Genomic DNA, 70091 nt, shown 5'->3' with positions numbered 1-70091 from the left:
TATTTTGTATTAGCATTTTAAGAAATTAGGTACATCTAGATATTAATGAAGTTATTATCTCTTAGCCGATTAGCAGTTCTTTAATGTGACCGTTGTATATTATACCGTTAGGAGTTAGTTTAGTAGCTCTAAAACAAACATGGCACAAACTATTATACAGCACTATTTCAAGATTAGATAACCATGTAAATAGTAACATCTTAAGTAATATTGTTTAAACTAAACTGTATTTTTAAGACAGCCCACATAGTTAGATGAAAGTGTCTTATGAAATGACACACTGAAAGTGCAGCAGTGTCCACTCAGCAATCGATGTATACACCATTATCGAATACTAGTGTGTCCACTCGATATGTTTACAGACCAAAATCATTAAATTAGTTGCCTGTATGGGCTTTATCTCAACAAACCACTAGATGTCAGTGTCTAGCAATAAATGAGACCCTACATTACAACCCAGTGGTAGTTGCAAATGGATCAACATTGTAGGCGTTTATAAACTATGTTATCATAATGTGTTACTATGGACCCTGCCTTAATAATCAAAGGGGTACAAATTGTTTATAAAGTAATATAACACATGTGTTTTAGGACGTGTTGCTCTGTAAGTGTGTGTGTGTGGCTCTTAAAAGAGCCTTTGTGTTTCAGTGTTCTGGTCTCAGGTCAGTTTAAGCCCTCTCTCCGCGGATGCGGCGGGCCAGCTGGATGTCCTTGGGCATGATGGTGACCCTCTTGGCGTGGATGGCGCACAGGTTGGTGTCCTCGAACAGGCCGACCAGGTAGGCCTCGCTGGACTCCTGCAGAGCCATGACGGCGGAGCTCTGGAAGCGCAGGTCGGTCTTGAAGTCCTGAGCGATCTCCCTCACCAGGCGCTGGAAGGGCAGCTTGCGGATCAGCAGCTCGGTGGACTTCTGGTAGCGGCGGATCTCCCTCAGAGCCACGGTACCGGGCCTGTAACGGTGAGGCTTCTTCACGCCGCCGGTGGCCGGGGCGCTCTTACGGGCAGCCTTGGTGGCCAGCTGCTTCCTGGGAGCCTTTCCTCCGGTGGATTTACGGGCGGTCTGCTTGGTTCTTGCCATGGCTAGCGAGAGTCTGCTTCTCTGTTGGAAAAGTTACAATGATATCAACTGGTCTCTGTCGCCTTTATATAGTGTGAGCTGGGGCCGCAACGACACTGATTGGTCCAATGTTATCACGTGATGCAGAAGAAAAAAAAAATATTTTTTTCAAAGTACAAGAGTCAAATAATTTAAGTCATAAAAATAAACAATGTTTTTTCTTTACATTCAATACAAACTATATAATTAGGATTAAACACTCGATTACTAAATTATGAATAACATCTGTCATAATTTATAAATTATATTCTTTAAATACTGTTTATGGCTTTACTATTTTCTGCTTGACTAAATGATAGTTATAAATATACACATCGATTATCTATTATCTATTGACTTTATTTTAATAAAAATACATTTGTATTAAAAAGATAATATTTAATTTATTATGTATTAATTGTATGAAATGAATCCCTACAATAACACATTGATATTGGTTCTGCTTTTCTACTGGCCATACTCACATTTATAAGATTTAAAAATGACCATATTTTGTAGCTAGTGATTGGCCAGTATAAAAACACCATGGTCAATTCAAAGTGCTTGTGTATTATAACTATGTAAATGTCTAATGTATAATAATTATAATATATTTTCTATAAAACACTTTAGTATTGTATGCTATTGCACAATATAGAAAGTGTTTATAAAGTAAAGCAAACTTTTATCAAGGTAGGGTACTTTAGATATGCTTCAGTTATGTGATTATTATTTTAGATGCAAGTGATATTTGGGTACGAATATTTGCTGTTGTGGTAAATACCATGCGGTATGAGATCATGGAACATGTTCAATAACACATGGGAGCAGTATGTCGTTTCCTTCAATCATGTGAAGTTCAATACACCAAATATGTGAAGAATGTTTTCTTCATAGAGTTGTATTTATGCAAAATTATAATATTATAAAGGAGAGTGCTCTTTTGGTGTATGTGGGTGGCTCTTAAAAGAGCCTTTTGGAGATGAAGTAGATTATCCGTTTACTTCCTCGATGCTTTCCTGGCTGGTGCCTTCTTCGCTGGTTTGGCAGCTGGTTTAACCACCTTCTTCACAGCTTTCTTGGGGGTTGCTGCCTTCTTGGGGGTCGCTGCCTTCTTGGGGGTCGCTGCCTTCTTGGGGGTCGCTGCCTTCTTGGGTGCTGCCTTCTTGGCCACCACCTTCTTCGGGCTCTTTGTGATCTTCTTCACGGAGGTTTTCTTAGCAGCAGTAGCAGGCTTCTTCGCCTTCTTGGGTGTCACTGCCTTCTTGGCGGCTGGCTTCTTAGCGGCGGGTTTCTTCGCTGGTGCTGCTGCCGGCTTCTTGGCTATGGCCGCGGGCTTCTTCGCTACCTTCTTGGGCTTCTCGGCGGCCTTGGCTGCCTTGAAGGAGCCGCTGGCTCCGGTTCCCTTGACCTGCACCAGGGCTCCATTCTCCACCAACTTCTTCACGGCGCGTTTCACCTGGTTGGCGTTGTCGATGCCTTTAACGGCCAGCTCCTTCTTCAGGGCGACATAGGAAATCCCTTTACGCTCCTTGGAGGCGGTGACGGCTTTCAGCACGAGATCAGCGGCGCTGGGGCCCGCCTTCTTCGGCTTGGTGGCTGTCTTCTTCGGGGCCTTGGCCGGAGCGGCGGCGGCGGGAGCGGATTCTGCCATGTTGCTTTCAAAGTGGATTCACTGGACTCGGTGAGACTGAGAGAGAAATCCCAGCAAAGAGCGGAACTTAAACACACCATGAGAACCGTAGAGACTCAATCGCAGCCTGTCTCACAGGAGCAGCAGGCATACTGTGCCACTTTGTGTTTTCTCTTCACGAACACATGTAATAAAATCACATCTGGAGGAAACAATATAGTGTAAAATTCACCCTAAACGATAGCGAACGAGTTTATCTTCATGCAAAAGTGAAATAAACCTCAATATATTTGTATATTATTACTGGGAAGACTCTGAACCTTCCCAAACTACTGCCGTGTGAGTTGCTAATCTGTGACTTTCCTCTCTAAATGTCTTCCTAAATACTTTAAAATACTTTGTAATCTTATTACAACTAGATATATGTTGAGAGTATATGTTTGTTAATAGATTTAAGGTAAAACACAGTAATAGTTTTTATTGAATCTGTATGAAACAGAGGTTCATTTGTACTCTGCAAACACACTCAAAAGAGGCTTAGGTCTGTGCTCCTGCTCTGATGGAGAGTCAGTGTGTTTTGTTTGTTTCTGCTTTAGAAATCTCGAAATGTAAGATTATTTACAAGTATTTCTTACACATTCAAGTGAATGCACATACAATTCATGTTTATTTATACAACTTATTCTTTACTTTGAAAAGACCTTTAACTTTTCTCATGCAGTAAACCATGTAAGCCTGTTGCATTGTTTTTGAAATATATATTTTGTGTTACACATCATTGATTGTTTATCGCTTTAATAATCCTCACACTTGTATAATCACAATATTATATTTACTATTTAATATGGTGGCATTTATTACTGTTTGCTTTCATGTTTATCTTGTATTATAATTGGAGCTGGTTCTGAAAAAGTGGTTAATCAAAGCTTTAATCTTTAGATTTTACAATATTACTATTTAATCACCTAATTTGCTCACAGATAAAAACTCTGACAAATGTTTAAACACTCTTGCCAATCACATGTATTTATGGGATTCAAATAATACTGTAAATGTGCTTTTAGTATTAAGAGCGTTAAGAAATAGTGCAGCGGAAACATATTATAAAATGGCATTTTAGGTACATGAATAAAAGTTACAGTGCAGTGTGAGATATGAATAGTTCAATTGAAAGCAGCGGCAAAAATAAAAGTCTTCAGTCTGGATTTAAAAGAAGTAAGAGGACCTGCATGTTCCAGATATTTGGAGCATAATTAAAGATCTTTTTCAATCAGACTTTTTCTATGAACACAAAAGGCATATTTATCTCAAATATTGTTTACAAATGTGTCTAAATCTGTGTCAGTGAGCACTCCTTGCCAAGATATTCCATCAACATGCTGTCAGTGTCAGCCATTGAAGAGGAGCGGACCAACATTCCACAATCCACAAGCTGATCAACTCTATGCAAAGGAGATGTGTTGCACTGCGTGAGGCAAATGGTGGTCACACCAGAAACTGACTGGTTTTCTGACACCCTACAGTAATAGACGCAGTGTTTCCCACAGATCTGAAATATACTTGGGGTGGGTGGGGGTTGAGGTGACGTGCCTTTGTAACGTGCAACAACATCAACATTAACATTAACCTTTCTGTTGGTCGCTTGTTAGCAGACCCTTCACGCGATGGCAGAGCGGACAGGTACAGGCAGGGCCCATAGTGATAGCCCTATAGTTTAAATCTACTACCCACAATTAAACATATGGACATGGGTTACTATTTAAAAAAAATGGTAAATGTATTTAGGAACCTGTCCATGTGATTTTAAGTGGGGGTGGACCTCAAATCATCTAGGGGGGTCCGGGGGCATGCTCCCCCGGTAAGATTTTTTTTAAATGTTTGGAGTTAAATGCATCAATCTGGTGCACTTTCAGGGGAAAATAAAGAGACTAGATCTATGGGAACACCTATATGAAACAGAACTGTATACATTTCAATAATCATAAAATCATAAGAACATGGCCATAACCAATAACATACCATATCCAATATGAAAAAACATTGAAACTTGTTTACTTTATTTTTTTTGGTTAATTTATAGTTGTGAGTGTGTCTGGGCTCCTGAATCAGCCTCTCCTGTCTCCCTCCTCTCCCTCCTCTCCCCCCCTGCTCCTCTTTGAGGCAGCAGCAAAGACTAGTTTTAGCTCTCAACAAGTTTTAAAAGTGTATCTTACCTTTTTTCACCTAGTTAACTTTTTTATTTTTTATTCATGCATATTTTACTAATCACTACCCCCTCAAATGGAAATACGTGTTTATATAAATGGTGACCAAACCGTTTGAGACCCACTGAGAACTTAGACTAAGTTAACTTTCTAAACACTCAGAGAGTCCTTTACCTCACCTGAGCTGTAGTTATCCCGAGCTTGAATGACACACAGAGACCAATCAAAGGCTTTGATTTATGATCTGTGTGACAGTGGCCATGTCGGCAGGCCATATCATGTAGACAGCCAGTCACCCTGTGTGAGGCAGACCCACATCATGTAGACAGCCAGTCACTCTGTGTGAGGCAGACCCACATTTGTGCAGCATTGCGTTCACAATACTGTTAGAAATTAAAATCAATGTTTTATAGCATAATTTAGTGTAAAACATACCGTCAGTTTAAAAGCTGTCTTATGAAGAACTCATTGATTTCAGTATTGTGTTCACACCTTAAAAGGTGTGAAAGGAGGGATTGTTAGAAATTAAAATCAATGTTTTATAGCATAATTTAGTCTAAAACATACCGTCAGTTTAAAAGCTGTCTTATTCTGAAAAAAACTAAAGTTCTCGTAAAATCTCAATGCCAAGCTTTTATTCTGAAAATCTTTCATCTCCGGTTAGCATTTAGCATGTGGCTAATATTACGTTTTTTAGAAATGTGAATGTAAAGTGAAAATGACACGGAGTGTTGCACACCAAAACCTACTGATCTTAACACTACACCAGTCGAGATATTATAATTGCTGAATATTAAATGAAGGTACATTTTATTTTAATAAAGTTTTGATGACAGAAGTAGGTAGATATGACGACTTCCGGGACTACAGTAAATGAGAACTGCCGTAAATGAGAACTGCTGAAAAGCACTTCTGGTATTACTAAAGTGTCTATTTACAGCCGTTATAATGCATTAAATAAAAAGTCATGAAAGAGAGTATGAGGAGAAGAGGTGTCTGGAGTTATGCAATGAATGTACAACGTCTGAATCCTCTGTTATGCACGATAACGGACATTGAAGACGACCCCCAGCAACGCGAACCGGCCCTCGAGGAGGAGCCTACGGAGGGGATATAACCAGCTGACGAGGATTGTCTCTGGACCCTTCTTCACCCCTTCACCCCGGCGAGGCAACAGCTGCTCTGTCTCTCCTCTTACCCTCTGCTTGTTGTATCAACGCGCCATTTAATTAAAGTAACCAAATTGAACCCTTTCAGAGACTCCATTAGTCTCTTGATTCTAAGCTTCTCTCCTGGACGCGAGAACAACGAATACTTCTAACAATACATACAAAAAAAACCTCAGGCCAGCAGGCCACTTAACAGGCCAGGCCATCGGGAAACCCCCCGGTCCTCCCGATGGCCAGTCCGGGACTGGGTACAGGAGGCGTAGAGCGAGGGATCATTGTCCACAAGTTGATCGATCGCAGCGTCGTGGTCGCGGACGAAAAAAAAACAATTAAAAAAAAAAAACCTAAATGTGTCGCGAAATATACTTGGGCGGCCGTTAATATACCTGGGCGGCCCGCCCAAGTAAAGTCTATAGGCTTGTTTGAGACGAGCTGCGGCTCGCCTCGAAAGTAGACGAGAATAGCCGATCGCAGCCGGGGGAGGTCTCAAAAAGCTCGCCTGAAGTCGGACAGCTCGGAGTCGGCTTCTTCTTCTTCTTCTTCTCTCGGTTTTTTGGCGGATTGCAAACAACTTTAAGGTGCATACCGCCACCTCCGGAGTCGGCTTGACTCGGTTTGCATTTATAAAGAATGCACAAATGTGTTTAATCGTTAATGTCAGATATGTAGGCTACTAAGTAAATACATTTGTTCCTGCTCAAGATTAGATTCAACTTTATTGTTATTGCACAGATTACAGGTACTGAGACAACGAAATGCAGTTTAGCTTCTAACCAGGAGAGCAACAAGCAGTAAAGTGAAAAGTAATGTACACAATCTACAGAATAAAATATAGAATGAATTGAATGATGAATACACAGTGAGGGATATGAATACACTAGATATACACAGTAGCCTGTGAGCAGTATGAACAGTATGAACAGTGTGTATGAAAATGATAAGATATATAAAGTATGAAAACGGTAAGCAGTGCAAGTATAGTATAAAATATATAGATATTAATTTCATGATGATAAACATTGTGGAACAATGATGAAAAATGTGAATGGAAGTGGCGACGTAAAACTGACACAAAACAACAACACACTTTTGCCGAGCCAATGGAGAGTTTCATCTCCAGCACGGGGTAAAAACCACCAATGAGCGCTCAGCTCGAGATACCAGCGAGTCGTTTCCCATCAAGCATTTCGCTTCCGCAGCCCGTGGAGAGAAACTGCGCCGCCTCGCCGCGCCTCGCTCTCAAGTCTGCGGGCATCTTTGTCCCGCAAGATTTCAACGTCTCATGTAGGCGAGCCTCCAGAGCAGGGGTCACCAACCTTTTTTAGGGTGAGGGCTACTTTTAAAATATAAAACAAGTCGGGGGCTACTTTTACTCCTCTTTTTTTTTTTTTTTGCAGTGTATATATTTAGCACATTTTAACATTATGATATGCTGACCTTTAACCTTTGTTTGCTGTTTGGGTCTGTGGGACCCGTTTTCAGTGTTTACTAAAAGAACATGTATGCAATCTAATTATTTGAACCTGCTTTATTTGGGGGTGGATGGGCCTCACCTCCTCCAGGGGGGTCCTCACCTCCTCTAGGGGGGTCCTCACCTCCTCTAGGGGGGTCGGGGGGCATGCACCCCCAGGAAGATTATTTTTTAATGTTGAAGTGAAATGCATCAATCTGGAGCACTTTGAGCACAAGATGAATTGATGGAAACAGCTCTCAACACTCAGATGAAAGAGAGCTGTATACTTTTCAATAATCCAAACATCTTTAGAATATGATCACAACCAATAACAAATCATTTAAACTGGTTTATTCTTATCTTATGTTACCTAGTTAGCATTTTTTCTTTTTATGTATGCTTATTTTACTAATCACTCCCCTTTCAAACTGTTTTTTGATTTTTTTTGACTGTCCTATAGTACACATTGGAATGATTTCTTACTTTATCTATATTAAATAGATAAAGGTATGCTCTCCCTAGCTCTCTCTCTCTCCCTCCCTCCCTCCCTCCCTAGCTCTCTCGCTCGCTCAGAGGCTGTGAGCTCCTCCGTGGCGATCGACGGCTTGCGTTAAAAAATAATAATAAACATATTTTTAAAGTGGGGGGGCACAAACGGGATTTTGAAAAGAGTGGGGGACATTTCCCCCCTGTCCCAGGTGGAAATTACGCCATGCGTGTGTGTGCGTCAAGTGCAATAAAGATATGCAAGTTGCAACACACTAGTGATGTGTCGGTCGCGAACGAGCCGGCTCAAAGAGCCGGCTCTTTTAAGTGAACGACGGGAGCCGGCTCGCGCCCGCGAACGAGCCGTTTTTTTTTGTTATTTTGTTGTTAAGTAATACAAGACAGAATGATATGATGATCTCCGCGCTACAGCTGCTCCGTGCATGCATGCAGTGACATGTAATATCCAAGGATTAGAGACTGTTGGATGCTGCTGTACTGAGCATTGCAATATATTTATTTTCACTATGTCATTTATTTATGATTATCCTTGGGCTCAGCAAAGATTTGATGTCAGCTGTTGCTGTCTTTTTTTCTATAGTTAATACTGAAATAGAGCCCTGCTGTTTAGTCAGGGCCTTTTCTTTAAATATAATTTTAAAATGTCGATACAGTAGCCCCTTTATTTAAATGTCTATGCTTAAGTTTTTATCTCAATCTCAATCTTTATTTATTTATATAGCACATTTAAAACAACCTTCAGTTGACCAAAGTGCTGTACAGGCAATACATATTAAATAACACAATGGGAGTACAATAATAAAACAATAATTAAAAACATGATAAAAAGCACAATAACTAGAAAAATATTTAAAAAAAACACATACAAATGTAAAAATGTAATGTTCAACTAGTATTAAAAGCCAGTGCAAAGAGGTGAGTTTTTAGCTGAGATTTAAAAAGTTCAATAGACTCAGCAGTCCGGATATGTACTGGGAGGCTGTTCCACAGTCTAGGAGCTGCAACACTGAAAGCCCTGTCACCTCGGGTTTTTTATAGGTGTTGCTATCTGCTTTGTGTAGCGTGGTTCAAGCAAGTCAGTGCATTCATTGGGTGGTATCAGAGAGATACAAGGGTCTGTAAATGCAATGAAAACTGGCCACAGCAAATAATTGATATTAAACATGTAATTTTTACTTTTGAATACTTCAGTACAAAGGATGTATTGAATAATTTAAGTGATATGTGTACACATATAAATCATGAGTCAAAACAGGGCTACATTTGATTGAATTATAAAAGGTATAATATGTAGTAAACTGAAGAGCCGTTTGGGAGCCGAAAGAGCCGGCTCTTCTTGGTGAGCCGAGCCAAATGATCCGGCTCACCAAGAAGAGCCGGAATTCCCATCACTACAACACACAGAGTAAAACTCTGCCCCCCATGTGTTGTATAGGCTGGCATGATAGGCTGTTTAATGGGGCTGATGTGTTGTGTAGATTCTGCCAGAAGGAAAATCAGCGGGGAGGTGCCACATTGCTTTTCTTCCAGACTGCAACGCTGGTCCCGCAAATCAAGCAAGAACGTGATTGGTAGATATTAATTGTGGGGGTGGGGGGAGGAGGGGTGTTAGATAGATATAGAGTTGTAGTAAGTAGATAGAGTTCGCTATGATTTAGGTTTTGTTTATGCATAGGGTAGATTCTTTTAATTACATTTCCTTTTTACATTTTGGATTTGCTTGGCGAGCTATTTTTAGAACATGCCCCGCGGGCGACTCACGTTGCCTCTGCGGGCGACCAAGTGCCCGCGGGCACCGTGTTGGCTACCCCTGCTCCAGAGCAAGTCGGACAAAATGACTAACCATCATGCAACGCACTAGCAAGACGTTGATCGCAATTGCGCAGGTCTGCGCAGGTCTCGCTTGTCTCAAACAAGCCTTATATGTGGGAAACCCTGACATGTCTCTTTTCAAGATAAAACTGCACATTTTAAAATGGCCTTTTATTGTGAGTATGAGGCACACCTGTGCAATAATCATTCTGTCTTATCAGAATCTTGAAATATCACACTTGTGAAGTGGATGAGTTTTTTTTGGCAAGGGAGAAGCACTTACTATCACAAATAAGTAAGAGTAAGAAGCCTTTGTGAACAATATTTGAGAGTAATGTTGTGTACATAGTAAAGTAAACAGATATGGTTCTAAACTGTATTGAAGTAAACATGTATTATTTTGAACTGTATTTTAGTGAACATGTATTGTTTGAACTGTTTTAAGTAATACTATATATATATTCTCTTCTCACTTACACCCACTGACCCAGATATCCTGCTACACACACATACACCTCCTCCCACCAGCACACACACATATTCTTTTCAAGGTCCTTTCTGGGCATCAATATATCTGTGTACAATGTTTGGTTGTCTGGGAAAGAATAGTTTGTGTGAAATATTCCTTGGGAAAGTAAAGGAGTGAATACAGGTGCAGAGATAAAGATTGACTCTGTCCTTGTGTACTTCCGAAGATCTCAGAAGAAACATACTTTTTTCCCAGAACTCTGATTCGCTGTATTGGACCCGACCAGAAGTGAATCCAACCAGTAAAAACACCTGGGGGAGTGAGCAGCTCACACAGCTCCTCCCCACGGACTCTCTGATTCGCTTCGGAGTAAAATGGGAAGGAAGAGTCAGCCCATCTCCGCCCCAAAAATGTCTATGAATACTGTTGTTTATTCATGCAAAATGCTTCCTGTTTCTGACTGGCTGGTCCCGATACCTGTATCACACGGCAGTAGAACTGGAAGTCCAGAGTACTCTGTAAACTTGTATAAGTGTTTTTTACCAGTAAAATCAGATTATTGTTATAACCTTTATTCCGGTGTTTTGAACTCCTTCTTTTATTAAATCTAACCAGGCTCATCTAACGGACGGCGCGTAGCGGAGGTGGGCTTTAAGCCACCACCACGGTGTTTTGCTACAACAATAGAAACGTTTTAGATCTTTGATTTCAGCTCATGAGAAATGGTAGCAAAAACAAAAGTGTTGCGTTTATATTTTTGTTCAGTGTTTAAAAAAAAAATATGTTTGGCTTTTGGCTTATTTTAGAAGAGAAGCATTTTCTCCTTGTGATTGTCTATCACGTTATGGCCTTAATGTCACCATGAAGAAGGCTATAAGCAGTTTGAACAAAAGAGAATGTAATTTAACATTTAAGTTAGCAAACACATTTTTATATGCAGATGATCAAGATTAAACTCAAATCAAAACTGATTCATATTTTTTAAGTATATTCTCTATTTGTAGATGTTGTATCATTCAAAATTGAGTTATTTAGCCTCAAATGTGTTAAAACACGAATGATTATTATTTAACTCTTGCGAACATCTTTTCTGAACCTATAAACCAGTGACATGTGTTTGTGTATTAGGAATCCACCTGAATAATATGTATAGGCTTTTTGGGAGGGTTTAGCTATCTAGTGAAGCATTTTGTGATTAATAGTTGTTTTTCTAACAGTAATTGTAGGTGCCATAATGCTACTTAGCCCAAGTTCATTATTTGTATTATTATTTGTTTACATCACTTTTATTTGTTTGTTGAGCACTTCCGGTAATTGTCACATGGGTGTGGTTTGTGTATTTAAGGCCTAGGCTCCACGGGGACGAAAACGGGTTGAATCCGCATATTTCTCATGCGTATAGCCCTCTAAGCTCGACGACGCCGTAACGGAAACGTAGAAACAGACCCCGCAAACGACAACGGGTCCAAAGGTGGATAGATCTGGGAACGGAGCGCTCTGGGGGGTCCAACGGGGCCGTGGGGTCGCCTATACGGTCATCCGTTTCATAGCCCCGCCTCTCCCCGCCTCTCCCCACCTCTCCGCGTACCCCGCATCATTGCTGATGTGTTTCGTTAACAACAACAATAGCTATTTTAATTACCTCTCAAACTACCTAAACTAGTTATAAATATGTTTATTTTTACTGTCGAGTCATCATTACTGGATCAGCTGCTGCATGAGACAGACACTGACGCTGTCAGAAGAGAGGAAAAAGAGACAGCCTCTGTGTATTTTATTATCATATATCATTATATCGTCGTTATTCATTTGTTTTAAAGCTCAATAAATAACAAAGAAGACCTTTGACCGGCACTTTTATAATTTTGTCCGGAAGATTTAAACTTTAACACACGTTGACCGGCGAAAAACTCTGCCCGGATCCCTTGGCCCCCACCGCGGAGAATAAACAGAAGTGCAGCCATGACAACCATTCTTCTTCGCTGCTTTTGTGGAGGAAGTTGCTGCTTTTGTGGAGGAAGTTACAGCGCCACGTACAGGCTCGGCATATGTACTGCAGTTTTTCCAGCGGTTGGATGTAAACGGAGCCGTCTCGTGGAGCTTGACACAATCCGGTGTATATTGCGTGTGGGCGGAAGGTTTTTTGCGGTTGCATTTGCGTTACTCCGATGCGTTTTGCCATATGCGTTCCCATGGAGCTGGGGCCTTAGTCACCTGTTTCATGTCGAGTGCGGATGACAGAGGGTGAGCTTGTGCTGTCATTTTTTCTGTTGACCGTTTTGTCCATGTTATGATTTTGTTTATTAAATATCCCAAAAACTATCTTGCTTCACTATGGACTTTCTCTTCGAAAACGCGTTTATAGCCAAGTTTAGCCTCTTGGCGACTCAAACGCAACTGGGGATTGAGCCGCCACATTAAGTCAACAGAAAAAACGGTGATTCGCATCAGAGACTGAACTGGACGGACCGGCCGGCTTCCTAAGCTTACGGATCGCTTGGACGCTTCGGATAACGGACTTAACATTCTGTACCTTTGGAACCTTCGGACCGTTTTTCCCTAATCGATATGGATTGGAGTAGCCACGAGGACTCACTGATGGACACTCATTGACTGCAGCGCACAACAAGCTGAAAGCGGTAGGCACGATTATATCCTTTCTTGTGTATTTTTGCTGGACACAGTTTGGGAAGCGTGACCGTTTGTCCATTGGGGACTTTGGCTTTTGTTGTGCGCTTGTTGTGCCGTTAGCGGCGGTTGTGTGTGCTTGTTATGCCGTGAGCGGCGGAAGTTTTCGAATTGTTTGTTTTGCTGTGGCGGGCGGGCCCCGCTGGTTTAAGTTTCATACCAGTGAACACTGTCGTGTTACTTTAAATGCTAAGGCACCACACATATTGCATCAAATATGAGTGACACAAACGATGGAATGGAAAAAAGGACTGTCAAGCTTACTAATAAAGCCTTGGCTTGCAAAATCGAACAACTGCAAAAAGAATGTCAGTCAAACGTGCAGAAGATTAAAGGACGCACACAGGAAATCAAACATCTAATGAAAAATGATGAAAATGCAAAGGATGTTAAACTCAAACTGGACAAATTAATTCATCAATATGAAAATGCAAAAACAGCACATGAATCAGTTATTATGTTGCTTTCCGAAGACGACCTGGAAATACAAAATAACTGGTTTCAACAAATAACAAAACATAACAATGATGTTATGGAGGATGTACAACAATGGCTCTTGGAAACTGGGAGGAGGCCCTTTCTGCAAACAGGTCATGTGACTGCCAATGAACCAATCGCTGCAAACACAGATATTCCTCTCATTCTACCAGACGAGGCACCTGCCAATGTAAAGGAGCAATTTGAACACACTGAGGCTCAGCAGGACGTTCTCTTTCCCCCGTCAAACATGAAGGCTACATCATGCACACAAGATGATATACAACCTGGTGACAGCATATCAAACATTGGTAGCACAAAAAGCAGGCAAAGCTCAAGATCAAGAGTTTCCAGCACCGCATCTGCACACATAAAAGCTGAGGCCGAAGTGGCAGCCATGAAAGTACTCCAAAAACTCCTAAAGGACAAACATGTCCTGGAAGCACAGGAGCAGGAATTGAGGAGGAAAAAGCAGGAATTGAGGAGGAAAAAGGAGCAAATGGAATTAGAAGGAAACATTGCTGCCACCATTGCAAAAATTAAAGTGTTAGCAGCCCCCAGGGGATCAGCTAATTGTTCTATATCATCCAATGGCATGCAGTCATATTTTGAAACGGGACAAAGGGAAATACAGTTTGTAACATTAAAACAACCAATCATAACCACCACAGACAGAGCTGTCACTAACATTGATACAGCTCCCCTAACACCCAATGCAGGCATCAGGAATCTAGATGAACATCTACGTGTAACATCTCCAGATCCAGTAACTGCCACAAGCAACAGTGACAAGTGCAATATATTTTCAGTCATGGAAAAACAAAATGAAATAACCGCTTTATTAATCCAGCAACAGTGTCTATCATCCATGCCCAAGAAAGACATTCCAGTGTTTAATGGTGACCCACTTCAGTACCAAACATTTGTGAGATCTTTCGAATTCAATATTGAAAGCAAAAACAATAACCCCAGAGACTGCCTCTACTACCTGGAGCAATATACAACAGGACTGCCCAGAGACCGTGTACGGAGTTGCCAACATATGGCCTCAGACAGTGGATTCAGCAAGGCCAAATGGTTACTACAACAAAACTTTGGCAATGAACATAAAATGGCTACAGCATACATGGAAAGAGCTCTTTCATGGCCATTAATAAGGGCTGAGGACACAAGGGCTCTACAGGCATACACGGTCTACCTTAGAGGATGTTGCAATGCGATGGAAGATGTCAACTACATGTTTGAGCTCAACATTCCAGCAAACATGCTAGCCATTTTAAAGAAACTTCCATATAGGCTGAGGGATTTATGGAGAACTGTAGCATGTGACATCCAGGAAAAACACCACCAAAGAGCTGCCTTCAAGGATATTGTGGAATTCCTTGAAAGGCAAGTAAAAATTGCTACAGATCCCATATTTGGGGACATTAAAGACCCCCCTCCCGTAAGCAAAGACATGAGAAGGCCACAGCCTCATCCAAGTGGAAGCATCTTTGCAACCAACGTGAAGGTTACAGAAAATAAATATGACAGAAGCACTGTAGAAAACTGTTTGTATTGTAGATGTGAACATGCTCTGGAGATGTGTCCACAGTTAGGAAGGAGGACACATCATGAAAAAATCACATTTCTTAAAGAAAATGGTCTTTGTTTTGGCTGCCTGTGTAAAGGACACATAAGTAGAGACTGCAGGAAACGAATGAGGTGCAACATATGCAATCTAAATCATCCCAGAATGTTGCACATCTACCAACAAAGGAAGGAAATGGAAAACGAGCAGGAGGAAATGGAAGAAGCATCTGCAAACACTGCTGAAGCCTCAATTCAGACAGGTGGCCTTACTGGGGCCGGTGAAGATGGTTGCAAACTCTCCATAGTACCAGTCCAAGTTAAAGCCCAAAAGGGGAACACAACAGTGCATACCTATGCATTTCTTGACCCAGGCAGCACTGCTTCGTTTTGCACATTAGGCCTTATGAACAAACTTAACCTCCAAGGAAGAAGGTCAAACATTCTGCTGAGAACTATGGGTCAAAGGAAGGTCGTTGAAACCAGCATTGTGTCAGGCCTAGAGGTTGCTGGACTGCATAACAGCAACTTTTGTGATCTCCCCGGCATATACACTCAGAAGACTATGCCCGTGCACAAAGGAAACATTCCACGTCAAACCGACATCAATCAATGGTTGCATTTGAGGGATGTTTGTCTACCTGAAATTGACGCTGAAATTGAGTTGCTGATTGGTTCAGATGTTCCAAAGGCCCTTGAACCAATTGATGTAATCAGGAGTGTGGGGGATGGACCTTATGCCGTAAAAACCATGCTCGGATGGACAGTTAGTGGACCATTAGGAGGATGTCCTGATGATACTCGGGACAAAACTTCATTAAGTGTAAACATGGCCGAAGCGCTGGTCTTATCTGCTTTCAGCGGAGAGGAGATGGACACTGAACAGGCAGAAAAGAAGGGTGATAGGAAAGAGAAAGGGGCCCAGAAGAGCAAGAGAATTATCCGTGCTCCCATTGACAGTGAAGACAGTGAGCCTGAGCAAGAGAAAGGTGGAGAATTAGAGGAGGAACAAAAGAATGAGGTGAGGAAGGAAGCTAAATATATGAAGGAACATAAGAAGAGAAGGAAGAGGGAAGCTAAAGAGAGAGGGCAGCTTGAAAAACAAATTGCCAGTCAACAGCTGAAGGTACACGGATTAATGAGCCAAATGTCAAACCTGAAATGTAAACTTTCACAAGAAGAAGAAGCGTATAAGGCTCTTGAAATCCAGATGAACAATCAAAAAGCACCAGGAATGGAAGCAGAAAAACATGTTATCAAAGAGGAACTACAAGATATTAAATTGCAAGCGAAACCAACGAGGAAGAAGAATAAGACAGGTTTACACTTCCGGCTGCCATCTTAGTTTGGAACAAGTCAAATTGAGAGACGTTTGAAACTCCTCCTTTTCTCTCTTTTCCAGCTTAATGAAATGTTGGTGTGAATATGGAAATAGTGTCAATATATAGAAGCCAACGATTAAAGAGTCTAAAAAGCCACAGAGGAAAAGAGGATTGAGATCCCTCGGATGGAGAACATGGTGGCAAACAAGAAGAAAAGGGACTCGTACGTATGCTTCGGATCAAGACCAAGACTGGTTTCTTGAGCAGACCAATTAACGAAGTTAGCCTTCTTCAGGAGGCAGAGGACTTTTTCCAAGTCTAAACGGACTATTTTTTGTCTTATTTTATTTTTTGTCTCCTGCCCCCTGCCCCCTGCCCCCTGCCCCCTGCCCCCTGCCCCCTGCCCCCTGCACACACACAAACCACACCAAGCATTTTTACTGATACTGATTAGTGAGTAAAGATCACTTTTCCAAAAAGACTGCAATTTATGAACTCTGAACAAAAAGAATTCAAGAAAGAGATCTGGACGTATATTGTGTGTATTGTCATTTATTATAGTGTAATTATAATTTTGTGAAATGATAATTAGGGGCCGGTATTGTAGGTGCCATAATGCTACTTAGCCCAAGTTCATTATTTGTATTATTATTTGTTTACATCACTTTTATTTGTTTGTTGAGCACTTCCGGTAATTGTCACATGGGTGTGGTTTGTGTATTTAAGTCACCTGTTTCATGTCGAGTGCGGATGACAGAGGGTGAGCTTGTGCTGTCGTTTTTTCTGTTGACCGTTTTGTCCATGTTATGATTTTGTTTATTAAATATCCCAAAAACTATCTTGCTTCACTATGGACTTTCTCTTCGAAAACGCGTCACAGTTTATAGCCAAGTTTAGCCTCTCGGCGACTCAAACGCAACTGGGGATTGAGCCGCCACAGTAATTATATCGACAAGGTCCCATGATAAACCGAAAACAAATACAAACTACATGTTTGTTTTGTTTTTAATTAGTCCTTAAATTGGTTGATTTGTGTCAATGCTGAAAATTAAGCTTAAAACATTTATAATTCCTTACATTTTGTTTGTATTTTATCAAGGTAATGTTGGGTTTCTACATTTGGCTTCTTGTTTTGTCTTGTCTGCCAAATTCAACTTAATTGATTTCCCTTGAATAAATTAAACTTAACACAAAAAGTAAGGACATTTGTGTTAGGTAGATTATTTCTTTGTTGTACATGTTCTACTTTCTTGTTTATTTCTTGTCTTTTAATTGTTTTTGTACAATGCCATGTCTTTTATGCTGCTGCAACACAAACATTTCCCAACTTGGGATCAATAAAGTACTTCTTATCTTATCTTCTTAATATTATGACCCTGAAAATGCAATATTTTAAAGGAACAGCTCAACACGTATGTCTACTCTTTCTGTAACAAATTGCAAAACTGACCGGATGGCATCATGCTTTCGACATAAACTGTATTGGGACATACCAAATATTTGATGGCATAATACAGAGTGATGTTTGCAGGAATTCAGTGACTAATTTTCATGAAGTCAAACATATCGTTCCTCTTTAAAGGCTATATGCGTGAGAAAACAGTTGACAAAACAAACAACAAAACACAAAACAAAAAATGAGCCTTGGTGTCATCCTGGACAGCTCCCTCTCATTTTCACCTCACATAAATAACATCACCCGGACTGCCTTCTTCCACATACGCAACATCTCCAGACTCCGCCCATCCATTTCTCAAACAAACACTGAAGCCCTGGTCAATGCATTTGTCACGTCCCGCACCGACTACTGTAACGCCATCCTCTCAGGCATTCCCACCAAGCTCATCAATAAACTACAAATCATACAGAACTCTGCAGCCCGGACCCTCACCGGCACCAAGGCCTCAGAACACATCACCCCCATCCTCATCTAACTCCCTGTTCAATCCCGTATCAACTTCAAAAACCTACTGCTCACTTACAAAGCCCTACATAAACTCCCCCCCCCCCATATCTGGCTGACCTTCTTCAGGAGTACACCCCCTCTCGCTCCCTCCGCTCCTCCTCTGCTGGTCTGCTAACCGCCCCCACCCCACGCCTCGTCACCATGAGCCGCGTTCACACCAAGTACTTTGCCGTACTTAGTGCCGGCACTTATTACCCCAGGGCACTTAGTACAGATCGCATTCACACCGGAATAAATTCCCTAAGGGAAGATTACGCAAATGAGCCGCTGACGTCACTTCGTCTTCTTCTGCTTTGGGTTTACTGGCAGGCCGCAAACCACTTCACGGCGTATACTGCCACCCGGAGTCCCCGGCCGGAAGACCCCAGAGTTGGGGAAGGCTTCAGTAGAAGCTGCTGGGACTCCCAGCAGCTTCTACTGAAGCCTTCCGAGTAAATCGCCAGAACGCCGACTCCTCCTCATCTCCACTGCTCCCATGTTTTGTTTTGTGTTGCCATAAGTTAGTCTCTCTGCGTTTGTGCGCTGGGCGAATGCTAATGCTAATAATGCTAATGCGAGGATAATACAATGGCGGCTCTACAAAACATTTCAGAGTTTTACGGGGCGTGGTTTGCAATTCGCCCAGCCAATCAGAACTGGGGCACTTTTTTCCCCCAGGAAAGTACCATCTCTCAGCAGGCACCAAAGATGGGGGTAAAAGTTCCCGGCACTCAGTACTCTTTTTGGTGTGAACGCGACATAAGGGGTACTAACGGAACTAAACGCGAAAAGTACGGGGAAAAGTACTCCGGTGTGAACGCGGCTATGGGTGCTCAGGCTTTTAGCTGCACTGCTCCCAGACTCTGGAACTCCCTCCCCCCGCACATCCGACAGTCAGACACAATCACCATATTCAAATCCCAATTAAAAACCCATCTGTTCAAATCTGCCTACTCACTTGCTCCCTATTATATGTTTCATTTGTGTCCACTTGATTGTCTCCTCCATGATTTCCTGTTTGTGTTTTTATCATGTTCTGTTGCCTATTAGCGTTTTCTTTTCTTTTTTAAATTGTACGGTGTCCTTGGGTGTCATGAAAGGCGCCTAAAAATAAAATGTATTATTATTATTATTATTATTATTATATGTGTGATTTTATACTTACATACTGTATACTCGCCTCTTTTTTTGATCTGTCTGAACTGCAGTTGTTTAGGTCGTTGCCCAACTCATAATGCTCATTTTCCATGAGATTGGTTCTTAAAGGTAAGTTTGAGAAACCGGCTCGAGATCGCTAGAATTTGAAAATACACAACCGGAGAAAATCTGCCACTTCCTTATAGAGCCCCTCCTCCAACACACACGAACGCGCACATGACCAATGAGGGCACGAGATAAGTTTGTGCACAGATGGAAGGCTGACAGGCAGGTAGGCCATCCAGTTATTTTAGCCGGGCCGGCTAAAATGATTGGTCGTACTTTTTACAGTATTACGGCTTCCACAGATGACATTTTTTTATGGATGTTTTGTCAAAGCACTTAAGATATTCATTGCTATCGGGATGTTAAGAGCATTCCATGGAATATAACAAAAAGTGTATCTCGAGCCGGTTTCTCAAACTTACCTACCCTACCTTTAAAAAAGGCGATGTATCCGTTATATTTTTTTGCACATAAGTAAAAAAGAAACAAGAAATAAGGGATAGGGGAATTTAGCATAGGATAATCTTTATTCACCACAAAACAGGGAAATTTGCATTTTCTCATTAAATAAATTATACCAAAAAATAGCACATCTCTTGACAAATTAGAACAATACCTCAGATTATATTGCATATTCAAAGCATTTTATGACAGTTATGGTCAGAAGTATCTTAAATGTAAAAACACAATAGCAATAAGAGGGCAGCAATTTGTACTGATCAAATTATATCAAACAAGGGTCACACGTTTCTAAATCTCCTTGAATGTAATTATTCTGATCACAGTATAACACAAACAGGTTTTATGGGTATTATTCATTTGATTTCATGATCCCCTGTGTATGCGTCAAGTATAAATTACTTTCCATTTTTCTCAGAATTCGAAAAAAAACAAGTTTGACAGTTAAAGGGAGTTCATATACTACCAGAGGGAGTACGTGTCTGTATGAGAGCCTTTCTGTCATTACAGGGTTAGATATATAATCTGTCTAACACATTTCAGATTGTTATTATAAATCATACTACTCATACTATATCAATATAGTTGAATTGTTATATACATGAGAAAAGCTGTGCTAAATTAAGGTCTCTCACTGTTGAGTAACAAAGACTGTATATAGAACACAGCCAGGGCCTGTCCTGATGTGAGTGTGTTTGCAGACAGCAGAATAACCTCTGTTTAACAAATAATTGTTTACAAATGCTGCCTTTTTTCACCTTGAGTCTTTAAACCAACATCTCGCCTAACTATATTACTAGTTTTAGTGGGAATATAAAGTATTTTAGGTTGTTCAGGAGATCATTTATAGGAAAAAGTCGCAGATTAGTCCTTCTCACGGCAGTAGTTTTAGGAGGTTTAAAGGCTTCCCAATAAAAACACAACACTATTTAAAGATTTATTTCTCTTCTATATGAAGATAAAGTCATCCGCTATCAATTCGATTAGCCTTTGCAATTCAACTCGTTCTCTAAATGTGTATTTTTTACAGTTTTAGCTGAAGAGAAAGCACAAAGTGGCACAGTTTTTCTGCAGCTCCTGTGTGAGACACTGAGTTGAGTCTCTACGGTTCTCATGGTGCGTTTAAGTTCCTCTCTTCGCTGGGATTTCTCTATCCGTCTCATCAGACTAGCACCGAGAATCATCCTAACAGCATCATGGCAACAGAAGAAGCTCCCACTGAAGTCGCCGCCGTCGTCGCCGCCGCCCCGGCAAAGGCACCAGCAAAGGCACCAGCAAAGGCACCAGCAAAGTCCCCGAAGAAGAAGGCAGCCAAGCCGGCCAAGAAGATTGGTCCCGGAGCCGCTGAGCTCATCTTGAATGAGGTCACCGCCTCCAAGGACCGCAAAGGTATTTCTTACCAGGCTCTGAAGAAGGCGCTGGCCGCTCAGGGCTACGAACACACCGTTCACATTAAACGCGCAGTCAAGAGGTTACTCGAGAAGGGATCACTTGTGCAGGTCAAGGGATCCGGAGCCAGCGGCTCCTTCAAGGCCGCCGAGAAGCCCAAGAAGGTAGCGAAGAAGCCCGCAGCCAAAGCCAAGAAGCCGGCAGCAGCAGCAGCGAAGAAACCCGCCGCAAAGAAGCCAGCCGCCAAGAAGGCAGTGACACCCAAGAAGGCGAAGAAGCCTGCTACTGCTGCTAAGAAAACCCCCGTGAAGAAGATCACAAAGAGCCCGAAGAAGGTGGCGGTCAAGAAGGCAGCACCCAAGAAGGCAGCTACCCCCAAGAAGACAGTAACCCCCAAGAAAGCTGTGAAGAAGGTGGTTAAACCAGCTGCCAAACCAACGAAGAAGGCACCAGCCAGGAAAGCATCGAGGAAGTAAACAGATCATCTACAAAAGGCTCTTTTAAGAGCCACCCACATACACCAAAAGAGCACTTCTCCTGTTTTAATATTACATTTGTTTACACCTGCTACATATTTATTTGGAAAACCAGAAGACATTGTGGCTATTTATCATTATCGTATAAGTTAGTTAATTAGAAGATCACTTCAATCAAAACGATATTTATTAACATTATTGTAACATTGAATTCTATATCATTAATACTGTCATATAATCGTTTTACATTTTTTTTTACAACACATTTTATTATGTTGCTATATTAGTAGACATCTACTTTACAGAAGGCTCCTCTTTAGTCACTCACAACATACATATTTTCCCATATACTTGATTGTGTATAAACCCTATGTAAATATTTTGTAGGCCTATATAACTTCATATACATGTACATAGTATTTCATTTTATTTTAATGTGTGGACTGAAACTTATTTAATGCTACATATAATTGTGACTATATTATTACACATTAATTCACTTTTACTTGAGGAGATCGGATTAGCTCCTGATTTTGTTAATAAATTAATTATTTTACTTTAATTTGTACGTTTAATAATTAAATTAGATTATATTGGATATACTTTAATGGTCACATTGTTCATTTGTTTTGTCACTTCAGCATGCCAAACTACCTTTATAGTGTGCTTCACTTTGATCCTTTAAAGTATACTTTATTTTTATAATATTTCTCTAAGAATACACTATATTGTTTGAGTATATGTGTATAGATCTATTTTATATGTTATTCGATGATTTAATTATGTGAGGTCTATTGTACTTGACACAGTGAATGGACTAATGCTTCTCTGATTGGTCGATGGTAGTACCGCTCCACCTGACCAATCAGCGGCCAGATGTTGACTATATATACCACCACCTATCGTTGAAGAAATGTTGTTTTCTGCTAACCTAAACAGAAAATGTCAGGAAGAGGCAAGACCGGAGGAAAGGCCAGAGCGAAGGCCAAGACCCGTTCATCCCGGGCCGGGCTCCAGTTCCCCGTTGGCCGTGTCCACAGACATCTGAGGAAGGGTAACTACGCCCATCGTGTCGGTGCCGGAGCCCCGGTGTACCTGGCCGCTGTGCTGGAGTACCTGACCGCTGAGATCCTGGAGTTGGCTGGAAACGCCGCCCGGGACAACAAGAAGAGCCGTATCATCCCCCGCCACCTGCAGCTCGCCGTCCGCAACGACGAGGAGCTGAACAAGCTGCTGGGAGGAGTTACCATCGCTCAGGGAGGCGTGCTGCCCAACATCCAGGCTGTGCTGCTGCCCAAGAAGACCGAGAAGCCCGCCAAGAAGTGAACACCCTGAACCCGCTTCAACAAACACCCCAAAGGCTCTTTTAAGAGCCACCCACTTCTAACTAAAGAACATTCCCCTCTTCACTACACAAATACTTAAAGGCCCAGAACAGTGATCTTGCCCTATATGTATTGAGGTGTACAACATGTCATATACTGCAGAATCAACTGATCTGTGAAGGTTTTCATTGTCATTACCATGGGCATCACTTTGTTATAAACAGTGGTGGGGACAATTTCTCCATTTAACATCCGCATAGCAGAAGACAAAATATGCCCCCCCCCCCCCTGGGTGTTGAACCTTGAGCACCTGCATGAATAACCAATGCATAGACCTCTACTGTGAATTTGAACCTTTAGCACACAACGAGCACTGCAGCCAGGTATTGAGGACAGAACATGACATAAGTAACATAAATAAATGCATAAATACATGTTAACATAACAGAAATAAATACAGCAATAAATAAACACTAAATAAATAAATGTATAACTAAAACACATATCTTTATTTGTTTCACACAGTGTTGTTCTGCTTGGTCGCCTTGTATTCTGTGGATACGACAACATTTATAATAATTGTACTTTCAATTGCTCTGAAAGTTGTGCACGTGTCTTTAACAATATCTTTAAGTTGCTATAACCAGTCCCCCCTTTTATTTGGAAGATGTATTACAAAAATTGTGTTTCTATTAAAGGTTTTGCTGCTACCTAAAACTGAGTGTAATGGCTGGGATTTCTAACAGGTTTGAGGTCTTTGATTTTGAAGCTCTTCTCCACTATAGCCGTGAGATCACACACACATTTAACAAGCATCACAATTCACACTAGGATAAATCAACATGATAACAGCTGGGATCGAACCCACCACCTTCTGACTCAAAGACAACAGCTCTTCCTCTCAACCACAGACTGTTAAGTATTGATGAATTCATAGCCGGAGCGTCGCAATCGAGATTACCGTTTTGTTGTTTGAATGGAGGTAATAATAATTCAGGTAATCAAGTACCATTTTAACCCTAATATACGAATGAGCCCAGACAGTAAACGTTTGATTAAACACATCAGGGTGTATTTGGCGCACGGAGTAAATGGATACCAATGTGGGGGTCAGCGGTTCAAATCCCCAACATTTGAGAGGCAAAATGGCAGACTCCATTGCATATCTTATGGAAATAGAGAGGCTGTGGTAATTGAAGTGAAAGAAATAAAAAAGAAAAACTGAAATTCGGTAAAGTTAGAAAGAAACAGAGGCTTAAATCCAGTTTTCTCTAAATGACATATTCAGGAAACCCAGCTCCACTCGTCCTGGTAGCCTTGGGTTATTCTGGAACAGATGTGAAAGATTGATGGTTACTTCTGAGGATGAGTTCAAACAAATGTTCTTTAACAATATCTTTGTGTCGCCTTGTAACCCTAATAAACATAGAAGCCAATCCGGTGAAATTTGACAGGAATATTTACTGGTGTCTTTGGCTGAAGCGGTAAAAGGATTCTAACAACCAGAGGGTTGGTGGTTCAACTCCCAGCATGGCAGAGTGCAGTGTGGTGGGAGGCAAGATGGCATGTGTGTGGGTGAAATGGTGAACATCGTGTTAGGGCGGTCAAGGGTGGTCAACTCACAAGTACACAGAGTTCTCTTAATAATTAATAAAAATGTAATAAATAATATAAAATGAAAACATTAAATACAAAAATCATAGTACAAACATAACAATAAAGACTTACAATAAAGTATAACAACAATTGCAAAAAAATAATGATATTTTAAATAATACATAAAAAGTTATATGATAATAATGAAAATAATGCTATATTGAATTTATAATATTGAAAAAGATAAGAAAAAAATTACAACTAAAACATTTCAAAAATCAATAAAAGACGTAGTTGTGGGTCTGCCTGCGTAAAATAATGACAGTAATAAAACCTCCGAAGGACACCACAACACCTACAAAAGTAAATACATTTCAAACTAGCTGACAGCTGTATAGCTCAGTGGTTAGAGCAGGCAGACCATAACCAAATAGGGGGTGTTTCTCAATGTGGAGGAAGGCTCCTCCAGAGCCACTATTTCAAGGATGCTACGTCATCGAGTCCCGCCGAAGGACTGTTCCAATGTCCAGGATGCTTGTAATCCTACCGAGGCCGGCGTCCTTCGTTGTGGGAAATTTCAAGGCTGCACATGTGTATCCTCCGCAGTCTTAAAATCCCCACAATGCTTTGCGCACGGACCAATTTCCAAAATCTTTGGCGGAAATCGCGCTCCATTTAAGGCGGGGCCTCGCATATGACGCACACCTGTTGGCCTGTTCCACCATTCTTCGTTTTCCGAGGCTAGGAGGGATTCTTGCCTTGCTTCTGAAGGACCTGACTCGGAAGACATGTCCTACCAAGGAAGCGTCCTCGACATTGAGAAACACCCATGGTATGTTTCAAAATTGTACCCATCCATCAGCACTGTGATTTCGGTGGGAATGTGGGTTGGAGAAATGTCTTGTTTAAAACAATTAAGAATTAAATAATCAAGCCAAAAAAAAGTAATAATATAAAAACAGAACAAAATAAAAAATATATTTATGTATGTAAAAAATGTATCAATATTATTATGATTATTTAATGAAATAATAATAAAACAAATAAAATTAAATCATTGTACAAAAAAGTGGTTAAAATTAAATACAATAATGAGGCTGTGGCTCAGTGGGTTAGTGCGCTGTTCTTCAGATCAGGGGAGCACTGGTTCAATCCCAACTGCAGTCAACATGTTGCTGTGTCCCGAAAACATGTAATGTGCTGTATATTAAAAACATATATAATTATAAAAAAATAAAAAATAATAATAACATATTTTAATAAAAACAATACAATAAATAATTTAACTAAAAAAGTATAACATAATCAAGATAATGAATAATAATTATGAAAAAATAATAATACAAATCCATTAAACAAAATCAATAAAAGGTGAGTCGTTTGGGTAAACAAATTAAATACAAATAAAATTAATTAAATTTCATAAAAGTAATAATAAAATACTAATAATAAATAAAATAAGAATTATAACAAAAAATAATAATAATACAATACAATACAGCTTTATTTATAGAGCACTTTAAACCTCCAGACCAAAGTGCTGTACAGTCAAATAAACAAACAAAACACCATAAAACAAGTACAAGTAAAAACAATAGACAATTTAAAAGCAATAAAAGCAAGAATCTAAAAGATGTTAATACGCTAAGGAGAAGAGGTGGGTTTTAAGAAGCGATTTAAAAGTAGGCAGTGTGGAGGCCTGTCTGATGTGCAGGGGCAGATCGTTCCACAGTGTGGGAGCCGCTACAGAGAAGCAACGGCCCCCTCTGAGCTTTGACCTGGTTCTGGGCACATTCAGGAGGATCAGCTGACCTGAGATGGCGGTTTGGCATGTAAGGGTGTAGCAGCTCAGAAAGATATGGTGGGGTCATGCCATTTAGGGATTTAAAAGTAAATAAAAGGATTTTAAAATGAGTCCTAAAATGTATTGGCAGCCAGTGGAGCGAAGCCAAAATGGGGGAAATGTGGTCGTATTTCCGTGTGCCAGTTAAAAGCCTTGCTGCTGCATTTTGCACCCGCTGCAGACGAGCGAGGGAGTTACAGTAATCCAGCCGAGTGGTGACAAAGGCGTGGATTACCGTCTCAAACTGCTGTCTGGAGAGAAAAGGTTTCATTTTGGCTAGCTGCCTAAGGTGATATAAGCTCGTAAATAAAATAATAATAAAAAAAGCTCCATAAACAACTACTTTTCATTGTTCATTTCGATCTGTATGCTGGCTGTCTGTAAACATAATAATTATATATCAAACAAATACATTACATTACATGTTACATGTTAGAGCTTTTATCCAAAGCGACTTACATACTCAACACTGTGGACAATCCCCACAGGAGCAATTTGGGGTGAGGTGTCTCAGGGACACAACGACATGCTGACTGCAGTGGGGTTTGAACCAGTGCTCCCCTCATCCCAACACCAACACACTAGTACACTGCACCACACGCCTCCCAAATACATGAACATAAAATATGATGAAGGTGGTTTTATGCCATCATTCAAGTCAGTGTTTTTGTGCCAGTACACATGAGGGTAATCTAATATTTTAAAGCTTATTCCTGCATGATTCACTCACTTTCTAGAAAACCTGTACTGTCAAACGTTATAAATTATATTACAGTGTTCATACAAGAGCTCAATTTCATGCCGATTGACATTTGTGTTTGTTTATGAGTGATTCTACAATTTAGGGTACATTCCATGTCCATTGATGTCCATTGATGATAATTATAATTATTCTAAGTATTTTCTTCAAAAATATCATATTTTGCCTATTATTGGAAAGCATGTTATAATATCACACAAACATTATGTGTATCCTATGCTTTATTTAGCTTGAAATGTGTCATGATGTTCTTAAATTGTCAATTTTTGCTCTGTCCGTTTTTCAGTTGAGGGTGTCTTGGTTTCAAAATAATGAATAAAAACCATTAAAGTAAATTAAAAAAAGTATTCATTTATTTCAAAAGTCTAAATACTAAAGAATAATAACATCTTTTTAATTGATTTCCTCCTTTAAATAATTTAAATATCTTAATATATGAATGTCCGCAAAAGTTGTGTCAACTATGTTACTAAGAGAACTCCCCCCTTTAACTCAAAAATGGTTTGTCCCAATACCATGTCACCAGCATCACATGATGCCATGTTCCTCTTTGGCAGACATTTTGAACACACTGTGGTGATTGTCCTCTAATTTTTTACAATATTTTATGTATAATAGCACATGGTCAATTAATATACTCATTGACAATCAACAATGTTACGTACATTGTTATGGTTTACAATTGTTTTATGATTTTAATTCAATTATATGTTCAAATGTGATGTTAACCTGTTCAAGAAAATGACATGTGGTCATCCAAGCAAGGCCTACCATTGAAATGATGGGTCAAAATAGGGAAATTGTCAACTAAGTTACCTGTCAACTGAGTTACCCAGTACTGTAATAACTGTAGTAACTTAGTTGACAGGTAACCTAGTTGACAATTTGTAGGACATGTAGACGTCATTACACATCATTATCAATGGAATTTTGCACTTCTGCCTTGAAATTAACATAGTGCTGATGGTTAATAATGTGTCCAGTCAACTATTTTATTTGCGTCAAATGTTTGACTTTCATTGTCAACTATGTTGCACCTCATTTTTTCAAATTTAAAATATCTAAAATAGTGCTTCTGATATCCTTTATAGTATAATGTATATCTACACAGGTTGGAGTTTTACATGACATCTCTTAAAACTATCAAAATGACCTGTATGGTAGTTTTATAATATCCCTAAACTTAATGACAGTGCTGAACATATCACATGAAAAAACAAAACTTTAATACAATTATTTTTTAAACTTTAAAAAATCTTTGGATATATGGTAGAATAGACTCAAGAGCCTTTCAAATGTGATTTTACTTGAAGTGCAGGACTTAATCAAATGATTGTAATGACATCAAGTTTGTCCGTAACATAGTTGACAAACTGAGTAGTGAAAACATCCTTTCCCTTAAAATAAAATAAAATAAAAAAATGTTTAAGCTTTGCAACTAGTGGATATGTTACACTGAAGAATATACTAACTTGAACCACTGATTGTTCTATTGAGAAAGAACACTTTCTTTGTACTGTTTTGTTGATGTGAAATGCACCCTAAATGATAGAATCACTCGTATACTTCACATCATTGAGTACAGCTCTTCTGTTCATTATTATAAAATGTAAACGTTGACATCAGTCTTTTTTATGTAACTGTCGCTTAGGGTAAGGTTTGATGGATATCTAATGAAGATTAATGAGATTATTTTTAAATAAAAATCACAGCTTTATTTGCAAAGCACATTTAAACCTCCAGACCAAATGCTGTACAGAGAAATACATACAATACAAACAAATACTCTTTTGTATTTGTGGTATTTAGGTATTATTTGATTGGTGTATTTTTTATATAAATTAATATAATGATGTATTGTTCATATATTGGCTTATTGTTCCTGTCACGTCTTATTTTGTAAATCCCCAGAGTCTGCGGGCGGAAGTCCTACGATCTCCATGGTATTTTCAAACTCGCTTCTGATTGGACGATCTGACTCCCGCTGCATGGAACCAATAAACGGTGAGCCCTGAGCCGTTGGTAGGTATGTAAAGATGGCTGCCACAGAAGTTAAGCATTCTTAGATTAATTTACGAAAGAATAATTGTTATTATGTCAGGAAGAGGCAAGACCGGAGGAAAGGCCCGAGCCAAGGCCAAGACCCGTTCATCCCGTGCCGGGCTCCAGTTCCCCGTTGGCCGTGTCCACAGGCATCTGAGGAAGGGTAACTACGCCCAGCGTGTCGGTGCAGGAGCCCCGGTGTACCTGGCCGCTGTGCTGGAGTACCTGACCGCTGAGATCCTGGAGCTGGCTGGAAACGCCGCCCGGGACAACAAGAAGACCCGTATCATCCCCCGCCACCTGCAGCTCGCCGTCCGCAACGACGAGGAGCTGAACAAGCTGCTGGGAGGAGTGACCATCGCTCAGGGAGGCGTGCTGCCCAACATCCAGGCTGTGCTGCTGCCCAAGAAGACCGAGAAGGCAGCCAAGAAGTGAACACCCTGAACCCGCTTCAACAAGCCCCCCAAAGGCTCTTTTAAGAGCCACCCACATCTCTTGAAAAGCAAATTCTATGTGTCAAACCAAGATAGTTTTAGACAGTAAAACTGTATAAATATTCTCTGCTCTACAGTTTCCACTTTAAACTACAGTACACTGTTGCATGTCATTGATTGTGTTAAGTAGTACATATGTATTAGGTGATGTATAATACATTTTACATTTTGTATACATACTTGAACCTAATGTTTGATCGTCTCATACCAGTAATGATATATCTTATTTTTACCTACTTACAAGCTTATTATCTTTTTGTTTGCACCATCCTACACCAAAGCAGATATGTATGTGTAAATGTACCTGCAATAAACTTGATGTACAGAGAAATTAATATAATGATGGTGAAGATTTGAAGAATTGCAGCCCATTGTTTCTCAAAAGGGTTAATCTCATGAGGCTTCACAACCCCCCTGTCAGTCAAAGTGTGTAAAATGGGCAGATGAGACATCTCAACAGTGATCTTTCTTTTACAGTTCCCAATGAGTAAAGCCTTAGAATAACTGAACCATGAAGATTCAATCATATTTTCATGTAATCAATATTGTATTTATTCAAGTTTAACGATTGAAAAGCCTAAGGAGGCTGCTAAACACTGCAAACAGACATTTTTGTAAACAGGGATTTCTATTCCTAAATGTTATTTGTAAACTTAAAGGCAGGGTAGGTAAATTTGAGAAACCGGCTCGAGATCGCTAGAATTTGAAAATACACAACCGAAGAAAATCTGCCACTTCCTTATAGAGCCCCTCCTCCAACACACACGAACGTGCACATGACCAATGAGGGCACGAGATAAGTTTGTGCACAGATGGAAGGCTGACAGGCAGGTAGGCCATCCAGTTATTTTAGCCGGGCCGGCTCAGATGATTGGTCGTACTTTTTACAGTATTACGGCTTCCACAGATGACATTTTTTTATGGATTTGTTGTCAAAGCACTTCAGATATTCATTCCTATCGGGATGTTAAGAGCATTCCATGGAATATAACAAAAAGTGTATCTCGAGCCGGTTTCTCAAACTTACCTACCCTACCTTTAACCATGTTATAGCCTCAGAAAGGCTCAACAACATCAACGTATACATTTATTAACTACATTATTACATTCAGCTGGAAGTCAGCTGCCTTCCACCTGAGCCACGGCCCACATGCTGATTCTACCTGAAAACACTGCCATTCACTCTTAATTTACTTTCTCTGCCAATCAACACTTCCTGCATTCCATTTTCCCACTCGTCGTCTCCCATCTGTCTGTGGATGGCTACAATGGGGATGTGTCATTTGATGCTAAACTTAAAGGGGACCTATCATGCAAAATGCACTTGTGTACGTCTTTTATACATGAATATGTGTCCCCGGTGTTCCAGGGAACTCACCAAGTGTCAGAAAACACAACCCTCTCTATTTTCCTCCATACCCAAATCTCTAAAAAAGGGGCTGCAACGGATCTGATAAAAACTGATCCAGATTTGAACACTGTCCTGACGTCAGGACAGTGGCGCTACGGCTATTGGGCCCACTCCACCAATCAGGAGGAGACAGCCACGGCCATTGCCGTTCGAAAGCGCTGGAGACGCTGTAGTACATATGCCAGGCCTGTAGGTGGTGCTGTTCTCACAGAATCAGCCCTTGATTTTTCAAATTGAGCGAAATGAGGCATGGCTAAAATGCATGAGCTGTTTGGTATTTAAAAAAAAAAAAAGTATAAATATGCCTTATATAGGTATGGTCCTACACTATATTATTCAAATATAGCATGATAGGTCCACTTTAAGCAGGTTTTGAAACCAAAATAAGGTATGTGTTGAGCCCAAAACAACAAACGCCCAACTAAAGTTCCTGCTGTGATTTTGAGTGAATTTGTACCTTTATGCACACAACGAGTACACAGCTATGGAGGAAAGAACGTGACATGAGTAAAACAATAAATGAAATGCATAAATACAGGGGAAAAAAGGAATATAAATACAAAAATAAAAATTGAGAATAAAACAGAACACACATTATTATATATCTTTAATGTATTTCTGCATTTATTTTTACTTACATATCTGTGTCTGGGCGTGTTTCACAATATGTGGGTTTGCTTGGTCGCCTTGTATTTTGTGGTCACGACAACATTTATAAGAAATGTACTTTCAATTGCTCTGAAAGTTTGACATGTCTTAACAATATCTTTGAGTTGCTATAATATTTTACAAAACTACACACCCTAACTCGGTCTCTGAGGAATTATTTGAGAAACATGTAAACCAGTTTTAATAATGCAATATCACTAACTTTAAGATACATATACAATTTCTAACAATATATAAGCTTATGTAAATATTACATTTAAATGTGAAATAATTATATTAAAAAACAAAATAGCAGTTGGTTGTTAAAAGCTGTTCAATTGGTCAACATCCCAGCCTGGCATCATGCCTACAAAAGGCAATGTTGGAGGATAATATGGTGTAATACACGCACTAAATAAATGAGATACATCTGACATTATTTGAGAATTAGATTATTTTATTGCTTGTGTCAAAATTTGAAGTTGTGAAACCATTTGCTGGTTTTTATTTTGAAGGATGGTTGTCGTAACCGGAAACGCATCGGCTCACGGTGTGTGAAAAGAGCAGCAGAGAGGGAACAAAGGAACAGAACAAAATGGCGGGCTAGAATGAACCAGGGTGTCTTCAACCAGGTCCGCATATCAGCTTTAAATATGGGCGATATCCATGGTGAGTATATCATAACTCTGCAATTATGTCAGGAAGAGGCAAGGGCGGAAAGGGACTCGGCAAAGGAGGCGCTAAGCGCCACCGTAAAGTGCTCCGTGATAACATCCAGGGCATCACCAAGCCCGCCATCCGCCGTCTGGCTCGCCGTGGCGGAGTGAAGCGTATCTCCGGTCTGATCTACGAGGAGACCCGCGGTGTGCTGAAGGTGTTCCTGGAGAACGTGATCCGTGATGCCGTCACCTACACCGAGCACGCCAAGAGGAAGACTGTGACCGCCATGGATGTGGTGTACGCTCTGAAGAGGCAGGGCCGCACCCTGTACGGCTTCGGGGGATAAACTCATGCTGACTGAAACACACAAAGGCTCTTTTAAGAGCCACCCACTTTACTTTAAGAGCCTCTGTCCAAATTACTGAATTATTAACGTCTTTATTATCCTTTACTATTTCATCAAAATTCATTCTTTAAAATGGATATAATCCTTGTTATTACTAAAGGTATAATAATGGCAAATATGATGTGTTATAAAAAATGTTTTACTAGAATAGAAGTAAAGTGATTTGAACTGGATCGAGAGGATAAACCAACTTTCACTCTTTCCTTTATTTAACATTATAACGAGGGGACTATTGGGTAAACACTGGCTGTGTCCATGGATGTATAATAAGAACTGGATACAGCGTGGGAGGCGGGGCCTCATTCATTCCTATGAGAGTTGCTCATTCGCGCATGATGATAAAATGGCCCAACTTTTGAGAGAGCGAAACGTCACAGATTACCCGGCATGCCTGAGAAGTACCCGTATGTGCGCTCATAGCGCATGCGCAACTTTAACCATGCCCCCCAAAATGCTCGTTCACATCAAGCACGTCAATTTGCGTACACGTAACAGCACCGCACGTTCATGACAGCATGGTAATGTTTGTTATGATAGATTTGATATTAACGAGGCTGCAGTTAGCAGCTAGCGGTTAGCTAGTAATTATGCTAATTTACACATCAATCGTTATGTACTTTTATATTACGCTGTAACAGGATCTAGTGATATCCAAGCAACAGAGCTTCATTTAGCATGAAATAATTATTGCACTGTATATATATATATATATATATATATATATATATATATATATATATATATATATATATATATATATATATATATATATATATATATATATATATATATATATATACACACATACACACACAGTGCAATAAGCTTCTTAGTGCAATAAGAAGCTACAGGGACGTTAATCTACGTCGGTAATATTAACTTTATTTAATACAACATTTACGGTACAAGATTTAATCATACAGCCCATGTAGTATAATATTTTACAAATGATGAATTACAGCAAACATGTGCAATATATCCATTATTACAGCTCCGTGGGCTGGCAGTAAGGCGATATGGGTCCGTTCTTATTGTGCATCCATGGGTAAAGATAAACTCATGTAGTGCTGAACACGTAACATGAACGTGCCGGGCGGCGCGGTCCCGTGGGTTAGATGCGCGTTCATAATGCAGAGGGAAATAACTCTCAGAATAACGTTATTAGCACATTTTACAACTTGAGGAACGAATGTTTTTAATAAGGGCTATACAAGTGTTCATACTGGGTAGTTTATTTAGTTTAAAAAAAATTATCCAACGATTTACAGACCACTCTTTCCCCATGTAAGTCAATGGGAAAAAGTGTTTCCGGGCCTGGCAACCAAAAGGAAGTGTAGTACCGCCGTTTGGCCAGCACGAATATTTTCATCAGAGTCCGGCGCACTTCCTGGGGGCTTGGCTGTGTCGCAGGCATATGTCTACATCCTGCTTCGCAAATAGAGTGTCGAAGTCACGCCCATCTACTTCCGGTCCATGGGACCTTATTTCGGAAAAATAATGTATTGAAGTCAATGGAGAGAGAAAACTTATCTTTCGATCCTGTTTGAATTGTGCCATGAATTACACATGTTTGTAAATCTTAAAAAATAATTTCCATGTCAAAAAAGTCACAGCTTGTCGTAAAACTGTTGAAATATAAGACTATGAAAAATACGCAACTAGAAAGACTACAAATCCCAGAGTCGCGTAAGTGACACACAATTGTTTTCCTCCACTAACGGTACGTCCACACAGCAGCGTTAAAAAAATCTTGAAACGCTTCTGCCCATTCACTTTGAATGGAGTGACGTCACTTTCCCTCCCTTTTCGCCGAAATGCATTGTGGGCAGGCGAGCGGAGATTTTCAGAATTTTGAGGATTCAAAGTTGAACAATGTTCAACTTTTGAAGCTGAGGTGGAAGCGGCAGCCAATCAAATCCCGTGTACGCAAATCTGACCGTTCAAGCTCTAGCCAATCAAACGGCGTGTATGCTGGGAGAGACATACCGCAGGTCATTTCCTCATATTCCAAAAAATGGAGGAGAAATTAGCGGTAGCGAATCAATCACCCGGTGCTTTATGACCAGACCTACCGGGATATAAACCGGAGGAGCCAGGCATGGAGGGAGGTGGCAGAGACAGTGGTATGTTTTCGCCTGTTTTGGGGAGTTTATATCCAGTTTACTTCGGGCTTTTTTGCTTCGTATGTCGCGGGCGGGAGATTCATGTGATTGGTTGTTCGCAAAAAATCCCCAAGCTTCAGATACGCCCACCTCCAAGATTTTTTTAACGCTGCTGTGTCGACGTTCCGTAAGAGATAGCTAAGATCAGCGCCATATAGATAGAATCTATCTATATGGCGCTGGCTAAGATAAGATAACTTTAACAAGATGCCTGTGTGCTTAGTACCAGGTTGTTATCATACCAGCAATGGGTCTTGCTCGTTCTTTCGCTTCCCGTCTGATGAAAGGACCAGGAGTGTCTGGATCAAGCTAGCTAGTAGCTAGCACGTTAGTTAGCATTACAGCCGTGTCATTTTTATTAGCCTTAACATAAAGTAACATTAAGTAACCCAAAATGTTAAACAGTAAGAGTAGTAGTCATATTTTGTGAACCCTTTGAATAGTACTGTCACCGGTGTGATCATTCTATAATACACAATTTAAGCCCGGGGGAGAAATGCTAACGCTAACGCTAGCATCGGCGATCTTCTCTACTTCATGCTATCTGCACAAATGGTTGACATTAAACATTAAAACGACCAGGCAGTTCAGAGAGAATCAAAGGAACTCAGGCAGGCAGCTTTGCATGACATTCTTCAGGACGTGTTTCATTGTGGTGATAGTGAGGGTAGTCAATCGTTTTGTTGACAAGACAGTAGTGACGGCCATCTTGGTGACGTGTGTTGTTCTGTGAGACCAGAGATGTAGTTCATTGAGCGTTTCACACAAACAAATGTGTTACTTCACAGTTTTACGACACTTTTTTTTTTTTGACTTGCAAAATTATCTTTTAAATTGACAAACAACATATGTGTAATTCGTGGCACAATTCAAACGGGATCGGGGAGGGACTTTGCCACTCTATAGCGATAGCCTTAGAGCAGTGGTTCTCAAACTTTTTCTGTCAGGCGAAAAAAAAAAAGTCGAGCCCCCCCCCAACACAAATAGTCACGTAATGGGCCAAGTTAACATTTATTAAAATCAATATGAACGTGAGCATTCCTTTAAAAAAAATCACTTTGCTAGAACAGTGATAATAAAACAATGCTCCATAAGTCTGTGTGCTCAAAAAAATAAATACATAATACAATTGTGCAATCCCTTTGCCAGAACAATACATTATAATACATTGCAATCTGTTCAAAAAAATGAAAAGAAAGAAAATGCTGATAATTGGCAAAAAAGTGTGTCTTATCATTAGTGGCTGCAATGAGCCTGTTTGGCACTGCACATTTCTTCAAATCGGGGTTGCAGGCTCAGTGGCGGCGCCAGAGATTTATTTTGGGGGTGCTGTAGGGTAGCTTGACGTTTCATAGAGGGTGCTCAAACATTCAGGGTTTCCCATTAATGTACCGGGTGCTACAGTGGAACTTTCTACTGCAACAATCCCCACGCAAATACACAGTACACCTGCGACTCACAATGAAGGCTCGATAATCAGCTCACGGCATATAGGTGTAAGCAGGGGTAGAGTGCTGTTTTTATAGGGGGGCCCAGGGGCATGCTCCCCCGGGAAGATTTTTTTTTTAAATATTGAAGTTAAAAGCATCAATCTGGTGCACTTTGAGAGCAACATGAAGAGATCTATGGATACATCTCTCAACACCCATTTGAAACAGAACTGTAAACAGATTTACTTTTTCTTTATGGATATTTTACAAATCACTCCCCTTTTAAACTGTATTCTTTTTTTACTGTCATATAGTATTTGATACCTGTTTTTCATTTATTCTCTTATTTTTTTATAACTATAATGATCATATAAACGTGTGCCTCGGAAATAATTGTTTACATTAATCGTGACACTCAGTTATTCAAGATATCCTGCCAGGTTGTCATTATACCATGCTCTATTAGTGCTTATACTTCAGATATCCAAAAACAAATGTCTAAAATATTGTTAGCATTGTTGTCCACTCTCACCTCTTTTCTGTTATTTCAATATTTACATTAGGTTTTGGAAATATCTGGGACCCAGCCCATTGAAAATGTCCACTGTAGTGGACATTTTGTTAACATGCATCTCCTTTTACTCTTTTGAGCTACTCTATCAATCCCTGATGTACTGTACAGAGGACATCTATCAGTCGCTGATGTACTGTACAGAGGACATCTATCAATCCCTGATGTACTGTACAGAGGACATCTATCAGTCCCTGATGTACTGTACAGAGGACATCCTGGTCTTTCCAGTGATATGTCATTGGTTCAAATTACATGCTGGGAAGTTCCTCTTTCTTTTCATCCAAAATGGCTGGCATACCAAAAACAAAATGTTATAGAAGCAGGAGGAGAAGTCAAATATTGTTGAATAATTGTAATTTTTACCATGAAAATCATATATGTTCTTGTTTATTAACATGTGAGGAACTATATAATTAGTTCTGAAAGCAATTAAATAATTCAAGTTTTCAAATAACAGCCCTTTTATAAATGTCCATTCTAGTCGACGTCAGGACCATCTTCATGGACTTAATGACTCAATATTGTTGCAGGAGACGGAACTGAAGCAGACATTTTCTGTACCAGATAGTTACGGGAGATTCAGATTTTGAGCTCTCAGATGATGAGAGAGATGAGGATTTCACACCTGGGATAGAAAAGGGTCAAGAAGAAGGGGGGGAAAGATGCAGGAGGCTCCATGAGCGCACAGATACAGAGACAGATAGGGACGAGCTGGAAAGACATGGCCCTCTGTGGGCCAAGAGTAGCACGTATGTCTTATTGTTGTTTTTATTTTAAGTGGAGCCATGGAAAATGAGAATTGCCTCAGGAATGCAAGCTTTGTTTCTATGAGCATGGTCAAATGGAGACCACATCCATAAAACTATTCAAGATGACCCTACAGCCCGTGCCGACTGGAGTCAATGAGGTACTTTTCCCACTACATTGACTACAAAGTCTTTGAAGATCTGGAAAGATTCACCAAAAACCAAAGTAGTTTTTCATTGACCAAATAAACAGCAATGTTCAGATCAATTACTTATTTATGTTTTAAATAAAGGTGAATGTATTATTGTATTAATATCACTCTATAACCATAATACGTTACATAGTCTATCTGTTAATTTTGGCTGTCTTTTCAAACTAATATGGTCCAGACGTCCTCTACAGTGGACATACTGTAACATTTAAAAATAAAAAAAGTCTAAATTACAAGATGTTTTTTTAACCCTAGGAAATCACAAAAAAAAGGAAATTGGAAGACACTTTTTTTCCTCGGGTCCCAGGAGGATATATTATCTAATGTCTACCTTTTCCCTAGCCTATTTATTACGTTTAAAGCCCTTCTCTCCACATGGAATCATTAGCTTACTACATCAATCACATATATAAATACAAGAAAGCCCTTTACTTAAAAAACATTTGCATTAATGCACACACTCGATTCAATTCAGGCATTTACAGGTTTTTAATAAAGGCATCAGGACAGCCTTCATGTAATCTCTAGAAATACTATGAAATGCTTTCTTTGTTGACCAGTTTGACTGGCGTGTACTAGATTGCCTTGGGTAATATAGTATCTGATTGTTTATGTATGATATCATATTTCTTGATTTAGGTTATCATTTTCAGTTTTTAAAATAGACCAAGTTCTTCAACCGTTTTATATTTTATCTTAATCTGAACAAACAATATACTGTAATGTATCAAGTCTTTTTTGGTTTATTTCATTATTTAGATTTCAATTAAAGTAAATGTTTCTCTTCTATTCTCAAAAACTATGCTCAAAGGGTGATTTGTTCAGCGCATGCTCAGTACCCAACCAATCCCGTGCGAGCGACAGCACAGTGTCCTTTGCATCGGATGAATATAAATAGACCACGCTGTGTCGGTGAACTCATTCTACTGTGTCAACCCTCAACCGTTGATCATGCCTGAAGCAGCCAGCGTCAAAGCGCCCAAGAAGGGCTCCAAGAAAGCGGTCACCAAGACCGCCACCAAGACCGGCAAGAAGAGGAGAAAGTCCAGGAAGGAGAGCTATGCCATCTACGTGTACAAAGTGATGAAGCAGGTGCACCCCGACACCGGCATCTCCTCCAAGGCCATGGGCATCATGAACTGCTTCGTGAGCGACATCTTTGAGCGCATCGCCGGGGAGGCCTCCCGTCTGGCTCACTACAACAAGCGCTCCACCATCACCTCCAGGGAGATCCAGACCGCCGTCCGCCTGCTGCTCCCCGGAGAGCTGGCCAAGCACGCCGTGTCTGAGGGCACCAAGGCCGTGACCAAGTACACCAGCTCCAAGTAACCTGCTGCCGCTACTGCTACAAACCAACGGTTCTTTTAAGAGCCACCCACTTCATCTACTGCTGCGTTCCTCTTACAAAGTGTCTAATATACGTCCATATACACTTTTTTTTTTTTTTTTTTTTAAAGCTGGTTTTAAAATTATTTATTATTAAACTGCTATGCTCACTTGGATCATCTTCCTGTGATTGGGCTTTTACTATTTACATTTTGTTAATTTTACTTCAGCAGAATTTTTACATATGTAATACTTTCAGCTGAGCTCTAATTGTTGTATTTCATTTCTATCTAAATCACTTCCACCTGGAGGTTTTAATGCTTTACAAATAAAGCTATATTGTATTGCAATAAGTGCTGCAAATATAATGTATGTACAGTGTGTGTGTGTGTGTGTGTATATATACGAATGAGAATAGGTTTTATTACCAAGTAGGTTATCACATACAAGGAATTTGCTTTGGTATATTTGGTGCATACAAAGACACAGAATGAAGAACACCAAGAAAATAATTAAAATAAAATTGGGCTATGTACATTTTGAGAAGACGTACGCTATAGATCTTTATGAATACACATAATACGAAATAAGAGATTACCTCAAAATATTAAAGATAACAAAAGTAGACATTACACAAATTACAATCTACACAAATAAGCTACAACTGATAATCATTTTTTTCCGTTAAATATTTAGCCCAAACGTTACAACTGCATGTATTTAGGTGGGTGTGTCATTTGAGTTATAATACGGAATATATTATTTAATAAGTTAATTACACACTGTAAATAATCATTAAGTATGACACCTTTATGAATGTCTTAATGTTCTCCACACATTGAGACTTTCGCTTCTTAAATTACAGGAGTTTATATTCATCTTTGAACGGGTGAAAACTATTTCAGAAAATAAAAATGTAAACTTTAACGTCTCATTCTGAAAAGAATTCAGGCGGCAGACTGACCTGTATTCTGATTGGACGATCACAGTTACAGATCAATCTGACCAATGAGCGTACAGCTGCGCTCCTATATAAGCTGGTGAGAACTGTGATCGAGTTACTTTCTTCTTAACGTCGAAGAACAATAACATAGAAAATGTCTGGTCGAGGCAAAGGTTGTTTAATGAAGGTCTCAGCAGTGGTTGTATGGGTGACTCATTTTATGAAGGTGTCTTGTCTCTACTATATAAAAAAAATGATGAAACTGATATAGATAATTACAGACATTTAACTATTATGAATACCGATTATAAGATACTAGCAAAAATAATAATGAATAGATTAACAGATATATTAGATAAAATAATAGATAAAGAGCAAACATGTGCTATAAAAGGTCGCCTTATGTGGGACAACTTATCAATTTTAAGAGAAATCATAAATAAACCAAAAAAAGAAAAAGGTTTCTTTATTATTGGACTTGATCAAAAAAAAGCCTTCAACTATTTATCCAGAGATTATTTATGGTCGGTGATGAAGTCCTACGGATTTCCTGAAGCCTTCATAAACATGATTAAGTGTCTGTATTTTAAGTCTTGTGTCTGTGTAAATGTAAACGGTGTGTTGACAAATGCATTTAATGTTGAAAGAGGGGTTAAGCAGGGGTGCCCTCTAAGCGCAGCTCTATACGTGCTAGCCATAAATCCATTAATTAAAATAATAAACAATGACAGTTTAATATCAGGAACACCAGTTGGCCATGCGCCCAAAATAACTGCCATCACCTATGCAGACGATGTCACTGTTATTATAAAAAACCAACAAGAAATGGATGTTCTAACAAATCACCTAAACCTATATGAATTGGCATCAGGAGCTAAATTGAACCATAACAAAACTGAAGGTGTTTGGATCGGCGCCGACGATACCAAACGCGACATCAACATTCAAGTGAAAAAAGAAATTAAAATACTTGGAATAACTATTTGTAGCGACAACTGTGCTGAACTCAATTGGGAGAACAAACTAAGAGAAGTCAAAGAACAAGTTAAACAATGGGAGAATAAAAATACAAATTATAAATCAAGAATAAACATAATAAAATCATTCATACTTAGCAAGATCCTTTTTCTAGCAAACATTTTCCCCCCATCAGCCCAAATAATTATGCAACTAAACAAACAGTGTGTCAATTTGGTGTGGGGTACAACAAGGGAGGTTACTAAACGTAATTTGTTATTTAAAAGTAGGGAATATGGAGGCCTGGGAGCCATAGACCTGGACATTAAACTAAAAATTACCTTTGTAAAAAACATCTCGGCTGCTATAAATAGGAAAGCACCTTGGGTCGAGGATGGAAAAAAGGGATGGAACAAAAGAAGAGGCAGAGCTAGAAATAGTCCATATTATAAATTAGTTTATGGTGATTTCACAACTGAAGTTCAACATTTAGGGATTGATTGGATCGGACTACAGAATAGAGTGATTTTTAAAATGGTAAATGATTTCAAATATGGAGGTTTTATAACATACAAAAACCTAAACCCTGACGAAGGTAAAGAAGTCCTGAAATTAGTGAAATGTAAACAGATATCAGAGAGCATGAGAGACGTGAGGTGGCTGATATCGGTTAACAGACTTGCCGTCAGAGCTGTGGTTTCATGGAGCTGCTATGTGAAAACTAAAACATGCCCCATGATAAACTGTGAGGAAGATGAGACCTTACAGCACCTCCTCATGGACTGCCACAGAGCCGAGGAGGTGTGGTCGCTCCTACGGGGCATCGGTTTGGAGTTCGACGTAGAATATGCCTCAATCATGTATTGTATTCTGGATGAGGGTATGGTCATAAAACACAGGGAACTTTTTCAGTTAGTAATTTGTATAACATGTATGAAAATCTGGAAGACAAGGTGCAAGATGATACTAAATCAGACGATAATAAACAGTGGCACCATCGTGAAACAAATAATCTCTGAACTAAGGAGAAGAAAAACCCTGGACAAATCCCAGACTCTGCCATGGGGCATTTTGAAGCTGTGACCGAACTAAGCCTCTCTGGAATATGGACGTTCTCTCTGTTTATGTTATTTATATATGTATGCATTGCGATTTATATGTATTATTAATGTAACTTGTGTATATCATGTACTGCCAAATAATTTAAAATAAAGTTTTATAAAAAAAAAAAAAAAAAAAAAAAAAAGAAAGCAAAGGTGCAGGAAAGGTTAGGGCGAAGGCCAAGACTCGCTCATCCCGTGCCGGGCTCCAGTTCCCCGTTGGCCGTGTTCACAGGCATCTGAGGAAGGGTAACTATGCTCATCGTGTCGGTGCCGGAGCCCCGGTTTACCTGGCCGCTGTGCTGGAGTACCTGACCGCTGAGATCCTGGAGCTGGCTGGAAACGCCGCCCGGGACAACAAGAAGTCCCGTATCATCCCCCGCCACCTGCAGCTCGCCGTCCGCAACGACGAGGAGCTAAACAAGCTGCTGGGAGGAGTGACCATCGCTCAGGGAGGCGTGCTGCCCAACATCCAGGCTGTGCTGCTGCCCAAGAAGACTGAGAAGCCCGCCAAGAAGTGAACACCCTGAACCCGCTTCAACAAACACCCCAAAGGCTCTTTTAAGAGCCACCCACATCCAACTAAAGAACATGTCCCTCTTCACTACACAACTACTTAAAGGCCCAGAACAGCCCTATATGTATTGAGATCAATTACTTATTTATGTTTTAAATAAAGCTGAATGTATTCTTGTATTAATATCACAACCATAATACTTTACATAGTCCATCTGTTAATTTTGGCTGTCTTTTCAAACTAAAATGTTCCTGACGTCCTCTACAGTGGACATACTGTGACATTTACAAATCAAATTATATTAAAAAAGTCTAAATTGCAAGATGTTTTTTTTTTTAACCATAAATAGGTAGGAAATACAAAATAAAGAAGATTGGAAAACATTTTTTTCCTCTGTTCCCAGGAGGATATAGCCCCTTTTGCTGGATGGTCGTAGTTTCCTCTATTCAATAAGTCTTCTGTATTAATGTTGCTGAATTCTACTTCACCCAAGTAGCATTCAGTACAATTCTCTGTATACCTGAGCCACGCATTACACCATGCTATATTTCCATTGTGAATGAAGCAAGCCAGTCAGCAGTGAATATCAGGACCAAGTAAGATGTTCATGTATTGAATTGATGTGTATTTCCAAGATGCATTAAAGCAATTTCTTCATCCTTCATTGCCAAAAAAAGTCATCATCAAATTAATACTCAAATTTCACACCAGCTGTGACAGAAAGTGTATTTGATTCAGGTCATCGCTTTGCTTATAAATAGCTGACTCCATAGTAGGAAACTCAGATAACATATACTTTATTTTCTTCATATAAAGACATTATTTTGTTATTAGAGAATCAGAAATCATAACCATAAACGGGTTTGTTGCCAAGTAACACATACTTAGAATTTGTCTTGGTGTTTTATTCGCATACATAATATTAAAACACTGTTAAATGCTATAATAACATTAGAAATATAGCAATATTTACATCAAAATATGTATGAATTACAATATGCAGAATTCAGAGTTTATGAATGTATAGAATCATTTTTGCATCATTCATCTTTGCTTGACTTTTGTATCATAGACAAAGTGTTAAAAAAGCTGTATGTCACACACATGGACGTATAATAAGAACAGTTTACCAAATGAGCGCGAAATTTGAATTTTCCAATATCTACCAACCAATAGTTGAGCTGCAGTGTCACGTGTATACATTCGACCAATCAGCGTCGTTGCCGCGCCTGCTCTGCCTATATAGGAGACACAGACAAGTCAACGGCATTACTACTTTTCCAACAGAGAAGCAGACTCTCGCTAGCCATGGCCAGAACCAAGCAGACCGCCCGTAAATCCACCGGAGGAAAGGCTCCCAGGAAGCAGCTGGCCACCAAGGCTGCCCGTAAGAGCGCCCCGGCCACCGGCGGTGTGAAGAAGCCTCACCGTTACAGGCCCGGTACCGTGGCTCTGAGGGAGATCCGCCGCTACCAGAAGTCCACCGAGCTGCTGATCCGCAAGCTGCCCTTCCAGCGCCTGGTGAGGGAGATCGCTCAGGACTTCAAGACCGACCTGCGCTTCCAGAGCTCCGCCGTCATGGCTCTGCAGGAGTCCAGCGAGGCCTACCTGGTCGGCCTGTTCGAGGACACCAACCTGTGCGCCATCCACGCCAAGAGGGTCACCATCATGCCCAAGGACATCCAGCTGGCCCGCCGCATCCGCGGAGAGAGGGCTTAAACTGACCTGAGACCAGAACACCGAAACACAAAGGCTCTTTTAAGAGCCACACACACACACTTACAGAGCAACACGTCCTGAAACACATGTGTGATATTACTTTATAAACAATTTGTACCCCGTTGATTTTTAAAGCATTGTCCATAGTAACATATTATGATAACATAGTTTATAAACGCCTACAATGTTGATCCATTTGCAACTACCACTGGGTTGTAATGCAGGCTCTCATTTATGTCTAGTCCAGACACTGACATCTAGTGCTTTGTTGAGATAAAGCCCATACAAACAAAACTTTATCTAATATATAATTTTGGTCTGTAAACATGTTAATATAATTATTAGTCCTGAGAAATGATTATATGGGCCATTCTACCAAATTGGACCAGTCAGGTTGGAAATGTTTAAAAATTATGTTTTTCCCCAAAACTTTGTCCATATATATTTTGTACCAAATCTAAATTACACATATCTAGTAAAACAACTACATTTTTATATCGTATTTTCAGACTATTGGAACGTTCTTCCTCTACCAAAAATGGTCACTACCAAAACATAGTACATACACTGTAGTAAACAAGTATTATATTAACCTGTTAAGATTGTTTTACCTTCCCTTCTCTAAATAGTATTTTAACAAATATTTCTTGAGGGTTTTCACAATTAAATCAAAAGTACATTTTTAATCAAATTTCAAAGTTCAATTTATACAATTCATAAAAATCATAATGCAAACTTTCTTTGTAAAATGCATAATATTGATCATATTGATTCCAGAGTTGATGATTGTTGAAATTGAACATACATTAAACCAATCAGTATCATATCATTTTAGTTAATAACTCAATATACTTAATTTTTTACAAAACATCCACTGTGGTAGTGACCACAGTATTTTGTTCTCAAGGTTGTATCATATTCCCTCAACCTTATTGCTTAAAGGGCCCATGACATGCTTTTCCGGTTATTACCCGTCCCCTTGTGTATTATGAAGGTTTTTATGCATGCAAACGGTCTGCAGAGTCACAAACCCTCAAAGTACACCCTGTAGCGCAGGGTCACTGGTCTACAAGGTCACTAGTCCGGATAAATGACAGTAAAGTCCCACAGGCTGAAATAGAGGGGTTTGAGGCTAGAATGCATGATCTGCAAAACACTTCATAGACATGTTTTATATATATCTGAGACCTATAATATATGCCTAACAATAGTATAATAGGAGACCTTTAAAGTAACTGATTTTCAGACTTTAAAACACATTTATTTCAAAACTGGGATTTACCTGCTTACCATTCCATTTTGTCACTAATGGTGTCTTCACAGGTCTCACTAAAAAATCTATTAGAAAGCTTCAGCTGATTCAGAACGCTGCTGCTCGAGTCCTCACTAACACTAAGAAAGTGGATCACATCACTCCTGTTCTGAAGTCCTTACACTGGCTTCCTGTGTGTCAAATAATAGATTTCAAAATACTGCTGCTGGTTTATAAAGCTTTGAATGGTTTAGGCCCAAAATACATGTCTGACCTCCTGCTAAATTATGAACCATCCAGATCTCTCAGGTCTTCAGGGACTGGTCAGCTTTCTGTCCCCAGAGTCAGAACTAAACATGGAGAAGCAGCGTTCAGTTATTATGCTCCAAATATCTGGAACAAACTCCCAGAAACCTGCAGGTCCGCTGCAACTCTTATTACTTTTAAATCCAGGCTGAAGACTTTTCTTTTTGTCACCGCTTTTAATTGAACTATTCACATCTTAAACTGCACTGTAACTTTTATCCATGTATTTTTTCTTTTAATGTTTATTTTATTATCTTTTCTTTTTAATGACTGATTTTAAATGCCATTTTCTTGATGTCTTTCATTTTTTGTAAAGCACTTTGAATTGCCTTGTGTTGAAAGGTGCCATATAAATAAACTTGCCTTGCCTTGCCTTACCGAAACGATCATGTCAATTACCGAAACGTAACCATATGTTTCGGTAGTGACTGTTTCGGTTGTGACGATTCTAGATAAAGTTGAGCATAACTAAAGAATGCTAGCAAGTACATGGCTAGCATTCACGTTTTTTAAGAGGTTTACACACAACTGATACCCACAATAAATCTAAAGATCTTCTAAATACACCATTCAACAAAATGTAATAACATGTTTTAAGTGTTATTTACAGAAATTAAAATGTAGATATCAGGGTTGGGGACAGCTACTTCCCAATAGAAAGTACCCTATAAATGATGTTTTTGTATATATTAAGCTTATCACTATATAAATTAATGCCTTGTGTTTAAATAGACCATAACATATTCTTAGTAAATATCTATGTCTGAATACATAGTTGTTTTGTTAAATCGTTTTTCTTGTTGTGGGACCGCACTTTGTACTAATTCGGTAGAATGCCCCATATATGAACAAGTCCTGAAATGTACCCATATAATTATAATATATATTTTGATATATATATATATATATATATATATATCAAAATATATATATATATATTGAGTTGTTGCTTTATATATATATATATATATAAAGCAACAACTCAAGTGTACACACTGTAGTATTCCTGTTGACATCCTAGATAATGGTGTATACATCGATTGCCGAGTGATTCATGATAAGACACTTGCATCTAACTGTATGTGGGCTGTCTATAAAATACAGTTTAGTTTAAACAATATTACTTAAGATGTTACTTTTTACATGGTTATCTTATCTTGAAATAGTGCTGTATAATAGTTTGTGCCATGTTTGTTTTAGAGCTACTAAACTAACTCCTAACGGTGTAATATACAACGGTCACATTAAAGAACTGCTAATCGGCTAAGAGATAATAACTTCATTCATATATGTACCTAGATGTACCTAATTTCTTAAAATACAAAATAAATAAAGAACTGTTAGAAAGACACGTTAATATGTAATTCACTACAATAGAGCCACTGTTTTCGTTCTGCTCCAAACATTTGTTGGTGAACTCTGACATCTGTTGGATAAAGGCTGCTACTAAATATATCCTGTTGTGTATTCACTTCAATGTGCGTGAGGGCAAAAGATACCATCGAGTGCTTAAATGTTACGGTACGCTATTGATCGGTGAACTGCAGACACCTGCCAATAAGTAGCTACTGATATAGTGTAGTGTAGACTGAGTTAAACATTAATGATGGGTCCAACAAACGTTGTGGCTTTATTTATGTGGACTGACAGATGCAGAAACCAAACCGCTATTCATTTGAGAATGTGGTGATTAACCTGCTTGATGTACGAAGGACATTGTGAAGAGGAGTTTGCTTAAATTTAAATAAGGCTGTACTTTAGAGGCTACAACCCGAAATACAGATTAAATCATTATTAGTATTTAGGATTATATTTAAAGTGTATATTGCTCTATAATGTGAGTGTTTTTAGTTGAGACTTGGTGTAATATACCATATGTTGTATATGTTGTGCACCTCAATACATATAGGGCTGTTCTGGGCATTTAAGTAGTTGTGTAGTGAAGAGGGAAATGTTCTTTAGTTGGAAGTGGGTGGCTCTTAAAAGAGCCTTTGGGGTGTTTGTTGAAGCGGGTTCAGGGTGTTCACTTCTTGGCGGGCTTCTCGGTCTTCTTGGGCAGCAGCACAGCCTGGATGTTGGGCAGCACGCCTCCCTGAGCGATGGTCACTCCTCCCAGCAGCTTGTTTAGCTCCTCGTCGTTGCGGACGGCGAGCTGCAGATGGCGGGGGATGATACGGGACTTCTTGTTGTCCCGGGCGGCGTTTCCAGCGAGCTCCAGGATCTCAGCGGTCAGGTACTCCAGCACAGCGGCCAGGTACACCGGGGCTCCGGCACCGACGCGATGAGCATAGTTACCCTTCCTCAGATGCCGGTGGACACGGCCGACGGGGAACTGGAGCCCGGCACGGGATGAGCGAGTCTTGGCCTTCGCCCTAACCTTTCCTGCACCTTTGCCTCGACCAGACATTTTCTATGTTATTGTTCTTCGACGTTAAGAAGAAAGTAACTCGATCACAGTTCTCACCAGCTTATATAGGAACGCAGCTGTACGCTCATTGGTCAGGTTGATCTGTAACTGTGATCGTCCAATCAGAAAACAGGTCAGTCTGCCGCCTGAATTCTTTTCAGAATGAGACGTTAAAGTTTACATTTTTATTTTCTGAAATAGTTTTCACCCGTTCAAAGATGAATATAAACTCCTGTAATTTAAGAAGCGAAAGTCTCAATGTGTGGAGAACATTAAGACATTCATAAAGATGTCATACTTAATGATTATTTACAGTGCGTGATTAACTTATTCAATAATATATTCCGTATTATAACTCAAATGACACACCTACCTTTTGGTTGGGCTAAACATTTAACGGAAAAAAATGATCATCAGTTGTAACTTATTTGTGTAGATTGTATTTTGTGTAATGTCTACTTTTGTTATCTTTAATATTTTGAGGACATCTCTTATTTCATATTATGATTATGTGTATTCATAAAGATCTATAACGTATGTCTTCTCAAAATGTACATTACATTACATGTCACTTATTAGACGCTTTTATCCAAAGCGACTTACATACTCAATACGGTGGGCAATCCCCACAGGAGCAATTTGGGGTGAAGTGTCTCAGGGACACAACGACATGCTGACTGCAGTGGAGTTTGAACCTGTGCTCCCTTGATCCTAACACCAACGCACTATCCACTGCGATACAACAATTACAGAGCTCAGCTTAAAGTATTAAATATGTAAAAATACTGCTGAAATAAAATTAACATTTAAATAGTAAAAGCCAGATCACAGGAAGATGATCCAAGTGAGCATAGCAGTGTAATGTCATTACCACCAATACATAATTTAAAAACCAGCTTTAAAAAAATTAAAGGGTGTTAACTTGTACCTTATGTATTATTTTAGTTATATTAAAATGGCAATTATGTTGACTTATATTGGGACACTTTGTAAGAGGAAAGCAGCAGTAGATGAAGTGGGTGGCTCTTAAAAGAACCGTTGGTTTGTAGCAGTAGCAGGTTACTTGGAGCTGGTGTACTTGGTCACGGCCTTGGTGCCCTCAGACACGGCGTGCTTGGCCAGCTCTCCGGGGAGCAGCAGGCGGACGGCGGTCTGGATCTCCCTGGAGGTGATGGTGGAGCGCTTGTTGTAGTGAGCCAGACGGGAGGCCTCCCCGGCGATGCGCTCAAAGATGTCGCTCACGAAGCAGTTCATGATGCCCATGGCCTTGGAGGAGATGCCGGTGTCGGGGTGCACCTGCTTCATCACTTTGTACACGTAGATGGCATAGCTCTCCTTCCTGGACTTTCTCCTCTTCTTGCCGGTCTTGGTGGCGGTCTTGGTGACCGCTTTCTTGGAGCCCTTCTTGGGCGCTTTAACGCTGGCTGCTTCAGGCATGATCAACGGTTGAGGGTTGACACAGTAGAATGAGTTCACCGACACAGCGTGGTCTATTTATATTCATTCGATGCAAAGGAGACTGTGCTGTCGCTCGCACGGGATTGGTTGGTTACTGAGCATGCGCTGAACAAATCACCCTTTAAGCATAGTTTTTGAGAATAGAAGAGAAACATTTACATATACCCAGCGCCATATACCCATAGACATGTCTAAAACCCTTTATATATACAGTCTATGCTAAAACCTAATGTATACAGAAAAGTATACATCTTCTTGTCCTGCAATTTCTCTTATTTCTAATGTTATTTTGTTAACATTTCTGAATAAAAACAATGTATTGTGGTGAAACTGCTGGTCATTCATCGTGACCTTGAGAATATTTGATAAACAGTCAGAAGATAATGCTTTATTTTAAGAGTATGCAGAATACAAATACATGAGAGAAAGAAACAAGCACCTGTGTTAAATAATAAATAAAGTTAAAATCCTAGTCAGACGTGTGTGGAGCAAAAACACCTAAGTAGCCTATTTAAAGTCTCTAATCTTCTGAGTCTAAAGTTTATTAAAGGTGTTTCTTGGAGCAGATTTAGTGATTTTATTGTTATAGTCTATAATGATTGTAACAAATAACTCTAAAGTAATCAAGTTTCTCAAAAACAGCCCCAGATTTAAATTCTCCAACTGTTTGTGTGTTTTTTGTAAATGTGTTGGTGTGTCTTTTAAAGTTAAACATAAGAAATTAAAAGACGAAAAATGTATAAGAGTGATTCTACAAGTTAGGGTACATTCCATGTCCATTGATGTCCATTGATGATAATTATAATTATTCTAACTATTTTCTTCAAAAATATCATATTTTGCCTATTATTGGAAAGCATGTTATAATATCACACAAACATTATGTGCATCCTATGCTTTATTTAGCTTGAAATGTGTCAAGATGTTCTTAAATTGTCAGTTTTTGCTATGTCCGTTTTTCAGTTGAGGGTGTCTTGGTTTCAAAATAATGAATTAAAGTTAAATAAAAAAAAGTATTCATTTATTTCAAAAGTCTAAATACTAAAGAATAATAACATCTTTTTAATTGATTTCCTCCTTTAAATAATTTAAATATCTTAATATATGAATGTCCGCAAAAGTTGTCAACTATGTTACTAACAGAACTCCCCCCTTTAACTAAAAAATGGTTTGTCCAATACCATGTCACATGATGCCATGTTCCTCTTTGGCAGACATTTTGAACACACTGTGGTGATTGTCCTCTAATTTTTTACAATATTTTATGTATAATAGCACATTGTCAATGAGTATATTAATTGACCATCAACAATGTTACGTACATTGTTATGGTTTACAATTGTTTAATGATTTTAATTCAATTATATGTTCAAATGTGATGTTAACCTGTTCAAGAAAATGACATGTGGTCATCCAATTTTGCACTTATGCCTTGAAATGAACATAGTGCTGATGGTTAATAATGTGTCCAGTCAACTATGTTATTTGCGTCAAATGTTTGACTTTCATTGTCAACTATGTTGCACCTCATTTTTTCAAATTTAAAATATCTAAAATAGTGCTTCTGATATCCTTTATAGTATAATGTATATCTACACAGGTTGGAGTTTTACATGACATCTCTTAAAACTATCAAAATGACCTGTATGGTAGTTTTATAATACAAAATATCCCTAAACTTAATGACAGTGCTGAACATATCACATGAAAAAACAAAACTTTAAAAAATCTTTGGATATATGGTAGAATAGACTCAAGAGCCTTTCAAATGTGATTTTACTTGAAGTGCAGGACTTAATCAAATGATTGTAATGACATCAAGTTTGTCCGTAACATAGTTGACAAACTGAGTAGTGAAAACATCCTTTCCCTTAAAATAAAATAAAATAAAAAAATGTTTAAGCTTTGCAACTAGTGGATATGTTACACTGAGGAATATACTAACTTGAACCACTGATTGTTCTATTGAGAAAGAACACTTTCTTTGTACTGTTTTGTTGATGTGTAATGCACCCTAAATTATAGAATCAGTCATAAATAAAATCATAAAAGTGATATGATGAATGATAGAGGAATACTTTATATGATTGACGTGTTATCGGAAAAATAAATGTACTGGCATATATACTGTAAATCACTCCAGCAGGCAAACGGCAGGTTACTTAGTTTTCTGAAGAAGAAAATATACATGTTATCAAAGTGTTAAATTAAGTTAAATTATCCTAAATCAGTGAAGTGTAAAATAAAACATACCGACTCTCCATCAGAACCGGAGTACAATCCCACGACTCTTTTGAGTGTGTTTGCAGAGACAAAACTAACCTCTGTTTAACATTAACATATTTATATTAGTAAACATTTTTTAGGTTAGGTCTTTAACCAAACATCGTATTTCTATGCCCAACTAGTTTAAGTCGAATTTGAAAGTATTTTAAAGCATTTAAGAGGGAAATTAGAGAGGAACGTCACAGATTTACGACTCACACGGCAGCATTTGAGGGAGGTAGAAAGGCTTCCCATTAAAATAATAACACAATATTGAGGTTAATTTCACTTTTACATGAAGATAAACTCCTTTGCTATGGTTTAGGGTGAAGTTTACACTATATTGTTTCCTCCAGATGTGATTTTATTACATGTGTTCATGAAGAGAAAACACAAAGTGGCACAGTATGCCTGCTGCTCCTGTGAGACAGGCTGCGATTGAGTCTCTACGGTTCTCATGGTGTGTTTAAGTTCCGCTCTTTGCTGGGATTTCTCTCTCAGTCTCACCGAGTCCAGAGAATCCACTTTGAAAGCAACATGGCAGAATCCGCTCCCGCCGCCGCCGCTCCGGCCAAGGCCCCGAAGAAGACAGCCACCAAGCCGAAGAAGGCGGGCCCCAGCGCCGCTGATCTCGTGCTGAAAGCCGTCACCGCCTCCAAGGAGCGTAAAGGGATTTCCTATGTCGCCCTGAAGAAGGAGCTGGCCGTTAAAGGCATCGACAACGCCAACCAGGTGAAACGCGCCGTGAAGAAGTTGGTGGAGAATGGAGCCCTGGTGCAGGTCAAGGGAACCGGAGCCAGCGGCTCCTTCAAGGCAGCCAAGGCCGCCGAGAAGCCCAAGAAGGTAGCGAAGAAGCCCGCAGCCAAAGCCAAGAAGCCGGCAGCAGCACCAGCGAAGAAACCCGCCGCTAAGAAGCCAGCCGCCAAGAAGGTAGTAACACCCAAGAAGGCGAAGAAGCCTGCTACTGCTGCTAAGAAAACCTCCGTGAAGAAGATCACAAAGAGCCCGAAGAAGGTGGCGGCCAAGAAGGCAGCACCCAAGAAGGCAGCGACCCCCAAGAAGGCAGTAACCCCCAAGGCAGCGACCCCCAAGAAAGCTGTGAAGAAGGTGGTTAAACCAGCTGCCAAACCAGCGAAGAAGGCACCAGCCAGGAAAGCATCGAGGAAGTAAACAGATCATCTACTTCATCTCCAAAAGGCTCTTTTAAGAGCCACCCACATACACCAAAAGAGCACTTGTCCTGTTTCAATATTACATGTTTACATTTTGCAACACCAGAGTACCTTATGTTTTACAAGAAATGAATTAACTGATATAAAAATGACTTGAATGAAACATGAATAACATTACCTGGTATACTACATTCATCTATTTCCTTTTAGTACAATATATTTCATTATGTTGTTATATAAAGACATCTACTTACATATTCTCTCAAACATTATCCCTTACATGTACATTATTTCCTATATAACATTGTTTTAAAATACATATTTCATAATTACATACTGTTATTATATTAAAATGTGTCTGTACTACACATGAACTATTACCCTGTCATACCCAAGTCAACTATATGTATCATTTTTAATATCTGTATTTTATACTGTAGATATACTTATATTCACTGTTTATTTGATTTTGCATCTTATTGCTTCTATACTTTATCCAAACGTGTTCCAATAAAAAAAACGGTCCGATTTTGGTTTTTGATAACAACTTCATTCAATTTTCCGAAATGTATTGAAGAATGAAGAAAAGCAGTCCGGTGGACCGGAAGTTAAAAAACATATTTCAAAATAAAAGACACGAGAATATGATGGCAATGCTGTACAAGTTCAATCCTGGAACCCAGAAGTCTGACGAGGATACGTTTATTTCTGCATTCACATGCAGATATGCGTTTATAGAGATTAATACAAGTATGCAAGCTCTTTGCATAACTTTAATTCGCTGACTTCTGGTTTGTACAACTTCCGGTTTGTACTGTGTCTGTAAATCCAGTGTCCAGCTTGTCGCTGTGTGACAACCATAGACTGGTGACAACGTCATGTTTGTTGCATACCTGCAAGATTGACCTGTGACAAATGTCAGCGATGTGAACAGAACTGTCGCCCTACTTTCACCTGCACCCAGCAGCAAGCGGGAGAACGATATCTCATACAGTCGACCCCTAAAACAGTTCACTCAGTAATGGAACAGTTGTTAAGCATTATTTTGTCCAACTAGTCTACATAATGAATTTGATGTTTGTCTAAACTCTAAGAAGCTGACAGCTGAGTTAGAACAGAAAGACATGCAGGCCATAATCACTAGACGCTCAAAAGAGGAATGTGTGTGTTAGGCTTACATGAACTGAATTGAAACACTGTCCATTAGTTGATTAATAAACAAGACATTCAAGTCAAAGTTTTAGGCATTTTCATTTGTAGCACGCTGTAAATATGGACTATGAATGAACACATGCAATGTGGAAACACAAATAGGTTTATTCTCAATACTCATAACATGTATCAGACACAATGGCTTTACTAAGAGTGAAGATGACATGAACATAGTTACTGTATGGTACTGAAGACAAAATACAGTATATTGCATTTACCTCTTCCTCTAACTCTCTCTCCAAAATTGGCCTCCATTGTTGTGCACAACAAAGTTTTCAAGCTCAGGTTTCTAAGTGATATAATCACTATTACTACTACTAGTAGTCTACTAGAACTATTCTTTATACATCCATGGGTACAACTTCAGATCAAAATGAACACATAATGAAATATGACCCCCGGTTTGATGATTAACAGGTCACAGAACAATGGGGGCTATCTACCCTTACCCACAATTTAAAGTAATGGCGCATTTCCACTACAGCGCGGAGCGCGATTTAAGCGTGCCGTGCCGTGCAGGGCCCGTTTTTGGTTGCGTTTCCACTAGGCGTAGTACCGGCTAGCGGGTACTATTTCACCGTTTTTCTGGCCCCATAAAATCGAGGTTCTTTCCGGGCCAACAACCAGGCTGAGTCGGGCTGAGTATGCTAAACTAGAGAGAGAGAATCGCTGGCAAGGGGGCTACAACTACAACAAAATGAACATATTTGACCGTGATTTAATTGTAATACACGTTTCTAAATGATGCCGAAGTAACAACATACTGATACCGGTTAGTAAAAACCATGAATTAATGCTTTGACAAGTCTGCAGACAGACGGCAGGCGAAACACCTTTTAAAATGCGTGTTTTCTAAATGGAGATTGGCTAAGCTAACGCAGTATATGCTCCGACCGTCCACACTCACAACAACGGCCTATACAGACATGCAAAGCGTATATATTACAGCACGATTTTTTGTTAGATTTGAGTGGTTCAAATTTATTTAAAAAGTGGGTCCTGAGGCCTGACCAGTTGAGAACCACTGGACTAGGATGTTCAAACACAAATACTACAGTGTGTACACTTGATATGTTGCTATATATATATATATATATATATATATATAAACCCATAAATGGTTACATTTCAGGACTTGTTCATATATAAATATATCTCAGGACTAATTATATTAACATGTTTACAGACCAAAATTATATATTGAATTAGTTGTTTGTATGGACTTTATCTAAAAAAACACTAGATGTCAGTGTCTAGCCATAAATGAGAGCCTGCATTACAACCAAGTGGTAGTAGCAATATGGATCATCATCGTATGAGTTTAATGTGTTATTATGGACCGTGCCTTAATAATCAACGGGGTACAAATTGTTTATAAAGTAATATAACACATGTGTTTCAGGACGTGTTGCTCTGTAAGTGTGTGTGTGTGGCTCTTAAAAGAGCCGTTGTGTTTCAGTGTTCTGGTCTCAGGTCAGTTTAAGCCCTCTCTCCGCGGATACGGCGGGCCAGCTGGATGTCCTTGGGCATGATGGTGACCCTCTTGGCGTGGATGGCGCACAGGTTGGTGTCCTCGAACAGGCCGACCAGGTAGGCCTCGCTGGACTCCTGCAGAGCCATGACGGCGGAGCTCTGGAAGCGCAAGTCGGTCTTGAAGTCCTGAGCGATCTCCCTCACCAGGCGCTGGAAGGGCAGCTTGCGGATCAGCAGCTCGGTGGACTTCTGGTAGCGGCGGATCTCCCTCAGAGCCACGGTACCGGGCCTGTAACGGTGAGGCTTCTTCACGCCGCCGGTGGCCGGGGCGCTCTTACGGGCAGCCTTGGTGGCCAGCTGCTTCCTGGGAGCCTTTCCTCCGGTGGATTTACGGGCGGTCTGCTTGGTTCTTGCCATGGTTAGAGAGGGTCTGCTTCTCTGTTGGAAAAGTAGTAATGCCGTTGACTTGTCTGTGTCTCCTATATAGGCAGAGCAGGCGCGGCAACGACGCTGATTGGTCGAATGTATACACGTGACACTGCAGCTCAACTATTGGTTGGTAGAGATTGGAAAATTCAAATTTCGCGCTCATTTGGTAAACTGTTCTTATTATACATCCATGTGTGTGACATACAGCTTTTGTAACACTTTGTCTATGAATCAAAAGTCCAGCAAAGATGAATGATGCAAAAATTATTCTATACATTCATAAACTCTGAATTCTGCATATTGTAATTCATACATATTTTGATGTAAATATCGCTATATTTCTAATGTTATTATAGCATTCTTAAAATAGTTTTTAACAGTGTATGTATTTTTAAGCAAATAATTAAAGAAAAAAATCTAATTTTAAAAAGTAAAAATGTTTGCGACCTTGCTGGCATAGAAAGGGCTTGGGAGAGAAAGAGCCTTACAACATTATATTTTTCTCAAATCCAGTACAAAAAAGGTGTAACAAATGTAAAGTGAAAGTACAAAAAAGTTGTGTAAAATTAAAATTATAAACAACATTCCTTATGCAGAAAAATATACATATCTGCATGTCCTTGATTATGTACCCTGAATTCAGGTTCAAAATATTGTTATGTAATTCAGTATGCTGCTTCATTAAATACATTTAGCTTTAAACCTTTATACAGCCGACAAATGCTGTGAGTTATTATTTTGACACTGCAGCCTACTGTACATGGCGTATACTATACGCGGTTAAAGCAACATAATCCCACAGTTTAACACCTACAATATTTAACACGTTACTACTGAAGAGCACATTTCAATCAAGAAAATTATAGTTAGCAAAAATAGCTAAATATAGTCCAGTTACTCATATAGGTTTTGCAACAAATCAATTGAGTAGAGACAAGGCTAAATTAAAGTTTAATTACTTAAGAATTCAATGTCGTGTCTCCAACAAGAAAATGTTAAAACAAGTTACTAGCTAGGTAGCAAGCTAACATCAATTTAAAACCTTTGCAAGCAGCAGACAATCATTTTGACAAAAAAAGATGGTAAAATGACTTCAATGTGCTGCCAAGGTGGTTTCCAAACTGAGATTCTTCTTCCTTCTACTTTGACACAATTCTGCAATCTATATTGTATGCCTTTGAAGAAATTCCTGTGTTTAATGTAAACTACATGAAGATAAGACTGTGTATCTTGATGCATCAAGATTATTGTGGAGCCACTCTAGCCAACTCAACTGAAACAGAAACATTCTGTATCATATTGTACAGTAATTTATTGTTCATACTTTGTTCATCGAAGTGACACATTAATCTGTATTTACTAAAACCGGTAGATTACTGTACCAAATTCTCCGTACTATTACAGCTATTTGTTAGTTTAGGTTATTGTATGTATTTGGTTATCAATGTACTCTCACCAGGGACTAAGTTCTACCCATACCATAATAATACTGTACAGTGAAGCAATAGTAACACACTACTCGAAACAAACATCTATAACGAAATGACTAACATACACAAATAAATCAGCTGATAACATAATAATAAAATTACTAATACAAACAGTAATACTCAAATTCAAAATTGTTGTGTGCAATAAGCGTCACTATTAAAATATTGTAAAAGGAGTTGGATCTTATAGTAAAGTGGGTGGCTCTTAAAAGAGCCTTTGTGTGTTTCAGTCAGCATGAGTTTATCCCCCGAAGCCGTACAGGGTGCGGCCCTGCCTCTTCAGAGCGTACACCACATCCATGGCGGTCACTGTCTTCCTCTTGGCGTGCTCGGTGTAGGTGACGGCATCACGGATCACGTTCTCAAGGAACACCTTCAGCACACCGCGAGTCTCCTCGTAGATCAGACCGGAGATGCGCTTTACTCCGCCGCGGCGAGCCAGACGGCGGATGGCGGGCTTGGTGATGCCCTGGATGTTATCACGGAGCACTTTACGGTGGCGCTTAGCGCCTCCTTTGCCGAGTCCCTTTCCGCCCTTGCCTCTTCCTGACATAATTTCAGAGTTGTGTTAAAACTGTGAATGTTATTGCTGAGGAGACCGTTGGTATTTATAGCCAGTCTGCGGACGTGGTTGAGATCAGTTCAGCGGGAGAAAACAAGCTAACAACAGAAAACGTTTGAACAGTGATTTCACAATAAAGTTGCGCAATTGCCGATCTGGGTTATGGGTCAATCTTTAATTTCCCCCAGTGTTTCATCGACACCATATTCAGCTGTTTATTATCGATATAATTAAAGCACTTCTAATTTAGTTATTTTTTTCGTTATGATTTGGTTATTTTTACCAATTTAATTTTTCCATTTTGTGATATTCTCTCTTTGGATATTATCTGTACCTTATTGTGAGCTTTCCGAAGTACTACATAATAGGTATTTCACTACGAATAAAAGTAGAAAGAGCAGAAGCCTACATTAATGGCCAAAACAAAATGACAAAATTGACATGAAATTCATTAACAAGTTCACTATGATCAAACTATGTGTTGTCTCTTTACATGTATGCAGTGGCGGCGCCAGGGTATGGCTGGGGTAGGCTACAGCCATACCAAGAAATGGCTTAGCCCCACCATGAAAATGATGTTAAAGTAAGCAAAATAAAGTCCGCCAACTCGCGCGGAGTAAATTGCACAGACAGCAGTTAGTAAGATTGATTTCAGTAGCCACTTGTCTGGAAATACCGAAGACTAGAAACAGTTTTGAAAATGTTTGTCACGTAGTGATGTCTTCTCAATAAAACATCTTTGATAATGTCTTCTGGCCAATCAGAATCACGATAACGGTGTGGTGTTGTTGCAGGAAGTCCCGACGGAGAATACTTTTGCGGTAGTACATCTCTATATACATCGATACAACATTACGTCGATACATACAGTTCAATTTGGATTGAGACAGGGAAATAATCTAAACCTCACGCGTGGCGTTTCACTGTCAAGGGGGGCGATATAGCGTGTATGTACATTGCAAATACTGACTTGACCCCCACCACTGTATGGGTTAGCCCTACCCAGCGCCATAGATAGATCTCTCTATGAGGCGCTGGCCCTACCATAGATTACCCAACAAAAATACTCTGGAGCTGCCACTGCATTTATGAGGTGTCTTTCCTTTATTTTGTGTCACATAACAAAAAACTTTGATATGTCCTATGGACATTTGATTGTTTGATTTACTGTTTTTCGTATTCAAATATCCTATATTTATTCCTTTCATTTGTATAAATGTAAAACCCCTTCCCTTGTGAGGGATGGAGATAAAGCTAATATTATGAGACGCTTAAGAGGTCATGTTATTTATTCGAAAATGTGGTTAAAGCAATGACTTGTTAAACAGGATAAGTTGCATAAACCATTATGTTTATATTAAATGTAGTTTGCCTCACATTTAGGAAATTCTTTGAGATTCTAATAATCCATTTGGGATAACATTGAGATTTAACAGTCTAGTGTTAATGAATAATATAATTTCATAGCTAATTCCAAGCCTTTGTGCTGGTGTATGGTTCTAATTCCTTCACTTAAGTTTTTGTTTCTCTGATTTTCTACAATTAATTAAGTGATAATACTTGTCTGATGTTCACAGTCAGTGGGAGTTCTGCTACCAAGAGTTTGTGTCTTTTTGAGAGCCTTTGTGACCTTACAGGTTTAGATCTATCTGTCTAACACATTTCAGAATGTAAAAATATATGATAATACTCATACTATATAAATATAGTTGTATTGTGATATACATGAGAAAAGCTGTGCTAAATTAAGGTCTCTCACTGTTGAGTAACAAAGACTGTATTTAGAACACAGCCAGGGCCTGTCCTGATGTGAGTGTGTTTGCAGACAGCAGAATTACCTCTGTTTAACAAAAAGGTGTTAACACATTTGGATTTTTTTCACATTGAGTCTTTAATCCAACATTTCATTTCACTATATTACAAGTTTTAGGCGGATTATAATGTATTTTAAATCCTTTAAGAGAGAGATTACAGAGAAAAGTCGCAGATCTGTACCACTCACGGCAGCAGTTTTAGGAGGTTTAAAGCCTTCCCAATGAAAACACAACAATATTTAAAGCTTTATTTCGCTTTTATATGAAGATAAAGTCATTCTCTATCAATTCGATTAACCTTTGAAATTTAACTCGTTCTCTAAATGTGTATTTTTTACAGTTTTAGCTGAAGAGAAAACACAAAGTGGCACAGTTTTTCTGCAGCTCCTGTGTGAGACACTGAGTTGAGTCTCTACGGTTCTCATGGTGTGTTTAAGTTCCTCTCTTCGCTGGGATTTCTCTATCCGTCTCATCAGACTAGCACCGAGAATCCTCCTGACAGCATCATGGCAACAGAAGAAGCTCCCACTGAAGTCGCCGTCGTCGTCGCCGCCCCGGCAAAGGCACCAGCAAAGGCACCAGCAAAGGCACCAGCCAAGTCCCCGAAGAAGAAGGAAGCCAAGCCGGCCAAGAAGATTGGTCCCGGAGCCGCTGAGCTCATCTTGAAGGCGGTCACCGCCTCCAAGGACCGTAAAGGGATCTCTTACATCGCTGTGAAGAAGGCGCTGGCCGCTCAGGGCTACGAACACACCGCTCACATTAAACGCGCCGTGAAGAGGTTACTCGAGAAGGGATCACTTGTGCAGGTCAAGGGAATCGGAGCCACCGGCTCCTTCAAGGCCGCCGAGAAGCCCAAGAAGGTAGCGAAGAAGCCCGCAGCCAAAGCCAAGAAGCCGGCAGCAGCAGCAGCGAAGAAACCCGCCGCTAAGAAGCCAGCCGCCAAGAAGGCAGTGACACCCAAGAAGGCGAAGAAGCCTGCTACTGCTGCTAAGAAAACCTCCGTGAAGAAGATCACAAAGAGCCCGAAAAAGGTGGTGGCCAAGAAGGCAGCACCCAAGAAGGCAGCGACCCCCAAGAAGGCAGTAACCCCCAAGAAGGCAGCAACCCCCAAGAAAGCTGTGAAGAAGGTGGTTAAACCAGCTGCCAAACCAGTGAAGAAGGCACCAGCCAGGAAAGCATCGAGGAAGTAAACAGATAATCTACTTAATCTACAAAAGGCTCTTTTAAGAGCCACCCACATACACCAAAAGAGCAACAAGTCCTGAAACACATGTGCATATACTTTATAGACTAATTGTCCCTTTTTGATTATTAAAGCATGGTCCATAGTAACACATTATGATAACATATATATAAAGCAACAATGTAACTAGTATTCGTGTTTGAACATCCTAGTTGATAATGGTGTTGCTGATGCACTTGCAGTGTGTCATTTCATGATAAGACACTAACTATGTGGGCTGTCTATAAAATACAGGTTAGTTTAAGCAATATTACTTAAGATGTTACTTTTTACATGGTTATCTTATCTTGAAATAGTGCTGTATAATAGTTTGTGCCATGTTTGTTTTAGAGCTACTAAACTAACTCCTAACGGTATAATATACAACGGTCACATTAAATAACTGCTAATTGATAAGAGATAATAACTTCATTAATATATGTACCTAGATATACCTAATTTCTTAAAATGCTAATACAAAATAAATAAAGAACTGTTAGAAAGACACACGTGTTCATATTTAATCCACTACAATAGAGCCACTATTTTCGTTCTGCTCCAAACATTTGTTGGTGAACTCTGACATCTGTTGGATAAAGGCTGCTACTAAATATATCCTGTTGTGTATTCACTTCAATGTGCGTGAGGGCAAAAGATACCATCGAGTGCTTAAATGTTACGGTACGCTATTGATCGGTGAACTGCAGACACCTGCCAATAAGTAGCTACTAGTGTAGTGTAAACTGAGTTAAACATTAATGATGGGTCCAACAAACGTTGTGGCTTTATTTATGTGGACTGACAGATGTAGAAACCAAACCGCTATTCATTTGAGAATGTGGTGATTAACCTGCTGGATGTACGAAGGACATTGTGAAGAGGAGTTTGCTTAAATTTAAATAAGGCTATACTTTAGAGGCTACAACCCGAAATACAGATTAAATCATTATTAGTATTTAGGATTATATTTAAAGTGTATATTGCTCTATAATGTGAGTGTTTTTAGTTGAGACTTGGTGTAATATATATGGGCATAGATATGTCTCATAATTATTTGTGTGAACAGAAAAATAATTTGTGTGTAAATATGTGATTTGTAAATGTAAAACACCATCCACAAATGCATTTAAAAGATTTGCAAACTCACAAATAAATGTGCAAATGTAAAACGGATCTGCAAATGCGCAAAATATTTTTACAAATAAAAAAAAGATCTTTGAATATCTCTTTAACATTTACAACTTTAGATCAGGCATTTGTGAATCCATTTTGTATTTGTCAACCAAAAATGCGCTTGTGGATCTCACGTTTCTGCTTGTGGATCTCAAATCTCTGCTTCTGGATCTCAAATCTCTGCTTGTGGATCGTCTTTTTACACACACGGAGTTTTGAGACAACCTTTCCGCCGGTCTCGGCTAAAATCTACTCGTGTCACTCGGTTATTTTCGGAAGCCACGTGATGGCCTGCTGATGACGACATTTCCGCATGGTTTTCAAAGTAAGAGCATGATGGTTTGTTTAAAGCGCTGTTTTTTTAATGAACAGCGGAACGTTAGATGCCATGGCCATGGGAAGTAGGGGTGCTGAGGGTGCTGCAGCACCCCCTGACGGAGGACAGGGAATCTGCACGTCCACAAGATTAATGGAAATATAATACAAATATAATACAAAAAAAACTAATTTTCGGCATTGATGTAACAACATTCATAATTAAGTAAAGATAACACCCTTTTCACCCCGGTTACATTTTCCATTTCCCCTGAGAGGCTCAGTGAGGTAAAGGACTGTTTAAATAGTTAACTTTAGTCTAAGTTATCTCAGTGGGTCTCAAACGGTTTGGTCACAATTTATGTAAACAAATATTTCCAAGGCACTCCTTTATAATTATTAGGATAAATAAAAACAGGTTTGAAATCATTCCAATGTATACTATAGACAGTAAACCAAAAATATCCTTTAAAACTGGAGAGATTAAAAAATATGCATAAATAAATAACTGTTAACTAGGTAAAATAAGATATAAATGAACAACAAAAATAAAGTACGTTACATTTATTTGTTATTGGCTATGGTAGGTTATTGGTTATGTTCACATACTTATTTGATTATTAAAATGTAAACCGATCTTCTTCATATGGGTGTTTTAGAGTTGTACCCCCTAGATCCAGTCTCTTGTAATTATGCTCAAAGTGCTCCAGATTGAAGCATTTTACTTTAAAATGTTAAAAACAATCTTCCCGGGGGGGCATACCCCCGGACCCCCTTAGAGGATGTGACGTGTTAAAACATGTTAATACAATACTAAATACATTTTAAGCCTTTTTATATAAGCTGTCCAACATGTCAATAATGCGGCTTTCACACCAGTGCTTTTCCCATTCTAGCTCCGAGCTAGAGCTTTTCTGGTTCAGCTCCGGTTTCCCTTTTCTGCTCCCGCTCTGTTCACACCGCCCAGAGCCCGACTGGTGCTGCTGCGTCATGACGTCACCGTTTACATCGCTGATTTGCTCCCCAACGGCGCTCACAACAACAACAACAACAACAACAACAACAACAACAACAACAACGGGGGACTGCGTCGGGTCGATGATCGTGTTGCTTTTAATCATACGAAGCCAGATTAAATTAAATAACGACTTCTCCAACCTTATACTTTTCTCCAGAGTGCCGTGGTTCATTGTTTATTAATGTGTTTCAGCGGCATTTACCGACCGCTGCAGTGCTGCTGCTCTTCCACGGGAGTTTATTCTCCCGTTAGCTCCGGGTTAGCTCACACGGCTCTAAAGTATTCACTGTCTGACTGTCACACAAGCAGCTGATACATATCCCCAGTTCCCCTTAAAGTGGACCTATCATGGTATATTTAAATGATATAGGGCCATACCTATATAAGGTATATTTATACGTTTCTGTTTTCAAAATACCAAACAGATCATGCATTTTAGCCATGCCTCATTTTGCTCAATTTGCACTTTTTTTTTAGCTCTGCTCTGCAAGGGCAGATTCAGTGAGAACAGCACCATCTACTGGCCTGGCATATGTACTACAGCGTCTCCAGCGCTTTCGAACGGCAATGGTCATGGCTGTCTCCTCCTGATTGGTGGAGTTGGCCCAATAGCCGTAGCGCCACCGTCCTGACGTCAGGACAGTGTTCAAATCTGGATCAGTTTTTATCAGATCCGTTGCAGCCTCTTTTTTAGAGATTTGGGTATGGAGGAAAATAGAGAGGGTTGTGTTTTCTGACACTTGGTGAGTTCCCTGGAACACCGGGGACACATATTCATGTAGAAAAGACGTACAAAAGTGCATTTTGCATGATAGGTCCCCTTTAAGTTGCAGCCCATGTATTGATTCCATCCGATAGCTGCTATAATACAAAACAAAACGTCTCTCCACAATGATCAATAACAGCGAACAGATGGTCAAAGTAAGGTACAAATAAACAGAATCACACGAAGCCTGGTTAGTGTTGCCTGACTTTATAAAGTGTTTTTTTTTTTATAAGTGTGTGGTTGCCTTCTAGTCACTTTGCTCAGCGCTACTTCTTGTAGGCAAGCATGACGAGACTCTTCAGTCGACCCATGTTCAGGGGAGGTGGGTTTAGTTTCCTGCACGCCTCGACGGGGGGGGGGGGATGCCAGCTAAAATCTTGCCTAGGGCAGCAAATTGGTCAGAACCGGCCCTGGTGTCATCCCCACAGCACCCCCCATTTGAAACATGTTCCCACGGCTATGTTAGATGCATTCTTTATCACTGTTACGCCCAGATCTAGGGGAAACTAGGCGCAGCATAAAATTGCCCTCTCCCAACTCTTCCCACTCCCAAGAACATGGACACCGAGACAGAGAATGCCGTTTGGTCATTTTAATTACCAAAGTTTTTAACAAAGAAACGCAACAACCCACAAAACAAACAAATCTCTGAACACATAAATATTGCCTAATAAATAAGAAAAATAAACGTACAGGCTTCTTATCTACTCTGACGTATAAACAGGAGAAAACGAGAATCAACCAAAAGAAAAGGGTTTCACACTTTTGCATAAATGAAAGCGTGTCCAACAAGGACAGGTTAAAGTAGTTTCTTTTCTGAGGTTTTCAAGACAAGCAAGAGGACCAGTATACGGTATAAGTAGGACACAACAGGACAGATACGGGAGGAGGGAACAATATCTACACACAAATGACATAACGACCCAGGGTCGTAACAATCACCATCATCATCATGTTATAGTGATACAGTTAGTTTGTGTTAGTTTATTGGTTCAACTTTCTTCATTGTTTTTTTTGTATTCAGTCAAGCGGGTCAAAGTTACAAAGCACTTCACATCTTGCTTTTCTACAGATTACCTTACCACTGCACTGGTAAGGTAAAACTAGGCCGGTTAATAACGTATTTAGGTCAGCCTTAGTAAGGCTACATTAAATGCATATATTCCTGTCTATTGCTTTCATTTGTATTTAATGTTATTGTTTCCACACATTTCACAATTTGGGATGAATGAGGTATCTATCTATCTATCTATCTATCTGTCTATCTGTCTGTCTGTCTGTCTGTCTGTCTGTCTGTCTGTCTGTCTGTCTGTCTGTCTGTCTGTCTGTCTGTCTACAGATAGATAGATAGATAGATAGATAGATAGATAGATAGATAGATAGATAGATCAGTGGCGGCCGGTGGTCTTTTTTTTTGGTGGGGCTCTTGACGTACCGTAAGTGACCTACCCGGGGGGTCCGGGGGGTTTTCCCCCGGAAACTTTTTTCGAGAAATGACCCCTTAAATGATGACTTCTGGTGATGTTAGAGGGGGGGGGGGGAAAGGAGAAATCGAGGCTTAAAAATATGAGAAGACTGATCAATACCTCCATAATCTTCAGTGTGGAAAATATTATTTATCAACCTGAACATCTACTACTTTACCAGGAATTTGTGTTCTCAGAACTGGTCTGTTTTTTTCTTTCTTAAAACTGTTCATGTTTTATGAACCAACACCTTCACCAAGTAGCTTTACAGTGAACTGCATGTGAGATATAAAATTAATAGCATCTTTTCAGTAGCATTAATTATAAATATTTAAGTGGTTCAATACAAGTCACTACAGCATTTCAAACTGAACTGTGAATAAATGCAATTTAAAAAAAAATAACCACAGCACAAAATGTCATAAATTGTGTTTTTTCTTTGTTTCTCTGAGGATTATTTACAAACAGGCTTATTTACATATAGCAATAACTCAGAAATGAAAAAGCTACATCGTCTAACACGAACAACCACTTAGCATAATGATAATATATGTGTTATGTACAATGTAACTGGCAAGGCTAGAGCAAGAAAGAACATAAAGTTTGCAAAAGGTTTAAATAACTTCAAGTATCTGTCTTCAGATTACGTGGAGGTTTTAGTCCGATGGGAAGCAGATTTTAAGCGACACCGAAGATAAACCAAAAATGTGGTGGAGCTGCAAACCGTGTAGTGTTGCTGGGACAGAACAGGAGCTATAACCGTTGGAAAATACATCACAGACAATGCAACAAACGTGGAGACAGAACAATCACTTCTGTGATAAATGCCCACTTATTAATAAACTTCTAACAACCATGGGAAACCTCCTCTCTACATATAAAGTGATATCCAAGCATGGGAAACAAAAGACAGCATTTACCTGTTTGCATCCAGCTAGCCAAGCCTTTCTTGTGTACCAGCTACTTGTGAAGCCTCGTGTATAAATGTTGTCTTTTTCACGAGATTGCTGCGATATATTCAAATCGGGTTGGTCCGGTGCAAGGTCTTTAAGCAACAATTTATCTGCCAAACTTCTCCTTTCGAAAGGATTGGAGATTAGCTCTTGAACAGAATTAGCCGGGGACCGAGGTCCGGAGACTCCACCTGCACACGAAGCCATCCTCATCAACTACTGCGTCAACCGGATACGAGTCACTGTCCAAACTACTCACAGACTGCACTGGGCGCTGACATTGGCGCCCGGTGACCGTCATCTTTGACGACGCTGATTGGCTGAAATTATATTTTCGCGGCATAGTTTACACGTTACAGATAGCAACAGTCAGCTGCTGGTGGCTGCTGCTGCACTGGTTGAAGGCTCCTCTCTTAGCGCCCAGACGAGAGAAGGTGCATGGGCAAGGCCAGGCAGGAAACATGTGACTTATCAGTAACTTTAGACATCGTAACACAATTTTAAACGAGATTTTATTGTAGATTATACATTTTACTGATACCAATTATATAATATTTACCTTGTTCATTAAAAATAAAAATAAAAACATATATATTTTTTTAAACATATTTTTTTTTTTAATTTTAATTTTAATTATTATTATTTTTTTTTTTTTTCAATATGGGAAGAGGTGGGGCGGCGCCCCTAGCGCCCCTATGGACCGGCCGCCACTGAGATAGATAGATAGATAGATAGATAGATAGATAGATAGATAGATAGATAGATAGATAGATAGATAGATAGACACCCATGAAACAGAACTGTAAACAGATGTACTTTTTCTTTATGGATATTTTACAAATCACTCCCCTTTTTAAACTGTATTCTTGTTTTACTGTCATATAGTATTTCATACCTGTTTTTCATTTATTCTCTTATTGTTTTATAGCCTAACTATAATGATCATATGAAGTGTGCCTCGGAAATACTTGTTTACATAAATGGTGATCAAACTGTTTTGAGACCCACTGAGATAACTTAGACTAAAGTGAACTATCTAAACACTGAGAGTCCTTTAGCTCACTGAGCTGACGTTATCTGACAGGAGAGGACTTTCCTTTCACTAAGTTGTAGAAACAGCTTCTAATATCGGTTAGCGCAGCAACAACAATCTTGCTCTCTCTCTCTCTCTCTCTCTCTCTCTCTCTCTCTCTCTCTCTCTCATCTCTCTCTATCTTCCTCTCTCTCTCTCCTCATCTCTCTCTATCTCTCTCTGCTCTCTCTTCTCTCTCTCTCTCTCTCTCTCTCTCTCCTCTCTCCTCTCCTCTCTCTCTCTCTCCTCTCTCTCTCTCTCTCTCTCTCTCTCTCTCTCTCTCTCGTGCCACACAGACGCACACGGAGCCGAGCTTGAATGAAACACCCAGAAGTAGGCTACTTGTACTGTACTGTAGCAGCATATCATTTTCGAATCAATCATTTTTCAAATTACGAAGTTCACATATATTATATTATACGGACGGACGGACAGACGGACAGACAGACAGACAGACGGACGGACGGACAGACAGACAGACAGACGGACAGACGGACAGACGGACAGACGGACAGACAGACAGACAGACAGACAGACAGACAGACAGACAGACAGACAGACGGACATATAGATAGATACTTCATTCATCCCAAATTGTGAAATGTGTGGAAACAAGTATAAACATAATAACATGAAATACAAATGAAAGCAATAGACAGGAATATATGCATATACAGTAGAAAGGACACAATGAATATTATAACATTTGATGTAGCCTTACTATGAAGGCTAACCTAAATACGGTGCTTTTTTACAGATGACCTTATCTGTACTGGTAAGGTAAAACTAGGCCGATTAATAAGATGTGAAGTGCTTTGTAACTTTGACCCGCTTGACTGAATACACAAAAAACAATGAAGAAAGAGTTTCCTCTGGGCTGCTTCGCTGCCAGCTCCCCCGGGACCCGAAAGTGGCAGAGCCTGTACTTCAACATCAATGCATACGAATGTGCTCGATATATGCTGTATTGAACCAATAAACTAACACAAACTAACTGTATCACTATAACATGATGATGATGGTGATGAAGAATGCATCTAACGTTCCGCTGTTCATTATAATACAAAAACAGAGTATTAAACAAACCATCATGCTCTTACTTTGAAATCATGCGGAAATGTTGTCATCAGCAGGCCATCACGTGGTTTCCGAAAACAACCGAGTGACACGAGTAGATTTTTTGCCGAGACCGGCGGAAAGTATGTCTCAAAATTCCGTGTGTGTAAAAAGACGATCCACAAGCAGAGATTTGAGATCCACAAGCAGAGATTTGAGATCCGCAAGCGCATTTTTGGTTGACAAATACAAAATGGATTCACAAATGCCTGATCGAAAGTTGTCAATGTTAAAGAGATATTCACAGATCTTTTTTTTATTTGTGAAAATATTTAGCGTATTTGCAGATCCGTTTTACATTTGCAAATTTATTTGTGAGTTTGCAAATCTTTTAAATGCATTTGTGGATGGTGTTTTACATTTACAAATCACATATTTACACACAAATTATTTTTCTGTTCACACA

The 70091-nt window shown here is 39.6% G+C and overlaps 14 protein-coding genes across 15 annotated transcripts in view; 8 read left to right on the top strand and 6 right to left on the bottom strand.

Moving 5' to 3' along the window:
* The window catches only part of LOC117488234 (histone H3), a 1503-nt gene extending 413 nt beyond the window's left edge, over positions 1–1090 (bottom strand). The window contains exon 1 of the mRNA XM_034137033.1: positions 1–1090. This exon is cut by the window's left edge and continues 413 nt beyond it. Within this exon, the coding sequence (XP_033992924.1) occupies positions 669–1079 (411 nt within the window). The 5' untranslated portion in view covers positions 1080–1090 and the 3' untranslated portion in view covers positions 1–668.
* Positions 1091–2050: 960 nt separating this feature from the next.
* Positions 2051–2896, bottom strand: LOC117488233 (histone H1-like). The gene has a single exon (XM_034137032.1). The coding sequence runs from the start codon at positions 2749–2751 to the stop codon at positions 2098–2100; it is 654 nt and encodes a 217-aa protein (XP_033992923.1). The 5' UTR covers positions 2752–2896; the 3' UTR covers positions 2051–2097.
* An 18290-nt stretch (positions 2897–21186) lies between these two features.
* Positions 21187–21910, top strand: LOC117488232 (histone H1-like). The gene has a single exon (XM_034137031.1). It carries the CDS (start codon positions 21204–21206, stop codon positions 21870–21872), a length of 669 nt encoding a protein of 222 aa, XP_033992922.1. The 5' UTR covers positions 21187–21203; the 3' UTR covers positions 21873–21910.
* LOC117488238 (histone H2A-like) lies at positions 21797–23329 on the top strand. Its single transcript, XM_034137036.1, has 2 exons — positions 21797–21868; positions 22812–23329. Exon 2 carries the CDS (start codon positions 22815–22817, stop codon positions 23196–23198), a length of 384 nt encoding a protein of 127 aa, XP_033992927.1. The 5' UTR covers positions 21797–21868; positions 22812–22814; the 3' UTR covers positions 23199–23329.
* A 6148-nt stretch (positions 23330–29477) lies between these two features.
* LOC117488240 (histone H2A) lies at positions 29478–29928 on the top strand. Its single transcript, XM_034137039.1, has one exon. It carries the CDS (start codon positions 29491–29493, stop codon positions 29872–29874), a length of 384 nt encoding a protein of 127 aa, XP_033992930.1. The 5' UTR covers positions 29478–29490; the 3' UTR covers positions 29875–29928.
* Positions 29929–32671: 2743 nt separating this feature from the next.
* LOC117488248 (histone H4) lies at positions 32672–33044 on the top strand. Its single transcript, XM_034137048.1, has one exon. It carries the CDS (start codon positions 32687–32689, stop codon positions 32996–32998), a length of 312 nt encoding a protein of 103 aa, XP_033992939.1. The 5' UTR covers positions 32672–32686; the 3' UTR covers positions 32999–33044.
* Positions 33045–39120: 6076 nt separating this feature from the next.
* On the top strand, positions 39121–39682 carry LOC117488243 (histone H2B 1.2-like). The gene has a single exon (XM_034137042.1). It carries the CDS (start codon positions 39134–39136, stop codon positions 39509–39511), a length of 378 nt encoding a protein of 125 aa, XP_033992933.1. The 5' UTR covers positions 39121–39133; the 3' UTR covers positions 39512–39682.
* Positions 39683–40582: 900 nt separating this feature from the next.
* On the top strand, positions 40583–43029 carry LOC117488237 (late histone H2A.L3-like). Its single transcript, XM_034137035.1, has 2 exons — positions 40583–40624; positions 42665–43029. The coding sequence occupies exons 1-2, from the start codon at positions 40606–40608 to the stop codon at positions 43027–43029; spliced, it is 384 nt and encodes a 127-aa protein (XP_033992926.1). The 5' UTR covers positions 40583–40605.
* A 1287-nt stretch (positions 43030–44316) lies between these two features.
* Positions 44317–44795, top strand: LOC117488235 (histone H3). The gene has a single exon (XM_034137034.1). It carries the CDS (start codon positions 44334–44336, stop codon positions 44742–44744), a length of 411 nt encoding a protein of 136 aa, XP_033992925.1. The 5' UTR covers positions 44317–44333; the 3' UTR covers positions 44745–44795.
* A 3480-nt stretch (positions 44796–48275) lies between these two features.
* LOC117488241 (late histone H2A.L3-like) lies at positions 48276–48724 on the bottom strand. The gene has a single exon (XM_034137040.1). It carries the CDS (start codon positions 48707–48709, stop codon positions 48326–48328), a length of 384 nt encoding a protein of 127 aa, XP_033992931.1. The 5' UTR covers positions 48710–48724; the 3' UTR covers positions 48276–48325.
* A 1028-nt stretch (positions 48725–49752) lies between these two features.
* On the bottom strand, positions 49753–50159 carry LOC117488244 (histone H2B 1.2-like). The gene has a single exon (XM_034137043.1). It carries the CDS (start codon positions 50144–50146, stop codon positions 49769–49771), a length of 378 nt encoding a protein of 125 aa, XP_033992934.1. The 5' UTR covers positions 50147–50159; the 3' UTR covers positions 49753–49768.
* A 2791-nt stretch (positions 50160–52950) lies between these two features.
* On the top strand, positions 52951–62311 carry LOC117488230 (histone H1-like). 2 transcript variants are annotated; one of them, XM_034137029.1, is made up of 2 exons: positions 52951–53494; positions 61682–62311. In XM_034137029.1, exons 1-2 carry the CDS (start codon positions 52970–52972, stop codon positions 61772–61774), a joined length of 618 nt encoding a protein of 205 aa, XP_033992920.1. In that variant the 5' UTR covers positions 52951–52969; the 3' UTR covers positions 61775–62311. The 2 variants fall into 2 exon arrangements, with proteins under 2 accessions (XP_033992920.1, XP_033992919.1); XM_034137028.1 differs by lacking the exon at positions 52951–53494 and having other exon boundaries at positions 60940–62311.
* Positions 55964–58770, bottom strand: LOC117488249 (histone H3-like centromeric protein CSE4). The gene is made up of 2 exons (XM_034137049.1): positions 58453–58770; positions 55964–56838 (listed from the first exon to the last, which is right to left on the bottom strand). Exons 1-2 carry the CDS (start codon positions 58759–58761, stop codon positions 56296–56298), a joined length of 852 nt encoding a protein of 283 aa, XP_033992940.1. The 5' UTR covers positions 58762–58770; the 3' UTR covers positions 55964–56295.
* Positions 62312–70045: 7734 nt separating the features above from the next.
* Positions 70046–70091, bottom strand: part of LOC117488226 (late histone H2A.L3-like) — a 638-nt gene continuing 592 nt past the window's right edge. Inside the window, exon 1 of the mRNA XM_034137023.1 lies at positions 70046–70091. This exon is cut by the window's right edge and continues 592 nt beyond it. The gene's annotated coding sequence lies outside the window, so the exon portion shown is untranslated.

The sequence above is a fragment of the Trematomus bernacchii genome, unplaced genomic scaffold (genome assembly GCF_902827165.1).
Source record: "Trematomus bernacchii unplaced genomic scaffold, fTreBer1.1, whole genome shotgun sequence".
NCBI classification, from domain to species: Eukaryota; Metazoa; Chordata; class Actinopteri; order Perciformes; family Nototheniidae; genus Trematomus; species Trematomus bernacchii.
This window is presented reverse-complemented; position numbering and strand designations above follow the sequence as displayed.

Coding starts and splice junctions, on each gene's coding strand:
- LOC117488233 (XM_034137032.1), bottom strand. CDS start 2,751: ATGGCAGAATCCGCTCCCGCCGCCGCCGCTCCGGCCAAGGCCCCGAAG.
- LOC117488232 (XM_034137031.1), top strand. CDS start 21,204: ATGGCAACAGAAGAAGCTCCCACTGAAGTCGCCGCCGTCGTCGCCGCC.
- LOC117488238 (XM_034137036.1), top strand. CDS start 22,815: ATGTCAGGAAGAGGCAAGACCGGAGGAAAGGCCAGAGCGAAGGCCAAG.
- LOC117488240 (XM_034137039.1), top strand. CDS start 29,491: ATGTCAGGAAGAGGCAAGACCGGAGGAAAGGCCCGAGCCAAGGCCAAG.
- LOC117488248 (XM_034137048.1), top strand. CDS start 32,687: ATGTCAGGAAGAGGCAAGGGCGGAAAGGGACTCGGCAAAGGAGGCGCT.
- LOC117488243 (XM_034137042.1), top strand. CDS start 39,134: ATGCCTGAAGCAGCCAGCGTCAAAGCGCCCAAGAAGGGCTCCAAGAAA.
- LOC117488235 (XM_034137034.1), top strand. CDS start 44,334: ATGGCCAGAACCAAGCAGACCGCCCGTAAATCCACCGGAGGAAAGGCT.
- LOC117488241 (XM_034137040.1), bottom strand. CDS start 48,709: ATGTCTGGTCGAGGCAAAGGTGCAGGAAAGGTTAGGGCGAAGGCCAAG.
- LOC117488244 (XM_034137043.1), bottom strand. CDS start 50,146: ATGCCTGAAGCAGCCAGCGTTAAAGCGCCCAAGAAGGGCTCCAAGAAA.
- LOC117488249 (XM_034137049.1), bottom strand. CDS start 58,761: ATGTCAGGAAGAGGCAAGGGCGGAAAGGGACTCGGCAAAGGAGGCGCT. Junction 56,839..58,452: donor CCCTGTACGGCTTCGGGGGA/TAAACTCATGCT, acceptor ACCAACCAATAG/TTGAGCTGCAGTGTCACGTG.
- LOC117488230 (XM_034137028.1), top strand. CDS start 61,091: ATGGCAACAGAAGAAGCTCCCACTGAAGTCGCCGTCGTCGTCGCCGCC.